Source organism: Leptopilina boulardi, unplaced genomic scaffold (genome assembly GCF_019393585.1).
Source record: "Leptopilina boulardi isolate dan_hultmark-lab unplaced genomic scaffold, ZJU_Lbou_2.1 LbouV2_318, whole genome shotgun sequence".
NCBI classification, from domain to species: Eukaryota; Metazoa; Arthropoda; class Insecta; order Hymenoptera; family Figitidae; genus Leptopilina; species Leptopilina boulardi.
In genome coordinates, this window is record NW_026137883.1 from 473,311 (window position 1) to 545,399 (window position 72,089).

At 27.6% G+C, this 72,089-nt stretch overlaps 7 protein-coding genes and 2 long non-coding RNA genes across 14 annotated transcripts in view; 4 read left to right on the top strand and 5 right to left on the bottom strand.

Moving 5' to 3' along the window:
• Positions 1-3,180: 3,180 nt before the first annotated feature.
• LOC127284099 (histone H2A) lies at positions 3,181-3,645 on the bottom strand. Its single transcript, XM_051309396.1, has one exon. The coding sequence runs from the start codon at positions 3,580-3,582 to the stop codon at positions 3,208-3,210; it is 375 nt and encodes a 124-aa protein (XP_051165353.1). The 5' UTR covers positions 3,583-3,645; the 3' UTR covers positions 3,181-3,207.
• A 153-nt stretch (positions 3,646-3,798) lies between these two features.
• On the top strand, positions 3,799-4,276 carry LOC127284102 (histone H2B). Its single transcript, XM_051309399.1, has one exon. It carries the CDS (start codon positions 3,868-3,870, stop codon positions 4,237-4,239), a length of 372 nt encoding a protein of 123 aa, XP_051165356.1. The 5' UTR covers positions 3,799-3,867; the 3' UTR covers positions 4,240-4,276.
• Positions 4,277-5,964: 1,688 nt separating this feature from the next.
• LOC127284094 (histone H3) lies at positions 5,965-6,428 on the top strand. The gene has a single exon (XM_051309390.1). It carries the CDS (start codon positions 5,976-5,978, stop codon positions 6,384-6,386), a length of 411 nt encoding a protein of 136 aa, XP_051165347.1. The 5' UTR covers positions 5,965-5,975; the 3' UTR covers positions 6,387-6,428.
• A 729-nt stretch (positions 6,429-7,157) lies between these two features.
• Positions 7,158-7,922, bottom strand: LOC127284089 (late histone H1-like). The gene has a single exon (XM_051309386.1). It carries the CDS (start codon positions 7,874-7,876, stop codon positions 7,280-7,282), a length of 597 nt encoding a protein of 198 aa, XP_051165343.1. The 5' UTR covers positions 7,877-7,922; the 3' UTR covers positions 7,158-7,279.
• Positions 7,923-22,867: 14,945 nt separating this feature from the next.
• LOC127284112 (alkylglycerol monooxygenase-like) lies at positions 22,868-36,848 on the bottom strand. Of its 2 annotated transcripts, XM_051309408.1 has the most exons (9): positions 36,674-36,848; positions 34,359-34,486; positions 32,107-32,258; positions 31,937-32,040; positions 31,397-31,559; positions 25,669-25,820; positions 25,158-25,292; positions 24,941-25,054; positions 22,868-23,134 (listed from the first exon to the last, which is right to left on the bottom strand). In XM_051309408.1, exons 1-9 carry the CDS (start codon positions 36,800-36,802, stop codon positions 22,883-22,885), a joined length of 1,329 nt encoding a protein of 442 aa, XP_051165365.1. In that variant the 5' UTR covers positions 36,803-36,848; the 3' UTR covers positions 22,868-22,882. The 2 variants fall into 2 exon arrangements, with proteins under 2 accessions (XP_051165365.1, XP_051165366.1); XM_051309409.1 differs by lacking the exon at positions 34,359-34,486 and having other exon boundaries at positions 36,674-36,827.
• Positions 36,849-38,549: 1,701 nt separating this feature from the next.
• Positions 38,550-43,727, top strand: LOC127284113 (nucleolar complex protein 2 homolog). Its single transcript, XM_051309410.1, has 11 exons — positions 38,550-38,631; positions 38,892-39,091; positions 39,245-39,587; positions 39,690-39,811; positions 41,209-41,366; positions 41,498-41,722; positions 41,840-42,028; positions 42,105-42,224; positions 42,516-42,647; positions 42,729-42,944; positions 43,092-43,727. Exons 2-11 carry the CDS (start codon positions 39,064-39,066, stop codon positions 43,602-43,604), a joined length of 2,046 nt encoding a protein of 681 aa, XP_051165367.1. The 5' UTR covers positions 38,550-38,631; positions 38,892-39,063; the 3' UTR covers positions 43,605-43,727.
• Positions 43,728-47,000: 3,273 nt separating this feature from the next.
• The window catches only part of LOC127284116 (putative uncharacterized protein DDB_G0282133), a 62,506-nt gene continuing 37,417 nt past the window's right edge, over positions 47,001-72,089 (top strand). Inside the window, exons 1-6 of one of the 5 annotated variants that reach the window (XM_051309417.1) lie at positions 47,001-47,146; positions 56,163-56,409; positions 56,834-56,916; positions 58,453-58,637; positions 58,722-58,762; positions 61,571-61,730. In XM_051309417.1, the coding sequence (XP_051165374.1) occupies positions 56,407-56,409; positions 56,834-56,916; positions 58,453-58,637; positions 58,722-58,762; positions 61,571-61,730 (472 nt within the window). In that variant the 5' untranslated portion in view covers positions 47,001-47,146; positions 56,163-56,406. Of the gene's footprint in view, positions 47,399-47,871; positions 48,143-56,162; positions 56,410-56,833; positions 56,919-58,452; positions 58,638-58,721; positions 58,763-61,570; positions 61,731-72,089 lie in introns of those variants that run through there. The other 4 variants (XM_051309414.1, XM_051309416.1, XM_051309413.1 and 1 more) reach the window with 4 other exon arrangements.
• On the bottom strand, positions 65,226-67,658 carry LOC127284119 (uncharacterized). The gene is made up of 2 exons (XR_007843434.1): positions 66,066-67,658; positions 65,226-65,596 (listed from the first exon to the last, which is right to left on the bottom strand). It is a non-coding gene; the product is annotated as an uncharacterized LOC127284119 (long non-coding RNA).
• On the bottom strand, positions 69,709-70,527 carry LOC127284117 (uncharacterized). The gene is made up of 2 exons (XR_007843432.1): positions 70,482-70,527; positions 69,709-69,975 (listed from the first exon to the last, which is right to left on the bottom strand). It is a non-coding gene; the product is annotated as an uncharacterized LOC127284117 (long non-coding RNA).

Genomic DNA, 72,089 nt, shown 5'->3' on the forward strand with positions numbered 1-72,089 from the left:
ATATAGCGATTAAAAAGTTTTAAATACTGTGAATCAACTATTTGACTTATCTTTAATAGTTAAATAATATAAATCTTTTAACATTAAAATAAACTTTTGTTAAAAATCTGGAACAAAAGTATTTAGAACATGTAAATAAAAACAAGTAACACAAAATAACTTTGACTTCTGGAAATTTAATTTTTCCGATTTTTAACGAGTATTTGAATCTCATTATCAATATCATCTAGTTCTCTTTGATTTTCGAGTTGAATTTTCCTTTTTTTTTCTTTTAACTCTTGAATCTCTTCGCCAATTCTTTTCTTCTGTAAATACTGTTCTGCTTCAGTCTTATTCTCTGCTTTCTTATCATTCACTGCTAATTCATATTGCATCCTTGCATTCCGGAACTGCGATATCATTCTATGATTTATTTCGACATTATTGACTCCTCCAGCAAATTGAATGCCGTCGTACATTCTTCTTTGAGCTACAAGGGATTTTGGCAACTGATTTTCTATGACAAGCTCTTTATTTATAGATTATATAATATTTATATTAACGTGACTAGTAATTGCACTTCTGCCCATATTACTAAGGAATATGTGTTTATCACATAATAAACAATACGCAAAATTCTTCCCTTTGGTTGATTCTCTTACGAATTGTAGTTCTGGCTTTTCAAGCCATTCTTTTAAAAAGCTCGTCAGACCCATATTTTTTCTGAGAAAAATATTTCTTGGTAAATTCATAAAAAAAAAAAAAAAAATATTTTCATCAGTAAGACTTTAAACTTTATATTTACTTACCATTAATTAATAAAATAAAATTTTCATAACTTCACTTTTACTAAATTTAATTTATTCAACCGGCACTCAAGACAAATTTTGCGACAATTTATATATAGGTATTTATAGGTTATTTGCAGACCACGTGGAGATCAAAGAGACCAAGATAGAAACAAAGTTAAAGTAAATCCGAAATCAGAATGGCAATATTGATAATATAAATGCCTGTGTACGCGTTAGCTATCTGGTCAATTAGTCATACTCACTTAAACGTACACCTAATGAGAGTGAGGAGCACAGACGTATATCTCTGCACTCTTCACTCTCATTAGGGGCACGTTCACGAAACTTCAGGCTAATGGAATCACCTTCACATGTTCATTCTAAACAGACCTTTGTATCAGTTAAAGGTAGTACGTCGCTTACGCCCTAAAGACGGGTCTATATGAATTTACACCATTTTATACCTTTTTTTCTGAAAATGGAAAAAAAATTCCAGAAATTTTTTCAAATTCCATGCTATTTCAAGGATTTCCATACCTCCATTCAATTTCCATACCAATTCCAGGTTTTCCAGGTTTTCCAGGCTCTGTGGCAACCATGAATAAAATATGTATCAAATGGAATTTATGTTATATGAATTTTATGTCAAATAAGAATTATGTCAGTTAAGTTTTATATTAAATGACATTTATGTCAATTGAATTTTATATCAAATGAAATTTATGTTATTTTAATTTAATATAAAATGAAAATTATGTGAAATTGATTTATATCAAATGAAATTTGGAGTTTAATCATGCAAGTCACATCATTTAGGTTATATAAATTTTCATGACTCTGCTACAAGCAATGAAAATAAAAATTAAATACGAAATAAAAATTTTTATAAACAACGTGTATAAATAAAAATATACTGGTTATTCCAGTATTAAATTAAAATCTTATTAAATAAATATCTCCCACACAGCACAATATCTTGCTGTAAGCTTCCCTTGAATTTAAACGTAATAAGATTCGCAAGCTTACAGCGTAAACTTGAGATTATTGAAAAACCAATTATTTTTTATAATTTTAAATAAAGTTGTTATTCAATATAATAATAATTATTGTTCAAAACTTCAAATTAATTGTAAAATTAATTACATATCCAAAAATAAATTAATATTTTACTTTTTTATTTTTAATTGTTATAGTAATTTTAAAAAAATTTACAAAACAAAAAAATTATTTCGTTCATTTGAATGTTTAGAATTTCGGGCACATAAAATAGGTCCGAATGGAGTATTAAGTTACATACATAATTTAGTGTTGTTTACATTAATAGTGTTGATCTCTTAACACTCACAAAACATCTTATATAATTATTATTTATATTTATATAATTCACTTACCTTTTTTGTAAGATTTGTCGTCAACTTTACATTATCCATCTTGTGGTAAGCTTCCACGATGCTTTTTAATGATACCTTCAACATCAGCTGATTGGACTCGTTAAGAAACTTTTAAAAAAGAAGTCTATGTGCTTCAATATATAAACGTTTAACGTTTTTTAAAGGGGTTACACTACTTTGAAATTTTAAAAAAACCAAAAAAAGTTTTTTTTTCTTAAAGTACTCCTTATAAGCATAGAAATGATATGCTATATGAACCTGGCGTAGCTGATTAGCGGTAATTTTTAATTTAATCATTGTTAATCATGACCAAACTGTTTAGAAAACTTTAAACGCATTTCTCTCAAAACTACATTTGAAAAATCGGTGGGCAGTAAAAAAAATTTCTATTCTTCAATAAAAATTGTTGAAAAAGCGTAATTTTTGGTCGGGTCAAATAAGTGGTGTAACCCCTTAAAAAAAATACTAACCCTACAAACACAAAAAGACACTTAAAATAAATAAAACAAGAAACAAACACAAAAAATAAAATTAAAACTTACAAAAAATATGTTTAAACTTATTTTTTTTAAATTATAAAAAGTAGAGAGGATTGAAGTTGATTCTTCAAAACACAGTTACACAGCAACTTTTACACAAGAAAGTTTAGAAATATACTGATCACGAATCTTTCGAGGGTCAGTGTGGAAGGCCCAAAGTAAAAACCCCCACTTTTCTATTCCTACTTCCAACATTTTAGTAGCATAAGGGAAGGGCCAATCATCGTTTTACGACTTTTCCCCTGAAATGTACAGGCAAATCTCCCACAAAACAATTTTAGTGGGAGGTTGTCTAATAGGAGGATTTTCTAGTTTTCCCTTGAATGACTATCGTATAAGAATATTTGTATTAAAAAGCATAATAAAGAAACGTTGATTTCCAAGAAATACAGAACGCTTATAAATAATAAGAATATAAAATATAATGCTAGGAACTAAAGATTCACACGTAAAAATATTTGTTGGCCCTGAAAAGGGCCGATTGTTTGAGAGGATGTGGGTAGAAATTTAAGCTTTCTTTTCGGTCTTCTTGGGCAAAAGAACAGCCTGGATGTTGGGAAGAACACCACCCTGAGCGATGGTTACTCCAGAAAGAAGTTTGTTCAATTCCTCGTCATTCCTGATGGCAAGTTGGAGATGACGGGGGATGATTCTGGTCTTCTTGTTATCACGAGCGGCATTTCCTGCCAATTCCAAAACTTCAGCAGCCAAGTATTCCATTACTGCTGCGAGGTAGACTGGAGCTCCAGCACCAACTCGCTCAGCGTAGTTTCCCTTGCGCAAGAGACGATGGATACGACCAACTGGGAATTGAAGTCCAGCTCTGTTGGAACGAGTCTTTGACTTTCCCTTGACTTTGCCTCCTTTTCCACGTCCTGACATTTTTCGATTTAGTTTAGTTACAACGAAACGAAGAACTCAAAGGTTGGATAACTAATACAAAAATTTCAGTAAAATCGACTATTTATGCACTTCCATTAGGGTCCCCCACCACTATTCTTCTACCACAATACTGTGACTGGTAGACGTTTACAGCGATTGCACGAACCAATCACAATGTAGCATAGCCACTGCGACAGAACATAAAAGAAACCGGTTTGTGGTCGGAGTATCAATTCACTCCGTATTCTCATTGAGTTTACACGTGTTTGTCTCTGAATATCCAAAATGCCTCCTAAAGCAAGTGGAAAAGCTGTGAAAAAAGCCGGCAAGGCTCAAAAAAATATCACCAAGACTGACAAGAAAAAGAAGCGCAAGAGGAAGGAAAGCTATGCCATCTACATCTACAAGGTGTTGAAACAAGTTCATCCCGACACTGGAGTCTCCAGCAAGGCCATGAGCATCATGAACAGCTTCGTCAACGACATCTTTGAACGTATCGCTGCCGAATCTTCCCGCTTGGCCCACTACAACAAGAGGTCCACCATCACCTCCCGGGAAATCCAAACCGCTGTCAGGCTTCTCCTTCCTGGTGAACTCGCCAAGCACGCCGTCTCTGAAGGCACCAAGGCTGTCACCAAGTACACCAGCTCCAAGTAAATCTAAATCTTGATCTCCGAAAACAATCGGCCCTTTTCAGGGCCAACAAATTTTTTTACGAAGGAATTAATTTTATCTTTAACATTTTTAAGCCAATATAAGCAGTTTATTTATTTTTTCCATCATTATATTTTAAAATATAATACATTTTGTGCTAAACTGCTAACTATAAATTACTTTAATAATTGTCTCGCAGTGAAAAGCTATTTTTGTTGTAAAGAATTTCAGGTATTATGTAGGTATATTAACGTAATGTAATATATTATTCTCTTTTTCAGAGAGGTAAGTAAAAGTACTGAGAGAGAGCATTTTTTATTTTGCATTCAAATAGTCTTTCGTGTTTTATGACAACCATATTGCGGTTTATGCTTCAGTATCCTTCTTTGGGAAAAACCAAAAAAAGTATTTCATAGCCGATATTTGATGCTGTGTATAACTAGTACCTGACTTTCGTTGGTTTAAGTGAGTCATGTTCGTATCTGGTCAACATGTGTTTAGTGTCCCATAGTGTAAGCTTCTATAGCATTTCAAGTGATATTTTTATATGTCCTTTTAAGGGTTTATATTTCAGAGGGAAGAAAAAATTGGGATTAAATTTTCCTTTTGCTATTTTACTTGATTTACGACAATTCTGACTAGTGTTTATATTAATGAGATACTCGAACGAAAATTTGAAAAGAATTAAAGAGTGAAGGAATTATTTTACACTACTCATGCTTTTTACGAGTATCTGGATATTTTCATTTAGAAGAAAAAAACAATAAAAGATATATGCCCGCAGGCAGGCAGCCAAACTGTGACCGTACCATAACATACCCGAAATGTGTACTGCCTCTACATATTTAATGCTTTAGTAGCTTAGTGAAAGCATAAAGATGATATGTAATTAAAAAGAGGAAAAACAAAAAACTTTTCAACGTAGACTCAAAACAATCAATGTTTTCAAGTACAATAAAAACGAGTTAACTACATTTGCTTTCCAACTTTATTTACTTTCCTACCTTCAAAGATCGAATTTAGCCATAGCTCACCTAACAAATTTTAAGTAATCGAACCAATTATCAACAGAAAACTACCCTTTTGTCTTTAAAAAAAAGAATTCCAACGTAAAAAAATTTAGTGGCCCTGAAAAGGGCCGATTGTATACAGATGATGATGATGATGCGTATATTTAACCGCCGAAACCGTAAAGGGTGCGGCCTTGACGTTTCAAAGCATAGACGACGTCCATGGCGGTGACAGTCTTCCTCTTGGCGTGCTCGGTGTAAGTGACGGCGTCACGGATCACGTTCTCAAGGAACACTTTGAGAACACCACGAGTTTCCTCGTAGATCAATCCGGAGATACGTTTCACTCCACCACGACGAGCCAAACGACGGATGGCTGGCTTGGTGATACCTTGGATGTTATCACGCAAAACTTTGCGATGCCGCTTTGCTCCTCCTTTTCCCAAACCTTTACCTCCCTTTCCGCGACCAGTCATTTTTGCAGATAATAAAGTTCGTACGTCAAACTCGAACGAAAAACAAACTGAGAATGCTTTTCCAGCGAAGTGAGCATTATTTTATAACATCGTGTGGCACACATCTCCCACCACAATTTCAATCTACCAATCGTGTTGCTAGTTTCCCCTCCCTTTAGCTGCTTATTGAACAGAAGGGTCGAAAGTCCATAAATACAGCATTTTTCCCGCAAAATTTCATTGTTTTGTTAGTCTCCGAACTTGCAGCATCGTCATGGCACGTACCAAGCAAACCGCTCGTAAATCGACTGGTGGTAAGGCACCAAGGAAACAACTCGCCACCAAGGCCGCCAGAAAGAGCGCGCCTGCGACTGGTGGAGTGAAAAAACCCCATCGTTACAGGCCAGGAACCGTCGCTCTCCGTGAGATCCGTCGTTACCAGAAGAGCACTGAGCTCCTCATCCGCAAACTTCCTTTCCAGCGTTTGGTTCGTGAGATCGCTCAAGATTTCAAGACCGACTTGCGTTTCCAGAGCTCTGCTGTGATGGCTCTCCAGGAGGCTAGCGAGGCTTACCTCGTCGGTCTCTTCGAAGACACCAACTTGTGCGCCATTCACGCCAAGAGAGTCACCATCATGCCAAAAGACATCCAATTGGCTCGTCGTATCCGAGGAGAACGTGCTTAATTTTTTTCCGATACCTTCAAAAATACAATCGGCCCTTTTCAGGGCCAACACATTTTTTTACGTTGAAATTATTTTGGTTTAACATTATAAAAAATAATTTATTGAGATAAATTTGAAGCATTTTACTTCTAGTTTACAAATATTTTGATATTGTTCATGATCTGTTAGATAAATTATAACTAAATTATCATTTGTAATTTGTAAAAGTCTTTCACTGTTAAATAAAGTTTATTAAAATTTCTTTAAATTAATGGACGTTTTATGAAAATATAAAATATGGCGACGTAATCTTTTTTAAAATGTTGTAATTGTATATTTGATGTCTAAATATATTTTATGGAGTTAATGATTAGCTGATCAATTTACTAAAAATTGTAGTTGGATCATTTACAAAAAAAATGAAACAACTGCAAAACATCATTCTATCAACTATATTCTTAGTTATTGTAACTACATTCTTATAGTGAATCCTACTTTTTAAATTGAGTTGATCACCTATTGTACTAGGCAGAGTACTTAATTGTAGTCAAATCTATTATATTTTTTTGAGTGCAGTTACATTAATTTAATATGTACTTGTAAATTACAGCATATATCTGACATATTGCCTCGAAATAATAAATAAATTTACTACAAAAAATATTAAGAAAAAAATGTTTCATGGAAGATAATAGGCGAAAAATTAATGTTGTCCCTAAACTACTAAATAAATTTTTATTTAATTGTATGATAAAATAATACTTAGTATAATGTAGCAATTTATTCGTATTTTAATAAAATGTTTGTTGAAAGAACAAAACAAACCATTACGTAAAAAATAATTTGTGGCCCTGAAAAGGGCCGTTTGTTATCGACGAGTTGTGAAAATGTTACTGTCATATAACATTCCCTCCTTATTTTTTTGCAACCTTCTTTGCCACTGTCTTTTTGGGTTTTGGTGCAGCTTTCTTGGCGGCAACAGGTGCCTTTGCTTTCTTGGGAGAAGCCTTGGTCACCTTAGGCTTGGCAGTGGTAGACTTGGCCTTTGGTGGTTTGGCTGCAACCTTAGGAGTCTTTTTCTTCTCGGCAACAGCTTTCTTGGCCTTGGCAGCTACAGTCTTCTTCGGAGATGCTACTTTCTTAGCCTTGGATGCAGCAGTTTTAGGTTTAGCTGTAGCAGTCTTGGTTTTTGCCTTGACCTCAGCTTTGGCGACATTCAATTTGAAGGATCCTGCAGCACCTTTTCCCTTGGTTTGAATAAGCGTCTTGTTGGCAACAGCAGCTTTAAGATACTTCCTGATAAAAGTCGCTTGCTTCTCAACATCAACTGCATAAGTACCAGCAATGTACTTCTTGATGGCTTGGAGAGAAGAACCACCTTTTTCCTTCAAAGCTTTGATAGCTGCAACTACCATTTCAGATGCTGGTGGATGAGCGGCTTTTGTGCGAGGTTGCTTCGCCTTAGGAGTTGCAACTGCAGGTACAGCTGGAGATTCTACTTTATCTGCCATTTCGAATAAACAAAATATATTTGTTGAATATTTAAAGAAAAGTTGAATAAATATTCTAATCCTCTCAGTGCAACTGGCAAGACAGAAATGAAAATTTCCACAGGCGATCGATGACTTAGTGAGCTACACGGACGGTGAAGAAAGACTACTCCTCTTGTGCGTCGCATGCTGTTCAGAATTTGGGTAACATATGTACTGCCTTAAAAAACTTTTTATTAATTTAACTATTAATATTTTTAAATGAGGTTATAAATCACTTTGATTTCAATTGAATACTAATTGTTACTTTAAAGAAAAAGAATTTAATTTTGATAAATATATTATGTGTCGGTAAAATTGTACATATACCAAGACTATATTTTCTATACTGTCTCAAATTATTTTGCAAAAATGTAAAAAAAAAAATTCTAATTACTCTTTTTATAAATGGAGTTAAACAATCTATACTTTATACTATTAGCATTGCTATCAATATATTGTTAGTAAATTTTTAAATTAATTTAGACAGTGAAAAATTACCCAAATAAAAAACTAGTTCAAACTCTATGGATCGAACACTGTGAATATTACTTTGAATAATAGGTACCAGTAATGCAAAAATTTTAAACAAAGTTTTTAAACATCTATAATTATACAGCCACACAAAAAAACTTATGTCTCTGACCCTGAGTTCTCACTATTGTTACTATATATTTGTAACAAATAATATAATGATTAAAATAGAAAATAAAGCATACATAAAAAAAATCAATGATACACAAAAAATTAATAAATAGATTACAATAAAAAAATTAATCCAAATCAATAAAGGGAAAACACAAATGAAATCAAAATAAATTCGGTCCACGAAACATAATTATCATATATTAAAATGCTTTTGCGATCACCGGGGTTAAGCACAGCTGAGTACGGTTAGTACTTGGATGGGTGACTGCCTCGGTGCTAACTATAGCCCTGGTGTTTTCACTGTGATCGAGATATATCAATCGGGAAGTTTGACGTCGAGGATGTGATGGTACATTTGTAATCATTATCCAAATATACATTCACAACTCGATTGTCAATAAACCGGCTGTATTCGAGAAAGGTTTTCTGTAGTTTTTTCTCCCCTGGCCAAAAGTCCAGAAAAATGCGACTGTTTCTAATAAAGGTCGGTCTACAGCCGCAATTTTAAAGAGTTTGTGAGTTTAAAGATATAAATAGACTTGTGACAACTTGTGAGGAAATTGTAAAGACTTCTAAGGGGTATACAATTTTATAAATAGTTAATGTATCACAATGTTTCCATTTCACTAATTGGATGTATTCACAAAAACAACCCTTTTCCTATTGATGTAAATGATTTTTTATCCCTCAGGCACAAACGTCTTTAAGGACTATAACTCACGATGTTAAAATAAACATATCTACCCCCTAACGAAAGAACTACCTCTTCTTGAGCGGAAGAACGGAATTAAAGTACCTAGCGGGGACCTCGTGGAGGTTCCGTCTCCGAGCTAAGTTCCACCTACCGATGGTCTGGTAGGTCACACTCACTCATACAATAGGGTGCCCAATGAAATAGCGGAACGGTTAGTAACTTTCATCTTGGACCAAATAACACCCCAACAGGAGTGGGCGTGAGTTAGCGAGGACAAGAATCCTGCACTTACAACGGAGACCACGTGGAACATCCGCTCGCAGACCGCAGTGTCAAACCACAACGGTTTCACCCTGCCTCCGTACGATGAGGCAAACACAGAAAAAACCTTGTCTCATTTTTGATGCAAATCAAAATAAGCCAATGCTAAACGACATAGACAGTGGCGCCACCAACCTGGTTCATTTTTGTTGCACATTAAAATAAGCCGCCTACACGGCTCATTCTGAGTTCAGTTTTTTCTGTGTAATGCGTTCAAATTCCCTCTAGTCGCAAAGTACGACACGCGATGGGATACGGGAAGACAAATTCTCCGACCGGACTTCCACGGCCACCTTGCACAAGAAGAGCGTTATCTCACATGGTGAACACCTCGCAAGGCGTAGTGCGTTCATACAACATCGGTAATGTTCCATCTCATAGCGTCTTCGTCGAAGCGGTACTTAGCTAGATGAGTACAACCATCCACACCCCTTTTAGTCGCCTTTTACGACATGCAGTGGGCTACAGGTGCTCTATTTTAAAGCCGGGATCGCCTCTGCGAGATAAAAACGAACGCATGTGTTATTTTTGCCATAGGATAAAAATGGACGCCATATCCAAACGGCAGAACAAATGAATGTCTTTTTCAGTCGTCAGAGAACCTAAAAGCGCGAAGTTTGTGCCATTGCACAGTGGCCGATTTCCCGAAAAACCTGGCCAAAAGTCAAAAAATTTTTTTTAGAAATTTATACTTTTTATTGTTGAATATTATAAAGGAGGGTTCACTGCATAATTTTGCGAAAAAAAATTACACTTTTTTTATCACCAATTTATTATGTGAACAAGTAAAAGTGATCTTTGCCAGAGATTTACTCAGAACGTTTCATAACTATAAATTTTCGTCACAGTTAAAATAGTGAAAATATACTAATATACAGCAGATTTTTGAATATCTTTTTTTGGGAATTATTAACAAAGGTGTATGAAATATGTTGAATGTATTTATAATCACATTTAAAACGTACAGTTTTTAAAAAATGACATTAAACATCGCTATTCATGGCGACGATTTTTGTATTGTTTTATCAACGTAAATCATGAAAATAGTTGTGAAATCCACTGATATCCGCGCTCTACCTGGTATTATCATAAACTAGAATATATTTTTAATTCATTTTAATTGAAATCAATTGCCCCAAGCTGCCCCTGCAGTTTTGGTATCACTTTTTATTTCATTAAGCGCGGTTTACCGACAGCGCGTTGCACCGGCCGGCGGTGCAACTGAACGTGAAAGACTGACTTTTTCTTCATTCGCATTCGCTTTAAACTAAAATTTAAGCACTGTCTGTAATTTAAAAAAAATAAGCTCTAACACATTTACGCAATTTTATAATACCAGCAAATATTTTGGATCCGCCATATTGAATTTGATAAAACAAATGTAAAATTTGATTTCAGAAACCTAGTAAACGTAAGTATACTAAGTTTGGTTAAAATCGTACAATTTTTTAATTTTTAGCAAAGTTTTTTAAAATCTAAACGGCCATTTTGGATCCGCCATTTTGAATTTGACACAACCAATGTAAAATTTGAATTCAGAAGCCCAAAAAACATGGGTATACCAATTTTGGTTGAAATCGTATCATTTTTCGATTTTCAGCAAAGTTTTTTAAAATCTAAACGGCCATTTTGGATCCGCCATTTTGAATTTGACACAACCAATGTAAAATTTGAATTCAGAAGCCCAAAAAACATGGGTATACCAATTTTGGTTGAAATCATATCATTTTTCGATTTTTGGCCAGGTTTTTCGAGAAATCGGCCACTGTGCATTGGAATAAAAAGTATCGTAAGTAACATGGGTGTAGGATCCAGAGTGTAGGATCCAGAGTGTAGGATCCAGAGTGTAGGATCCAGAGTGTAGGATCCAGAGTGTAGGATCCAGAGTGTAGGATCCAGAGTGTAGGATCCAGAGTGTAGGATCCAGAGTGTAGGATCCAGAGTGTAGGATCCAGAGTGTAGGATCCAGAGTGTAGGATCCAGAGTGTAGGATCCAGAGTGTAGGATCCAGAGTGTAGGATCCAGAGTGTAGGATCCAGAGTGTAGGATCCAGAGTGTAGGATCCAGAGTGTAGGATCCAGAGTGTAGGATCCAGAGTGTAGGATCCAGAGTGTAGGATCCAGAGTGTAGGATCCAGAGTGTAGGATCCAGAGTGTAGGATCCAGAGTGTAGGATCCAGAGTGTAGGATCCAGAGTGTAGGATCCAGAGTGTAGGATCCAGAGTGTAGGATCCAGAGTGTAGGATCCAGAGTGTAGGATCCAGAGTGTAGGATCCAGAGTGTAGGATCCAGAGTGTAGGATCCAGAGTGTAGGATCCAGAGTGTAGGATCCAGAGTGTAGGATCCAGAGTGTAGGATCCAGAGTGTAGGATCCAGAGTGTAGGATCCAGAGTGTAGGATCCAGAGTGTAGGATCCAGAGTGTAGGATCCAGAGTGTAGGATCCAGAGTGTAGGATCCAGAGTGTAGGATCCAGAGTGTAGGATCCAGAGTGTAGGATCCAGAGTGTAGGATCCAGAGTGTAGGATCCAGAGTGTAGGATCCAGAGTGTAGGATCCAGAGTGTAGGATCCAGAGTGTAGGATCCAGAGTGTAGGATCCAGAGTGTAGGATCCAGAGTGTAGGATCCAGAGTGTAGGATCCAGAGTGTAGGATCCAGAGTGTAGGATCCAGAGTGTAGGATCCAGAGTGTAGGATCCAGAGTGTAGGATCCAGAGTGTAGGATCCAGAGTGTAGGATCCAGAGTGTAGGATCCAGAGTGTAGGATCCAGAGTGTAGGATCCAGAGTGTAGGATCCAGAGTGTAGGATCCAGAGTGTAGGATCCAGAGTGTAGGATCCAGAGTGTAGGATCCAGAGTGTAGGATCCAGAGTGTAGGATCCAGAGTGTAGGATCCAGAGTGTAGGATCCAGAGTGTAGGATCCAGAGTGTAGGATCCAGAGTGTAGGATCCAGAGTGTAGGATCCAGAGTGTAGGATCCAGAGTGTAGGATCCAGAGTGTAGGATCCAGAGTGTAGGATCCAGAGTGTAGGATCCAGAGTGTAGGATCCAGAGTGTAGGATCCAGAGTGTAGGATCCAGAGTGTAGGATCCAGAGTGTAGGATCCAGAGTGTAGGATCCAGAGTGTAGGATCCAGAGTGTAGGATCCAGAGTGTAGGATCCAGAGTGTAGGATCCAGAGTGTAGGATCCAGAGTGTAGGATCCAGAGTGTAGGATCCAGAGTGTAGGATCCAGAGTGTAGGATCCAGAGTGTAGGATCCAGAGTGTAGGATCCAGAGTGTAGGATCCAGAGTGTAGGATCCAGAGTGTAGGATCCAGAGTGTAGGATCCAGAGTGTAGGATCCAGAGTGTAGGATCCAGAGTGTAGGATCCAGAGTGTAGGATCCAGAGTGTAGGATCCAGAGTGTAGGATCCAGAGTGTAGGATCCAGAGTGTAGGATCCAGAGTGTAGGATCCAGAGTGTAGGATCCAGAGTGTAGGATCCAGAGTGTAGGATCCAGAGTGTAGGATCCAGAGTGTAGGATCCAGAGTGTAGGATCCAGAGTGTAGGATCCAGAGTGTAGGATCCAGAGTGTAGGATCCAGAGTGTAGGATCCAGAGTGTAGGATCCAGAGTGTAGGATCCAGAGTGTAGGATCCAGAGTGTAGGATCCAGAGTGTAGGATCCAGAGTGTAGGATCCAGAGTGTAGGATCCAGAGTGTAGGATCCAGAGTGTAGGATCCAGAGTGTAGGATCCAGAGTGTAGGATCCAGAGTGTAGGATCCAGAGTGTAGGATCCAGAGTGTAGGATCCAGAGTGTAGGATCCAGAGTGTAGGATCCAGAGTGTAGGATCCAGAGTGTAGGATCCAGAGTGTAGGATCCAGAGTGTAGGATCCAGAGTGTAGGATCCAGAGTGTAGGATCCAGAGTGTAGGATCCAGAGTGTAGGATCCAGAGTGTAGGATCCAGAGTGTAGGATCCAGAGTGTAGGATCCAGAGTGTAGGATCCAGAGTGTAGGATCCAGAGTGTAGGATCCAGAGTGTAGGATCCAGAGTGTAGGATCCAGAGTGTAGGATCCAGAGTGTAGGATCCAGAGTGTAGGATCCAGAGTGTAGGATCCAGAGTGTAGGATCCAGAGTGTAGGATCCAGAGTGTAGGATCCAGAGTGTAGGATCCAGAGTGTAGGATCCAGAGTGTAGGATCCAGAGTGTAGGATCCAGAGTGTAGGATCCAGAGTGTAGGATCCAGAGTGTAGGATCCAGAGTGTAGGATCCAGAGTGTAGGATCCAGAGTGTAGGATCCAGAGTGTAGGATCCAGAGTGTAGGATCCAGAGTGTAGGATCCAGAGTGTAGGATCCAGAGTGTAGGATCCAGAGTGTATCCTTGTTCGCACATCCTTGTTCGAACATTCTCGATCCCACATCTTGGATCCCACATCTTGGATCCCACATCTTGGATCCCACATCTTGGATCCCACATCTTGGATCCCACATCTTGGATCCCACATCTTGGATCCCACATCTTGGATCCCACATCTTGGATCCCACATCTTGGATCCCACATCTTGGATCCCACATCTTGGATCCCACATCTTGGATCCCACATCTTGGATCCCACATCTTGGATCCCACATCTTGGATCCCACATCTTGGATCCCACATCTTGGATCCCACATCTTGGATCCCACATCTTGGATCCCACATCTTGGATCCCACATCTTGGATCCCACATCTTGGATCCCACATCTTGGATCCCACATCTTGGATCCCACATCTTGGATCCCACATCTTGGATCCCACATCTTGGATCCCACATCTTGGATCCCACATCTTGGATCCCACATCTTGGATCCCACATCTTGGATCCCACATCTTGGATCCCACATCTTGGATCCCACATCTTGGATCCCACATCTTGGATCCCACATCTTGGATCCCACATTATTTTAATAATGTATAATAAAAATAATAATTTATTTTTTAAATTCAACACATATAACTTATTTATACAGCAAAAGAAATGTTATTTTTACTGTTGTAAGAAAAGTAAAAATTGAAAATTTCTCTGTTGATAAAATAAATAATAAAAATTAATTTTATTTGATAACAACTATTTTCAGAGAAATTATTCTTAGGAAATTCAATGGATAAAAATAATATTCCATTGATCATTCTTGAGTTATTATTTTAATAAAATTCGAAGTATTTCTTAATAATTTGCCTTATAGGTATACGAAATTTAACAAATTAATCAATATTTATGAAACTTAGTATAGATGGTGATCGAGGTCTTTGATTACAAATAAGTTTATAAAACATTATATACATTAATTAATATTTGATTTAATTTTAAACTAATTTTTAATAATTATGAAGTCAACTTTTTAGAGATACTTACTTTTATAAATTTGTTTATACTATTTGGTAAATTAAAGCAGAATTATAACATTTCCTGTTAAAAAATTTTTTTAATTTATTATGTTTCATTTTTATTTAAAACAATATTATCTCACAGGCCTCGGATTATACGACTTTTTTCGATTTATTGAAATAAAATGAGACTTTATCGACATTTTTTACATTTAAGAAAAATTTTAACAAAATAAGTTTTTTTTAGTATACAATGCAGATCTTCTTCTGATCTTCTTTATTTCAATTATTTAACAAATTTTTAACTTAAATTCTTCACAAAATTAATGATTAATTAATTATTTCTGAAATATAATTGTTTATAATTAAAATAAAAATTACAAAAAAATTTTAATTAAATATCACTTAAAATTTAATTAATTGCAAATATTTCAACTTTAACCCTTCCAGAATTATTATTATTTTAAAAATCTGTAAAACTAAAAAAAATCAGAAAAATTAAGTATTGCCTGAAATTTTTTTGACCATCAAAACCAAAAAACTATGACAAAAATTTTAATTTAAATAAATTGCTTAAATCAGACTTTAAAAAATTATTAGAATGGAAATTTAAGAATTTTTTGTAGAAAAACCTATTCTACTTAAATAAAATTTTGAAAATGTGTCCTACAACTAGTTCAATTCTGAAATATTCGAAATAAATTTTTTTGATAATATTCATTGTAGAATTATTTAAATGAATTTAATATTTAATAACATTAATTATTTAAAGTAAAATATTTATTAATCAAATAAATTTTGTTAAAATAAAAAAAATCGACGTTGTTGACTATTTTTGGAATATGAATCTACTAAAACGTCTTTTTTGTGCCTTAGAGTCGATCTGAGTCCCGGTTACAATTAATATTTTTTTATTAAATTAAGGGTATCCGGGAGAAAATAATGGTTTTGTAGATTTCTTCTCATTTGAAAAAATAGAATATTTTAGGTTGTAATTTTTTGGAAATAATAGAGGAAGGTACCCTGCCAGGGGCTCTTCTCGGAATTTTGCATAATCTTGATAAATAATTATTGAAAAAAATGTTTAAACATTGGCAAAAAGGGGTTTCGTAAATTTCTTCTCATCTTTAAAGGATAAATTATTTCGAGTTGGCATTTGGAGGAATAATAGAGGAAGGGTCACTGAGTTCATCACTCTTCTCCATTTTTGCAATAATATTGTGAGGAAATTATTTTATTAAAGATTTAAAGTGGAGTAATTTGGGGTAAGTTAGTTCAGCAGCGGCCACTAGCTAGAATTGGCGCCACCTTCTGGGCCACTGACACGTAGATTCAATGTCTGTCCATGGTCTGTCCCCACTTCTGTCAAAAATCCAACTTTTATAACCACGATTTTCAATACTTTTTTACAAAGTTACTTGTAAAAATGGAGATGATTCTTAATCAGCTCGCCCTCATCTAATTAATCCGACAAATCCGAACAAGACATTTCAAGTTATTTACGAGTAATATCTCGCGCGGGAAAACACTTTTAGGTTAGGGATTTTTCCCGGATGGCCTTAATCCTTTTTGGCTTTCTTTGCTTTGACAGTTTGGCGTTGGAGCCACTAAATCTTTACACGATTCCTTAATGCAAAGAAGACGAATTTCATCGTACAAATACCATTTTCTTTGCGGTAATAGTCCCTCTGGTTTTATAATTTTTAATGGCAAAACATTTTCGGTAACAGGATGTACTGATTTTTTTAAAACAATTTCTGCCTTAGAATTCGCAAAATTCTTTGCTGCTATGGTACCATCTTCAAAGAAATAAAAGTAATGATACTTAGTCAAATTGGGAATTTGTTTAAAATGCTGCAATAAATATTTATCCCATTGTGACCAATTAATATTTCTGGATCCAGTTGTTGGATATTTACTAGGTACCGGAAGATTAAAATTGTTTGATGAGGAGGTTGCAATGACCTGTATAAAATTTTCGTGGCAATCTACGACGGACTTTTTGAATTTTGACTTTATAATACCAAAATTTCTATCGGGTGAAAATTTGGTATGGCCCGTCAAAAGAAAATTTAAAGAAATTGATTTATTCATCTTCTTCACTACTCTCCATAAAAGGTAGTGAAGAAGAGCATTTTTTTTATGTTGCCCAACGCAATTGTCTGCAAAAAGAACTAGATTTTCTGCTTCATTATTAGTTAAATAATAATGTAGCATATTTATAACACCGTTTGCCCCCTTTCCAGTTTTGTCCTCTTCATCAATTGTGATATTTATTTGTACATGAGTAGCAAAATTATTTATTCCAAAAAGACTACATTTGCGAGTAGATTTGAAATAAGCTGAACCTACTTGTTGAGGACTGCTAGGATATCCAACGTTCTGAGCGTAGTCAACTTCTAAATGATGTTTTGATGTTTCTAGCAAAGTAGTTTGCTCTTCAATAGATAAATTTGATATATTTGTCAACTTTAAATGATTTTGTCGACAAACGTCACATAAATCAGTGGCCGGTTTCACGGTTGATATTTCGGGGCAAAGATCATTCCAAATTTTTTTAAAAGACGTATGTGAAACAACGCGAATTTCATCAGAATCAGCTGCTTCTACAAATTTGTAATAAATTGATAATTTTGTATCGCAGGATGGTAACTTGACAACTTTGTCAAAATTTTTAAAGTGCGCTGCTCTACCTGGCAAAGGAATTGCCACTTTACTGGCGTATGATTTTAAAAATTTCACGACATTCATTATGTCAACATTTGTAATAGTATTGCTATTTGTAGACACTTTATTAAATAGCTTATGTTCTCTTATAGTAAGATCATTTTCATCATAATCTTTAAGCAAATTTTTGTATCTTTTGATCCCAATGTTATAAAGCAAAAAATACATTTGTCTGCAAATTGGTAAGTCAGCAAAGAAATATTTTATAGTTTGACGACTTTCTTTTTCTGAAATTTTTTTTTCTTATTACATACAATATTCGTATTCATTTTCTAAAATCATCAAGCGCCGATGACTTTGAAAATGGGAATATATTACGAGGTCCTGTTCCTTTTTGTCTAATTCCATAAAATATAACCTAAGAAATAATTTTCATTTCACATTTACGTCGTTAAAAATTTTAAAAGAAGATATTGCATTTAATAATTATTTATTACCATTTTAAGATGAAGAACAAAATTTATTTATAATCTATTACTTAACTTTTTTAAAAATTTTATTAAAAATTTAAATTAATTAATATTCATTAATTATTTAATTTACTTACAAATTTTTTCGAAATTTTAAGAAGTCTTCCTTAATTATATTCATTAAGAATTTTAATTAATTTTTGTAAAATTTTACTATTTAATTTAATAGTTCTAATCTCTGTTTTAGTAATTTAAATTTTTTAATATTCTAATTGAAAAATATTACTTTAATTTAAGAATAATTCGAGTAGTTATATTTTACATTATAAAAGTCAACATACGTTTACGTTTATACGAATGCTGTTAAGGTCCAATTATTGGAGGCGCACCATTATAGGAAAAAAGTCATACAATTCGAGGCCTGACTTTACTATGTAAAGAAAATAGATGATTTTAAAATGATGATTATTTTAAAGATGGAAAAATATTGATATTGTTTATTAATTCTACTACACAAAATTTACTCACAATATATTTATTTCTACATAATAAAATTAACATTCACATAAAATAAAAATAATTGTTCATTTGCAGTGAAACTAAAACAATTTATTTTTAAAAATAATATTTATGGGTTAGTCCACTGACTTTCGTCTAATAGTGGTTGCGACCAAATTTTAAAAAAATCTAGTTTTAATATTTGTGAAACTCGATGATTCCCTGAGTTCATAAACCATAATACTATGGTAAAAATTTTATTCCTTTTAAAAATATTAAATATCAAAAGTAGGAGGTTCACAATGTGATTTTGTAACCTTAAATTTTTCAAATTTTTTTAAAACGCTATTATTAAAAAACTATTAAAAATTAGATGTTGGAACTCACCAAAAACATAAATCACTTTATTCTGCACAGAGGAACGAAAGAATTATTACAAAAATTTATTATTTTTGGATGATATACGATTTTAAAAAAAATTTTATTTAAATATTCTCAAGATTTTTATTTACTTATAACTTTTTTGTCGGTGCTCCGAAAAAATTGAGGTTTTGCACAAAGATTTTTTAAAATATTCTTTACCTTCTATTAAAATCTTACGAAGGTGTTTTGCTTCGTTTTGAAGATATTAATCTTCAAAATTTTTTATTTAAAAAGATTAATTAAAAGACTTGAAGTTAACTGACCCACACAGCACCGAAAGTTTTGTATTAAAGCTGTGCGTGCCAAGTTGGAAAAATTTACCGTAAAGCTTAGCACAGGTTGTGTAAATATGTAAATGTCCGCAATTGAGTAAATGTTTAGCGTAAAACTGTACTGAATCTTTAAATTACATATTTGGTACAGGTTTAGCGTAAAAGTTGCCTGAACATTTAAAATAAATCTTTTGTAAAGTTTTATCATAAAATTTGCTTAAAAATTAAAATTAAATCTTTATTACAGTTTTAGTGTCTGATGCATAATGGTAAAATTACTTAGCAAAAAGCTGCCAATCCTAAGTGGATTGCAGAAAAAAGGTAAAAATAATTTAATTTAAATTAAATAATTTTAATTTATTGAAATTAATGAAATTTTTATTTAAAAAAGAACATAAAATGTATACAATTTTGAAACAAAAAATTCTTATTTATAAAAACTTCTTTTTATGAGTGCATTTTTTTCAGATGTTCAGGAGATTTTAAGGATTCACCATATCACTACCATTAATTAATTTATTAATAAATATATTTGTGTTCATTGTATTTAAACCTTTTTTTTATTATACCATTTCCCACTATACTAGTTATTTTTTTATTTATATGAATTGATAGCATCATTTGCAGTTAATATTTTCCGCTCAGTATAATTTTTTTATTGAAAAAACATTAATTCTACAAAAAACTTTAATGAAAATGTAATTAACACTTTTTGTAGTTTAATTTCGCACTAAATATTTAATAAAGCTTTAATTTAAATTTATAGACAATTTCTACACTAAAACTGTAATAAAGATTTAATTTTAATTTTTAAGCAAATTTTATGATAAAACTTTACAAAAGATTTATTTAAATGTTCAGGCAACTTTTACGCTAAACCTGTACCAAATATGTAATTTAAAGATTCAGTACAGTTTTACGCTAAACATTTACTCAATTGCGGACATTTACATATTTACACAACCTGTCCTAAGCTTTACGGTAAATTTTTCCAACTTGGCACGCACAGCTTTAATACAGGTTTAGGAAACTTTCGGTGCTGTGTGGGTGACCAATTTTAAATCGATACATTTTAATATATTTTCATAAAAAGTGGAGCAGTTTGAATTTGGTTAGTTAACTTCCAGTCTTTTAATTAACCTTTTTAATTAAAAAATTTTGAAAATTAATATATCCAAAACGAAGCAAAACACCTTCGTAAGATTTTAATAGAAGGTAAAGAATATTTTAAAAAATCTTTGTGCAAAACCTCAATTTTTTCGGAGCACCGACAAAAAAGTTATAAGTAAATAAAAATCTTGAGAATATTTAAATAAAATTTTTTTTAAAATCGTATATCATCCAAAAATAATAAATTTTTGCAAAAATTCTTTCGTTCCTCTGTGCAGAATAAAGTGATTTATGTTTTTGGTGAGTTCCAACATCTAATTTTTAATAGTTTTTTAATAATAGCGTTTTAAAAAAATTTGAAAAATTTAAGGTTACAAAATCACATTGTGAACCTCCTACTTTTGATATTTAATATTTTTAAAAGGAATAAAATTTTTACCATAGTATTATGGTTTATGAACTCAGGGAATCATCGAGTTTCAGAAATATTAAAACTTGATTTTTTTAAAATTTGGTCGCAACCACTATTAGACGAAAGTCAGTGGACTAACCCTTATATAATGTCACTTTTAATTTTTTGACATTTTTACTTTTAAAACGAGACGATTCTAAAAATAAATATTCAAAAAATTTTAATTGACAAACACGCATAAATAAATCATTTCTTCGAAAACTATAATGCCACTTATTTTTTAAAATAAAATCATTCAGATTAATTTTTGAAACGAATATAAAAATTGTCAACGTTGTTATTTTTTATCAGTTAATATGTTAAAATGTATAACATATGTCATATTTTTGTTGCAAAAAGGTTACAAAATAACGTCCTGAACCTTATAATTTTAATTATTAATAAATTCCATGTAAGAAAAAATATGTCACTTTATTACGTTTAATAAACTAAGAAAAATATCAATTAATTCGTTTCAATGCAATGAATAAAAATGCATAAATAGTTCATTAATATTATTAACAGGAAAAAATACGTATTATATAAAAAAAATAAAAATGTTAATTTTTTTTTAAAACAAACAGTGATATACTTATGTACTGTCAACCCACGATTTTAAGTTTCTATATAGATGCGTCAAAAACAAAAATTTTTTTTCGTCCACCTTATAGAAACTCTTCAGAAGGTTAAAAATTTTTTTTTTTATTATAAATGTATTTTTAAATATGGTAAAAAAAGTTTTTTTTGTGTTTACTTTATAAAGAAAATGACGGTTAACATTATCAACAAGTAATTATAAAGATATAAAATGTAGAGATAAATTGAATAAAAAAATGAAAAGAATAGTTACCAGCGATAGGAATAATTTCAATCGATTCTGTTTGAGGATTATTCTTTTTCGTGGAACTAATTTCATTTTTGCTTCTAATCACGGTTTCTCGGATTTTCTTCTGAAGTTGTTCACCCCCGAAAGTTTAGAATGATACTGTTTAGCTTTAGGTTCACGAATCTTTCGAGAATCGAGGGTCAGTGATGAAGGCCCAAAGCAAAAACCCCCACTTTTTTATCCCTACTTCCAACATTTTAGTAGCATAAGGGAAGGGCCAATTATTATCGTTTCACGACTTTTCCCCTAACATGTATATACGGTTAAATCTCTTCCAAAACAATTTTCTGCTGTCGAAAATTCAATTAATTAATGAATTACTAAGCATGTAATTCAATTTAATTAATTAGTATTAATACTGTATATATAAGTATATAATATTAACAAAAAAAAATTTCTTTTTTCAAAGAACAAAAGTTGTGCTAAAGTTTTGTAAATAATTATTTCGCACAACTTTTGCTTTTTAATAGTTATATAATTAGAATTTTCATTTCAAATAAAGGATTATCAATTTTCTTTGGAAATATTGAAATTTGTCCAAAAAAAAAACTATTGAGACTGATATTAGTAAAAATATTATTTGTCTAAATGAAAAAATTTTTTTGCAAAGAAATTATCATCCCACAGGACTATACAAAATATCCAAGTTTATAGATAAATGTTATTTTCACCTTAAAATTTCTCATGTAGGAAAAAATAAATTGGTTAATTTAAAATTGAAATAATGATAAATGTAATTTCAAATTAAATTAAAAGGATGAATATATATATATTTTTTTTTTTTATTGTATTTTTAAATGAGGAAGCAAAATTATTTTCTTTTTGTGTTTACTTTAAATAGAAAATAACTTTTAAGATTAGCCACAAATAATTATAAAAATCAAAAGAATATAGTTAACAGCAACAGGAGTAATTTCAATCGATTTTGTTTCAAGATTTTTATGCTTCACGGAATTAATTTCATCTTCACTTATTGAATCATGGTTTCATAAAAAATGTTAATAGATTATTTTATTAATTATTATTTTACAATATGAATTTTAATTCAAAATAAGGTGATATAAAAAGTAATTTTTGATTAATTGAAATTTTTTTTAAAAATACATGAAATAAAATTTTTTAAAAAATTAATGACTGAAGAAATAAATTTGACACAATTTTTTATTTTAAAATTATATTTATATTTATGAAACATTAATTTTTTTCAATTTTTGAAAATAAGTTTATAATTTCGAATAATATATAGAATCCAAATACAACAAGATCCAAAAAATATGTAGAAAAAAAATAGATTAGAAAAAAAAATTGAAATATTTCTAAAATAAATTAAATAAACAATGCAACGAGTAAGTTCCACAATAGAGCCATATTTATATTTATCAAATAATAAACCAATTGATGTTACGCTCCATAAATTATTTATGATCAAATTTGTCGATTGCAATATATCAACATTCTGAAAAAAAATTCATGTACAGAATTGTTTATGATGAAATAATTAAAATTAAATAAATATTTAAATATCTAAAAATAGGGGGTCAGTTGGGATAAATGGGGACAAAATCCCTATTTTTCACAAATCACGTAAGTTTCTTCCTTTAAAAGGTATAATATTTGCGGGTTTTATTTTTTTTTAAGTTGTTATTTACATTCCCAGGATTAATTTTATACAGCAGAAAAAATTTTAGATAAGCTTTAAACGCATGAAACTTACTGTCCCTATTTACCCCAAAATTTAGAAAATTTCATAAAATTTGGGGTAAATGGGGACAGCATAGTTTCTAAGAAAGATTTAAGAAAAAAGTTTCTTTAAGTATATTACTGTATTAATGAATGAAAAAACTTTTAAAAAAATAGTTGAACCAATTGAAATTTTTTTATTTTTTTTATTTCAGTATTTTGTCTCGCATTTAAAAAAAACAGACTTAAAAATCATACCAAATTATTTTCTTATTCCTTATGACTCCCATAACAGAAATTCACTTGAATTTTTGACTTTTGTTAATTTGGTTAATAATGACTATAGCTGTCCCCATTTACCCTGAGTTTTCAAATTTTTGGGGTAAATGGAGACAGCTTGTCATTATTAACCAAATTAACAAAAGTCAAAAATTCAAATGAATTTCTGTTATGGGAGTCATAAGGAATCACAGTTTTCCTAAAAGTATCAAATTGAGACCAAAAATTGCATCAAATCTTTGCAACGTTTTGATGCACATAAGTTATATCAAAAAGAGATCGTTTTGTGTATCATTTTTAGAAATGATACACGAAACGGTCTCATTTTTTGATGCAAAAAATTTAATCAATTTATATCAATCATGGTCGAATTGAATCGACTCAAAATTAAACGAATTTTTTTCAGATATTTTGGTAATAGTACAATTGCGGAGACCATTTCACTATTTAATTTGAAAATGAAAATAACAGAAAATCAAAGACAATGTGCAATTCGATAATTAAAAAGTGACAGCTTATAAACATAACCTAAAATGCATGAGAAAAAATTTGTCGATAAAATCAATATAGCCGAGCTTTTTAGAAGGTAGATGGCAGTTTTGCTTTTTATAAAAACGATTCAGAAAAAATTTAAAGAAAAAAAATAGATGAGTGCTGCCATCTACCTTCTAAAAAGCTCGGCTATATTGATTTTATCGACAAATTTTTTCTCATGCATTTTAGGTTATGTTTATAAGCTGTCACTTTTTAATTATCGAATTGCACATTGTCTTTGATTTTTTGTTATTTTCATTTTCAAATTAAATAGTGAAATGGTCTCCGCAATTGTACTATTAACAAAATATCTGAAAAAAATTCGTTTAATTTTGAGTCGATTCAATTCGGCCATGATTGATATAAATTGATTAAATTTTTTGCATCAAAAAATGAGACCGTTTCATGTATCATTTCTAAAAAATATACACAAAACGATCTCTTTTTGATATAACTTATGTGCATCAAAACGTTGCAATAGAAAAAGGTACAACCAAGTTTACTGTGAATAAGAAAATAATTTGATATGATTATTAAGTCTGTTTTTTTTAAATGCGAGACAAAATACTGAAACAGTTTGACTTTGATTTTAAAGTTTTTATGCATTGAGCGATAACTTGAATTATCTTGCTGCCAAAATCTCTTGTCCCCATTTACCCCAACTGACCCTATTAAAGAATATTAAAATAATTAAATAATTTTTAATAGAGTATAAAAAATTATATAATAAAAATATTTTTTTGTACTAAGAAACATAAATATTACTTACTGTTGATTCATCATAAATTTGTGTATGAAAATTCAAAACAAGTGAAAAATGTATTATTATATACAATTTTTGCCACTTTGGTATGCAAGTGTTATAATTTATTCTAGACTTCACCTAAAATTGAATAATAATTATTAATATCTAAACCATTTTGAAAAATTTGTATATGTATATATAATAAAATAATGTTTTGCATATAATTTTATGAATAATTTACATTAACTTTAAATTTATCGAGACCAAGTCGAGGAAGTCCTGGTAACCAACTTGGTCCTTTCCACATAACTGCAAGTTTATCTTGAAGTGATTTCATTTTTATACTTCTAATTAACATGGCTTTAGTGTAAAATGTCTGAAAGAACATTTTTTTTTTACAATAATACTCATTTATTAGAATTATTTCTATTTATTTTTATTTACCCATTTATTGGGTCAATCCATTACTGACTTTGTGTTTTATGAATAAATTTTACAATAAATTTTTTTTTACTATTTTATTTTTTTTTTATTTAGATTTCCCGCGTACACATTTTTTAAAGGTAATTTTTTTTACTAATTAATAAATAAAATTTAATTAATTTATAAACTATAAAGTTAATGATTTAGAAAAGTATAAAGTTAATGAAAAATTAAAATTATTTAATGTTAAAAAAAAATTTAATTCAAATCTGATTAAAAATGATGTACGTATTATTTATAATTTAATATAATTATTAAAAATATCTTACCTGTAAATAAATTGGATTAAAAGATTGTGGACTGACAACCAATCCATAAATAATATCAGGTTTAGGTAGTTCTTCCATAAATGTACCAAAAATTCGATCCCATATTATCAACATTCCTCCATAATTTTTATCAAGGCAGTATAAATTGCAACCTTAGAATAAAATTAATATTATATTTAAGTCCATAATGTTTAAAACCCCGTCAACCGGGGTAATTATACCATCCCAGGTGCAATATATTTAAGGGCAGGTCAAAGTCGATGCAATTTTCCCATTTGAAGTTCTATGTAAAAATTGCTTAAACTTTGACCTTCCCTTAAGGCCTGACCCAGATATAGCACAACAATTTGCAGCAATTCTTCAGCAAGTTTACAATGCCAAATTTGTTAGTTTGCAATGTAAATTTGCTGCAAAACTGTGGCAAATAGCTATATGTCCACGCTTTGCGAAGTTTGCATTTGCAGAAAATTTTTATGGCAAACTTGAAGAAAATTTGCTGATAATTTGCTCAAGTTCATGTCATGCGCAGTAGTTTTCTATGGCACTTAGGGCTGCGCAATAGATTTTAGTCGCCTTTCCTTTAGGAAAGGTTTGTAGTAACAAAATATCATCATATTTACAACAATGACATTTTTTAATTTTTGTCGAAAAATGTCCGCAAGTTTTCTTAAAATTTGTCATAAAATTTTCCTGCAATTTTTCTGAGAAATTTTTCTCCAAACTTGCAATGCGAACTTCGCAAAGCGAGGACTTATAGCCATTTGCCACAGTTTTGCAGCAAATTTACATTGTAAACTTATAATTTGGCATTGCAAATTTGCTGAAAAATTGCTGCAAAAAGTTGTGCTATCTGGGGAGCAGTATAGAAACGCAACCAGAATCGTAATTGCTAACGCAACCGGAAGTATGAGTTAGAGAAGGACAAACAATATGACTATCCTTCTCTAACTCATTCTCCCGGTTACGTTACTATTTTGCTCAGGCTTTACTGGTTTTGCGGACAAGTGGTGATTTCGACAATCAAGTTTTTACGGCGCCTCAATCAGATTACTTTAATTTTTTTTCTAAATCATTTGTTTTTAAGTATTTGAAAAGTTTATTTGTTATTCAAATATTTTATTAATTTTATAAATATTACTCATGTCCATTCAATGAAGATAAATAAAAACAATTCCCGCCTTACCCCACTTTCGTCTAATATTACTTAATTTTTTTTGTCAGATAGCTGAAACAAATTCGTAAAATCGTGTAAAGGCGCTCTCATACCTTTTTGATCGCCTGCAGGTTACCATGGCAACGCGTGAAAGTGAGTGTGACTCACCCGTGCGTTGCCATGGTAACCTGCAGGCAGGCAGCCAGCGAGAAAGGTGTGAGTGTACCTTTAAGGCCTGAGCAGTCATAGAAACGTAACCGGAATCGTAACCGCAAACGCAAGCGGAATAATAAGTAAGAGAAGGACAAACAATATGTCTATCCTTCTCTAACTCATTCTTCCGGTTGCGTTTGCGGTTACGATTCCGGTTACGTTTCTATGACTGCTCAGGCCTTAAAGGTACACTCACACCTCTTGACTGCCTGCCTGTAGGAGTCGTCATGTCAACGTACAGGAGTAAAAGAGATAGAAAATTCAAATTTAAATTTTCTCTCTCTTACTCACGTTGCCATGACAACTCCTGCAGTTATCCATCGAGGTTTCATCGAATTGGCCTGATATTATCGAAGCCACACCTAATACATTTTTTTTTTTTTGAAGAAGAAGAAGAAGAAGCCATCGAGGTGTGAGTGACTTATATAAAAATTTTAAACAATAAAATTATAAAGAAAAAATTTGTATTTTTGAAACGTCAATAACTTTGTAATAATTTATTGTAAAATTTATCAAATAATAATCAATCAATATGTTTTTAAATATCGAAATAAAATATAAATATAAAATAAAAATATAAATTAAAAAAAAAATGATAATATTTGATGACGGACCACTCAATTTTTGTTTTTATTAAGCAACAATTGTTTTCTCACATTATTTAGAATTTAAAAATGTTTTACGTTATCAAAATTAAAAAATATATATATTTCTGACCATTTTAGAAATTTAAATTTTTTGAAAAATGAAAATTTTTTAAAATCCATAGATTAATTATTTAAATTCATAATATAATAAAAGGTAAAAAAAAAAATTGTTGATGAAAAATATTGAAAATTGTGCAAAGAAGTTGAATATTAACCCTTTGAGGTCAAACTTTGTTTTTGGATCGCGGAGGTCACACTGGGTGGTTGCTACCCTTAGTAATTTTTAAGTGGCTGTAATTTAAAAATTGTTAATTTACAAAAACCATCAAAATTTGTGGATATATTTCAATGCTTTAAAAATCTGTTTCCTTATTATGTTTTAAATAAAAATATAAAATCTTTGTGATATCAAAAAAATTTCATGAAACTTTCAAGTTTTCCAGAAAAAATATCAATAGTTGAAAATATTGATGGGTGATAACCACCCAGTGTGACCTCGAAGGGTTAAAATAATTACCCGTGAACAATTAATTAAAATTTATACATTATATAGAGTTGTCAATTTTTTTCGACCTTTTTTCGAATCTAGAATCATATTAATTTAGACTCTCTATAAGTTCTCTAAAAACTTCTTTTTATCCTCCTTTTATTCTCTCCAACACTTTCATACCCTCTTTTCGACCTCGAATTTGCAAAAGTGGAAATATCTGCTATATTGGAGGCTGAAAGGAGGGTTTAAAGATGACTAGAGAGGCGTAAAAGAGGTTAAAAAAACAAAAAAAATAAAATTAAAAAAAATGTAAAAATTGGTTTTTTTTTCTTATGGACATTATTTATTGACCCTATTGAAGTTATATTTATTGGTCTTTGTCGTAATACTATAAAACTTTTAGGAGGAATAAAACTTCGAAAAATTCAAATTAAGAAAAAATTCCAAGACCTCTTTTCAACATCTAAACATGCAGATTTGGAAATAAGCGCATGATTTCAGGCTGAAAAGAGGCTGAGGAAATCGAGGGTGAAAATAGGGAAAAATTTCGACTCGGGTACATTATGGAAAATTTAAGAAAAATAATTTTTAAGGTATTAGTCGCGCGCCGGCTATAACCAAAAGTTTGTCTTGAGTCTGACTCAGTCTGTGCTTAGCAAGAGGTATAGTTCTGAGTCAAACTTTTTGAAGGGTACAGGTAAGTTTCACTCAGAGCGCCGCGTTCTCGCACGTGTAGAACTAAAGTTTTGATCGCGGCAACGTCGCAATCTGAATGTACCAGTGCTACTGAATGTTGGAGTCACAAAAAGTGTTTAGCTTCTTTAAAAGCTATTTTTGAATTATTTTTGATTAATAATTATGTATATAAATGCTTAAACTTTTTAAAAGTATGAGACTTACTAAGAATAATTAATAATTAAAGATGTGAATATTATTAAAAAAAATTCAAGTATGCTTCTTTGAAAACTAATTTTTAATTATTTATAATTAATATTTACATCAATAATGTATTATAAATTGGTTTATAAAGTAAAAAATAAATATTTTATCAAAAAATGTTTTTATTTCTTAACTGTTGAAATATAACCAACCAATTTAACGTTTCTCATTCTTATTTTTCTTAAAATATATGATTTAATTTAAAAAATTGAGAATTATTTAATACTAATCTATGTTGTGAAATTTTAAATATATTATTTTTTTATATAACTCTATGAGATATTCCTACTTTCTAACTGTGTACTTTGCATGATTTTGAATTTTGTATGCATTCGCGCGCTACAGCGTTGCCAAGTGTACTGCATTCCAGCAGTGGAACTTCATATAATTTAAAATTTTGTTAACTTTCTCCTAATATATTTATAGTTTGGTACGGTCAAAAAATTTCAGTTTTTTTGTATGCATTCGTTTCTAATGAAAGTATTATGTGGTAGTTTTATTTTAAAATCTGACGACTGGTTTTTATTTAAATAATTATAAAGCAAATTCCTTACATGCATTAGGTGCTCCGTCCATGTAAAAAGTATCAACTTTAAAATGATATTTTAAAGCTTAGGAACGGTCAAAATCGATGGGAATGGTCTTATTTTGTAGATAATTATGTCAGAAACACTCATGCAAAATTTAAAAAATATCTGACGAAAATGATTTTACGCGACTAATACCTTAACTGTTTTAGGTTTTTTAATTTTATTTAAAAAATTTTTTTTTTTTTTTAATTCAGCTTCGTAAAATTTTCGATGAAAAATGTTTTAAAATTGTAGAAAAAGATCAAATTTTAATTTTTCGTGAATTTTAGCGATGCTGAAGTACACACAACGTTTAGGATAAACGATTTTTAAAGAAATAATTCACAGTAAAAACAAAATCTGCAACCGAATGTAAGCTTACTTTAATTTTTAACTTATTTTAAGCAAGAAACTTTATTTAATAATGAAAATTAGCTTAAAATAAGAGTTAGTGGTTCTCTTACTATAAATAAGCTTATAATTCGACTGATTTTTAATTCACTGGTCTTAAGTAAAAAAAAGACGACAGTGACTTTTTAAAAGTCTTTACTTGAGCTGGGTGTCAGTCCGCCGAGTCTTAAAGTGGTAGTTGTGACGTCACAGGCAAAACGTCTGTTGTGAAAACGCCATAGCGTACGCGTACAGTGAAGCGTGGTTGAGAAATGATTTTCTCGTGTTTTAATTTTGGTTTTATTCATTTATAATTCACAAGAATGGGTTTTTTTACTGGGTTTTTAATATCGAATATTCCAGCAAAGCACGCATATCTTTCACCTTTGTCTCAGCTATACTATTTAGAAAAAAAGTCGCTAAATATTACCAAAAGTACAAAACTGTGTGGAACTTGTTGGAAGAGCTTAAATTATTCTAAACTGTTAATTCCTAACTTTATATGTATATATATATATATATTACGTATAATGTTATTTTTTAAATTTAGTTTGCAGAATTGAAAATGAAAATGACAAGATTTTTTTAAATATAAAAGTTCCTCGTCATTTTCATTTAAATAATGCAAATTTATAAATTAGAAAAAATTGTTATAAGTAATATAAATATATATATCAAAATTCTAATATGCTTTTAAGTCATAATTTAGGATTATTATCACACCAGGTTAACGCTGAAAGACAGTCTGTAAGGAAGCTTAATTTCAGCCCTCTTTTAACATAAGACTAAATGATAGTCTAAAACCTAACTGAATTTCAGTTCTTCAACAAGCTTAGAGCTAAATTTCAGCTCGTATGACATCTTACTTATAGTAAGATAAGGGTATTCTTTTTAAACATTTTTTGAGTACTGATTTTCAGTCAATATGATCTACTTCCGTTTACATCTTGAAAAAAGACAACTTATAAGCTTAAAAGAAGATTTTGTTTTTACTGTGTTGTTTTGAATGAAAAATACTATAATTTTTTTCCTTGAAAAATATTTTTTGTATTTTTTATAAATCAAGAAATTATAAAAAAAATGTTTTTTTAAATAAATAATTTTATAATTTCTTGTGTTAAATAAAAAATTGGTTTCTAATCGTTGATCATAAACGTTGCGTACTTCATTATCGTCAATTTTATAATTGTGTAAAAAAATTTCAGTTTTCATGAGTATAATTACCCCGGTTGATGGTATATAAGAAATAATAAAAAAGCAAATTTATGGCGTAAACTTTTTTGAGCGCTATTTTTAAAGCATAAATAATATACAATGAAATTCGTACCGTGATGAACTCGATGATGTTTGGGTGTATTAAAAACAAATTCAAACGGACCTAAATCTTTAATTACAGTTGTATGAATCCAAAGTTGATAAATCAAATTGAGTTGATGGTGTGTTATAAAATGAGATGGCGGTATAAAGAAAGCAAGAGGCAAATAAAACATCTGAAATGAAAAAAGAAATTATATCAAAAATGTTCACCTTTAAAAATATTTTATTACACATTATTTGCAATATATATATATATATATATATATATATATATATATTTTTAAAATTAATATTGAATAAAATGAAAATGTTTAAAAACCATTTAACACTTTAATCATACATTATTATGTAATTAATTTACATCATTTAAAGAAGAAAATATTGTTGAAACATTATAACTATATATATAAATGTGAGATTTAAAAATTTGATACTCGTTAATATTGCATTACATAAATAAAATGAAAAAATATGAAAATGTGAAAAACAGATCGCATTCCTGAGAGGAGATTGAGAATCGAATGAAACTTGAGTAGCACAATATACTTACAAAGCTGCACCACTGTTGCAAAACAGACTGCCTCAATCCCACCGCAAGATTAAATTCCTCACTGCTGTGATGAACTTGATGTTGAGCCCATAATATGTGTACCTCTGTAAACGGGAGTTTTATGCCTTAATTCGTAAGAGACACTGGATCATGAGTGGATAAGAAATAACCATGGTTTGCCCGATGCACCCAGTAATAACAAAAGTCCACTGCTATTGCTGTTATGTACCATGTCCACGGTGAATCCCAAGCCAGGCTCCATATCCGATACTTCTCATAAATCAAAATATAACTGTAATATTCGATTCCACGAAAGAAAACTCTGCAAAAAAAAAAAAAAAATTAATTTTTATTTACGTTGGAACAGTAATAATTTGCTCTTTTTCCAATTTTGAAGTTTTAAATTTCCCGCTTCTGAAGGTATAGAATGACGAAAGTCCTCTTTCATCTGATGTTTATATGGGGAAAGTCCCGATTTTCAAGGCAGATCACTTGGTTGCGCTTGCATTCGTGTAACATTGCTAGCAATCTAAGTTGTAAATAAATCTACAAAAGTATATACATCTACAATACATTATTGCTGTAAAAATTATTTTAAAATGAAAAATAAAAAAAAATCAAATCGTCATACTCTCTAAATCTGAATTAGTAAAAATGTTTACTAATTTGAATTAGTGACTCACTTTTTGCTTCTGAATTAGTAAAATTTTACTAATCATTAGTTAAATTTTACTAACAATTAGTAAAATTTAACTAATTCTAAAGAAAAAAGTGAGTTACTAATTTAAATTAGTAAACATTTTTACTAATTCAGATTTAGAGAGTACAGCAACTCAGCTTATAATATCGCATACCTTCAAGTAAAAAAGAATTATCATTTATTATCATTTTTTTTGTAATTTTTTTATGATATGCATAATTAAAAATTTTGAATAATGTCGAAAAATAAACTGATAACCCTAAAAAATATTTTCGATGGATTACACTCAAAAAAATAAGTAGTAGATTTGACTACTTTTTAACTACCCTGTATAGTACAGTAGGTCCTCAACTCAATTTTAAAAGTTGTATTAACTACTAAAAAGTAGTTAAAATAACTAAGAATGTAGTTGATATAATAAAATTTTGTAGTTAGTTTTAAATTCGAACTACATTTTTAAGTTAATTGTACTACTAATTTTTAACTTCTTAAGAAATAATGAAATTAACTACACAAACATTGTTAAACTAACTAAGAAAGTAATTGTTTTAACTTCTTTTCACTTAACTACCCAAAGGTAGTTGAAGATTTCGGAAAAATTTTTTTTATTAAGGGGGGAAACCACATTAGAGGATTCAAAAAATGGAAATTTTTTGCATAAATAGTCAGCTTATATATTCAAAAGTTAATTCAAATTTAATACCTTTTTTTTAATCAAAAAAATGCAAAAAAAATACAATACTTTCACTTAAAAGTTAGTTCAACTAATAATAAAATATGTGAATAACTTTCATTTTTTGGTTTTTAGATTAAATTTGTGGACTTTATACCTTGCACAGCAACTATAAACTCAGACGGTGCAGCTCCAGGTTTAATAACTGCTAACTTGGAATGTTTTTAATTAAAATGCTTAAAAAAATTCTGAGACACAGATAAATATATGTGCAACATAATGTCATTCTTGAATTTCATTAAAAAAAATTTATCCCTTTCAAAAAAAAAATCCCGAATAACGGCTAAAAACAGCGTCCTATAAAAGATTTCTTTGATTTAAAGAAACCAATTTCTTTGACTTTTTTTCTTTCATTCAAAATAAAATTTTCTTTTGAAACAAAAAAAAAGTTTCTTAGTTTCAAAGAAAATTTCATTGGTTCAAAGAAATTTTCTTTGAATGAAATAAAATTTGTTCATTAAGTCAAATTGAAATTCTAACATTGATATATAGGGTCAAAGAAACATTTATTTGAATTAAATATAAAAAATTTCTTTGAAACGAAGATAATGTTTTTTTGAATCAAAGATAATTTGTTTGAAACAAATAAATTTTCTTTGTATCAAAGAAAAATTTATCAATGAAATCTTTCTTCTGGGGGTGTAATGTCAGGTTTCCACCCTTAAAATGAGTAATTATTTGGTTTTTTAAAAAAATTTTGTTAACATATGTCACATATTGATTTAAAAAATACTCTTCTGTATGAAAAATTAATTTAAAAAAAAACATCTTGAAAAAAAGATTTAAGAATTACAATTTTTTTAAATCAGTTCAAATTTTATTGGGTGAAATATAATGGATTGACCTTCATTTGATAAAAATATGGAATTTTCCGTGTTATTATGCTGGGTTATGTAAAATGATAAGATATTATTATATAAAAAGATAAAACAAAAAAGAGCGTTGATAATTATATTATAAATAGAAATTTAAATGTTACCTATGCTTACCGTCCAGTCTCTTGAAGAATCCAATGTGATAAAGATGTTACATGGTCATTTAGACGAAAACGTTTTTCCTTATTCGTATACAAAATAATACTTTCCATTGCAATAAGTACAAAGAATGATAACCAAATCTATAATTAAAATAATTGGAGATTGTTAAAAATGACACAAAAACTTGCAGAGGGTCATAAAAAACTGAAATTTTTACAAGGCAAATGATTGTCACCAAATTCTCTTGAACATGATATCATGGGAAATAGTATTAGCCTCTCTGCTTATTCTATATAGCAATCAGAGAATTCTTCGCATAATTTATTCTGTGATATTGTACATGAAAAAGCGAAAGATATATCTAAATGATTTAGTTGGTACAGGAGAGTTTAATCATTGATAAAAGTATTGGACAATTCGTGAAGCCATTTTTAACAATTTATACAAAAAAATTAAATCTGAATATAAAAATTATAATGTAGAGAAGAAGCTTATTTGATCCTATTAAAAAGTATACATTTATACATTTTTTGTAAATTATGTAATGCTGCGGTAGCAATTTTTTTTTTTTTTTTTTTTTGTCAAACTAATCGAACTTTAATTGAGGCAACGGTAAAAATTTTATTACGATGTAAATATGTATACCAATTATATAATTTATTGTCAAACTAAATTATGTTTCTCATTGAAGAGTATAAATATGTTTACTATACTCTGTTTAGTTAAATAGGGTATAGAATAGCAAACATTTTAATTAAGGACACATTAAGCTTATTTCAATATAATAAATTGACGGAAAAAATATTTGAAAAATTGTGTAATTCTTTATTTAAGGTAATTTAATTGCGATTTTATTATTATTATTTTTTTGACAATACTTGATCTTAAATTGAAGATTAAAAATAAAATTTTACAATTGGGTCAATCCATTGTCATATTTCAATATCTATGTTTGAGAAATTTTTCTTTAGAGTAAGTGGCGATTATTATAACCAAATATTTTATGAAATTACAAAAAAAAAATTGCTAAATTTAATAAAAATAAATATATTTATATAAATTTTTAAAAATTTAATTGAAATGTGTTTAAATTTTGATATTTTAACAGTAATAAGTTTAAAAATTAATTTTTACCTAATATTTTGACACATCTTTAAAATTTAAATTCCAAGGTAAATTTTTAAATTTATAAAATAGTATTAAATAATTGTCAAAAATGAATTATAGGTATATCAAAAATGATTAAATGTATTACGAATTATAACATTTTTTTAAAAATGTACCGCAACGATTTTTTTTGTACCCTTTTAAGGGGAGGCACCACCCCCAATTTTGATCCACTTAAATTTAATAAATTATTAAATGAGGTTATATTTTTTTTTCTTACATCATTTAGGTTCTAAAAACATATAAGGTGCCCAAGCAAAAATTCACAACCGGCGCAGTGTTGCGCCAGTACCATTAACTATTAATAATAATAAATTATTATAATAACATTTAAATTGTTATTTTTTTATATTAACATTTTACTCTTTATTTTTTTATTTAAATAATCTCTTCAAATATTATAAAATATATATATATATATTTATTTGTATTTGTTTAAATTACCAAAATTGAATGAAATTATTGGTTAAAGTTTATTTGATTCAAATATATTTTTTCAGTGTAAGAAAAATAATTTGAGAACTTCATTAAAATTATGTATTTTTTTTTATTAAAAAAGTTTTAATATTAAATTTAAATATCATAATTCCGCTAACGAACGCATTGCAGTAATTTAAACTTTTGACCATTTTAGAATTTGTATTTTAAAAAAAAAATAATTTTTTTAATTCCATACGAACTGAGATTGTAAAGAATCATTAAAAAAGTGTGTAAAAAAAAAATATTGATGAAAAATAGTTAAAATTATTAAAAGTAGTTTTTAAATTAAAGTTCTTTCTTTTTTTTTTTTGAATAAAATTTTTTGCAAATCCATATCAGAGATTCTAAAAAAAATCTTATTTAAAAAGCATGTAAAAAAAATGTCGATGAAAAATATTTAAAATTATGAAAATATAGTTTAATTTTGAAAAATTTTATTTTTTTCAAGACTATACTCTAAAATAGTCAAAAATTAAGGTCAATATATTGCCAATCTACAATGTTGGTATTAAAAAAGAAAAAAAAAAAAAAACTCACGGATGTTATTTATGTTTATATTATATAATCCAATGCAATATGTAATATTCAAATTTTCCAAATGTGTGCGTTTACTCATTACAGTTGAAAAGTGACAAAAAAAAACATGAATAAAAAGTAAAAATAAAAAAAAGAAATTTCACCTGCTTATGATAATCTGGAACATCTTCTACAAACTGAAATGTAGTATCATAAGGGTTAACAATGTACCACAATTTCCCGGCATGTTTGAGCCAACTCATGTAAGCATACACTTCGCGGGTTTCATTCATGACTGACTACTATACACTACGTATTATGTGCTCGTACGTTTTGAACTCGACAATACAATATAAGCATGGTGGGAGAGAGTACTTGATAAAAAAAAAATCATATACAATTTTAGCCGAGATGTAAATTATTTTTACAAATATTTATTTTTTATGTAAATGATTTTGTTTCTAAATATAAATTTTGGGCATTATATATATATATTTATTTAATATTTATTATTGCAAAATTTATACTGTTTTTTATGTACCGTAGTACAATATTAGTAGATTCCAATGAAAGGCTATAAATATCTTTGACATATACGTCACAAGCCAAAAGATAAAAATAACATTAAACTGAAAACCTATACTGCTAAAATGTAACACGTCTTGCGGAAGACAAAGTTCGAATTTGATGTAAAATTTATTCTTGTAGAGGGGGAAAAAAATTGAAAACATATATTTTTTATGAGAACAATAATTCGTTTTCAGTGGCCGAAGTTGAAAAATGAAACGTTCTCAAATTTTCACAAAATTCTGAAAATATTTTTAAAAAATTGTTTTCCCACTGTATAGGTTTAAAATTTTTATAAAAGGAAGTTGTTTTTTTTTGAAAATTTTTTTTTTAAACAAATCGAAGGATACAAACAGTTTTATAAATACAAGATTTTTATATACCTTTTGTAATTACAAAAAATATAGTAAATTTTAATTTTATAATTTTTTGCATAAATTTTTTGAAAAATTCAATTAAAAACACATTATTAAAAAAAAAAACCTTTAAAATTTAAAACATTAAAAAAATAACAAATTAAAATTTTGAAATTTTTGAAAAACTCATATCTCGTAAACGGCTTGATGAAAAAAAAACCAAATTCAAACATGGTTGAAACTGAAAATAATTTTTTTCTCCGAAATGTTGTTTTTCAAGATTTTTTTTATCGACAAAACATGAGAAATTTTTCTTTAAAAACAAAATAAAAAAAATATTTTTTTTCTCCTAATTAATAGTATATTGGGCACAAGTTAAATTCTTAAAAAAATTGAAACAAAAAATAATATGCGATTTTTGAGTAATTTGAATCCAAAAATTCTTATTTTTTTTCTTAATTTTCAGATAAATGATGATTTAGACTTGGAAAATTAAATTCGTTATTTAAATTAGTAAAAAAAATAAAAATTTTCAACCAAACAAAAAAAGAATTTTTCAAATTTTGCGATAATTGTCCGATTTGCGGGGAATTAAGCTTCTAAATTGTTTTCCGAAGTGAAGAATTTTTAAAAAAGTGAAAATTTTAATTAATTAATAACTTTTAAAAAATCAATAGGTCGTATAAAAAATTTGACTTCAGAATTTTAAAATATATTAAATATTTGTTTTGCAATTGTTTAGGTTACCATTATTTTATTTTACTATATATATATATATATAATTAATTATAATTAAAAAAGTTGTACTCATTTATTAATAAATATTTGGCTATTATATTAAGTATTATTATTTTTTCACTATTATATAGCAAAATTTTATTCCTCTAAAAAATAAGATTTTCTATTTTTTAAAAATTAATTTGCACATTATTGTGGAAAAAAATAATTTTATAATTTCAATTGGAAATATTATTATTAATATTATTATAATTTTTTTATAATGTATTGTTTACAAATTATAAATTATATACACAGAATTAATTAATTACATTTAAAATTGGCGCGTAGAAATTTTATTTTTCGTATGCGTCGGCAAAGCAGAAAGTGATATATTTTGAGGTTAGGTTGGGAATTTCTCAAAACAATAAGCACGTGGGTGACAAATATCAAAAATATTAAAAGAGTAATAAACTAAATACGTAAGTAAACTATAAAATTCTTTCAAAATATAGATTTGTTTCTATTTGAAGTAAAATTAATTCAATATACATTAGTTTTTTGTGATTTTTAATGTAAAAAAAATGGTCAAAAATTTACATATTCCATTAAATTTAAGGTTAGTTCTGTACCTATATTTTATTAAATAGAAATTTTATTTAAATTATATATATGTTTGCCTTTATTTATTCAGTTATTTTACATAAATTTTTAATTTCGATTATTTAATTTTTGTTTTCAGAGATTTGGCTAATCACCAAATTATTGATATTATTGAAAAAATTGTCATGATAAAATCGGTAATATATTTTTAGTCTATTTAAATTAGACTTATATATTTGAATAAATCATCGACACTAAACGCAATTTATTAAAAAAAAAAAATTTAATTAAAAAAGAAATCAACCTACATAATGAAATCCATACCAAGGACTCGCGAAGGTAATTTTTAAAAATATTATCTCAATTTTTTATTTTCGAAATATATATTATTTACTTTTCTTTTTTTTTAACCATTAAATTAATTTATAAGATAATAAATAATAAATTACAGTAAAAATTGAATTAGTAAATTAAATGGCAAATTATTTGTAGATGAATCGGATAATGATTCAAGTGGAGAAAGTGATTTGGATGCTGAAGAACATATGAAATCTTTGATGAAATTAAAAGACACTGATCCAGAATTTTATTCATTTTTAAAACAAAACGATACAAAACTTCTTGATTTTAATGTATCCGATGATGATAATAATAATGATGATGGAAATTCATCCGATGACGAAGATAATTCAAGACATGTTCCACAATCCAAATTGGAAATTGCCAGTGATGAAAGTGATTATGAAAATGAAGACGATGAAAATTCTTCTGGTAGTCGAATTAAAGTTACATTAAAATTAATCACAACATGGCAGGAAGCACTAAAAAATGACAAGTATAATTATTATATATTTTTTTAAAAAATAATGTTTTCAGCATATTTTTTTTAATATTTTATAGCTATTAAAATTGATTTGTCATCTTTTTTTTTTACTAGATCTGCCAAAACGATAAAAACTGTAGTTGCAGTTTTTCACGCAGCTACTGAAACACTTTCGGGAAAAGCAGAAGATGAAAATAATGAAGAACCTTCGAGATACAAAGTTGATGGAAGTGCAGGTAATTCAACAAATTTTTAATGACAAAAAATATAATGAAATTTTGATTTTTTTTTTTTTTTTATTAAGGCAGGCCTCGGATTACACGACTTTTTCCGACTTTTTTCGACTTATTTTAATAAAATGCGACTTTTTCGACTTTTTTTTATATTTTTAAAAAAAATTTTAAACAAAATACGTTTTTTTTAAGGATATAATGCAGATCTTCTTTATTTCAATTGATTTTAACAAATTTTTAACTACAATTCTTCACTAAATTAATTATTTTTAATAATTTTAATGAAATTCTTCAAAAATTCAATTATATTAAACTATTTTTCAATTAAAATTTTTTATGAAATTTAATATAATTGTTTATAATTTTCAAAAAGTTAGCAAATAAAATTACCAAAAATTTTTAATTCAAAATTACTTGAAATTTAATTATTTTCAAAAATGTCAATTATTTTTAATAATTTTTATAATAGTCTTCGAATATTCAATTATCTGAAAGCATTTTTTAATTAAAAACTTGGAATTCAATTTTTTTTTTTTATGTGATTTCTAATAAATTCTTCACCAACACAAATCACTAAAAATTTCTCTTATTATAATATTATTGTCTAAAATTTAAAACAATACATTTTGAAAATCAATTGTTTTCAAAAATTTCAATTAAAAAGCTTCTAAAATTTTCCAATTACAATTTTTAAAAATTTAATAATTTCAATTAAATCACTCTCTTGGAATTCAATTATTTTTAATGATTTTTATAATATTCTTCGAAAATTCAACTATCAGAAACTGCAATTACTTTTAAAAAATGTTATCTAAAATTATTTGATAAATTATTTTTAGTTCTGCAAAAATTTAATTATTGTCTGAAAATTAACAAAATCTTTTGAAATTCAATTACTTCTAAAAAATTTTAACTTTAACTCTTCCAAAATTATTATCTATTTAAAAAAAAAAAATTTCATTTAAAAATCTGTATAACTTGATTAAGTATTGCCTGAAATTTTTTTTTACCATGAAAACTAAAAACTATGACAAAATTTTTAATTTGAATAAATTTCTTAAATCAGACTTTAAAAAATTATAAAAATGGAACTTTTAAGAATTTTGTTAAAAATTTGTTAATAAAATTTTGAAAATTTGTCTTACAATTAATTCGATTCTGAAATATTTGAAATAAATTTTCTTGATAATTAAATTTTGTTAAAATAAAGAAATTCGACTTCTTCGACTATTTTTGGAGAAAATATTTAAAGAAAATTATGAGCAGTTAAAAAAATGTTTTATTATATATATATATATATATATATAAATAAAATAAATAACAGTAAACAATAAAAAAAAATGTGTGTTTATAAAAAATTGAGTATATTATTATTTTCTTTTACTTCAAAAAAATTTCAGTATTCAATGGAGTTGTACAAATGTGTATAATGCATTTACCTGATGCATTGAAATCATTTTTGGGCCTTGGAACACAAACGCGATTTGAAGCTCATAAAGCAAAAAAGTTTGGCAAAGTTAAAGGAACACTAAAGTCTTATCTGACAGACTTGTTAAAGGTATAAATTATTACATATAAAATTCTGTCATTTTATTTATATTTTATTATTTCATGAATTATATATATATATATATATATATATAAAAAAGGAAAAAAAATTTCAATTAATATTATCATTATATTTTACAGCTTTTACGATGTGTATCGTCATCGAACATTATCACAGTACTTTTGAAACATCTTCATCAAATGTTGCCTTACACTCAATGTTATTCTTCACTTCGTAAGCCACTTTTAAAAATTTTACTCAAATTCTGGTCATCTGGAGAAGAAACAGTTCGAGTAGTTGCTTTTCTTTGTATTATACAAATGGCAACTAGTCAAAAGGAATCAATTCTCGAAATTCTCGTTAAGGTAATTATTATTCAAAATAGTAAATAATTTTTCGAGAAAAATTTTTTTAAAATAATTTTCCAAAAAATAATAAATTTTTTTGAAAAGGTTTAAAATTTATCTTTATTTTTTTTTCAGACAATGTACATTAAATATGTTCAAAATGCAAATTTTGTTTCTCCGTCACTTTTACCTGGAATTAATTTCATGAGACATTCATTGGCAGAAATTTATTTACTCGATTGTAATTTCTCCTACAATCATGCTTTTCTATTTGTTCGTCAATTGGCAATTAATTTGCGTAATGCTGTGACTTTAAAGAAAAAGGTAAGACGAAAAAAAAAGAGGAATACAATTTGAAAATTTGACAAATTTTCATTTGGAATATTTTTATTTTTTATAGGAAAACTTCCAAGCCGTTTACAATTGGCAATTTATAAATTCATTGAAATTTTGGACAGAACTTATTCCACTTTCCAAACCGCAATCTATGATGAGGCAACTTCTCTATCCTCTTGTACAAGTAAGCAAAAAAAAAAATTTAATAAATTTATTTATTCAAAAAAATATTTCAAAAAAATTTTAATTTATTTAAAGTTTCTTTTAAATTAAATTTTAATCATATTTTAATAATTTTTTGTGAAATTTGTTTCATTTGAAAAAATAAAATAATGATATATTTATCAAAAAAAAAAAAAAAAAAATATCAATAAATAGATTGTATAAAAAAATTCTTTTTTTTATTGCAAATAATTATTTTATTTTATTATTTACGAGCAAATAAAATTTAATTCATATTTCTTGTAAATTACAGATTATTATTGGGACAATAAAAATGATTCCAACTTCTCAATATTATCCATTGCGATTTCATTGTTTAAGAATGCTTATTAGTATTGCAAAAGAGTCGGGAACTTTTATACCTGTTTTGCCGTTTTTGACAGAGGTAAAAAAAAAAAGAAAATTCGAAATTATTTTTAAAAAAAAATTTTGAAAAACATTTTTTTAAAGAATTTCTTTTTTCTAGATATTGAATAATTATACTTTCAATAAAAAACACAAAGTGGCAGCAATGAAACCAATGTCTTTAATTTGCTTGCTGAGAGTTTCAAAAAGTCAACAACAGGAAAATACTTTTAAAGACAGTATTCTGGAAACAATTTACGAACTCATATTAGAAAATGCTGCCAATGAAAGTCATAAAGTTTACTTTCCAGATTCTTACATTCCTTGTGTCATCGAGGTAAGACTAATTGAATTAAAAATATTTCCTTTTTCATATCGGTAAATTCTATTAGAGAAAAAACAAATTTTTCAAAAATCATTACATTAAAAAATAAATAAATTCGAATTTATTTTTTTTTTAATTTCTGATTTCTTTTCTTTTTAGTTGAAGGCGTTTTTAAAGAAAAGTAACGTCGCAAATTATTCGCGAAAAATAAAGCAATTGTTGGATAAAATTGAAGAAAATCGAAAATTCATTGAAAAGGAACGCAGTAAATTGACATTTGACTTAAAGAATGTCAAAGAGATTCAAAATTGGGAGATAAGATTGAAAAATGAAGGGACACCATTGGCCAAATTTTACACTTCGTGGTATAAAATTTATGAAACACAAAAATTGAAACTTCTTACACAAAATGATGAAATTGCCGATAATAAATTACCCAGCATTAAAAAAGGTAAAGGAAAGAAAAGAATTGCAAATAATGATGATGAAGATAATAGTGATCTTGATATGCCTGTTGAAGAATATGAAAGGAGAGAGCAAAAGAAGAAGATGAAGATGAAGGAGAAAAAAGCAATGAAATTAAAGAAGGCAAAGTATGTTAATGAAAATGATGAACTTCCAAAGGATAATACGGATATTGTTAGAGATTTGAAAATAGACGATTGGGATTAAGAAAGAAAAAAAAAGGAAATTGAATAAAAGTGATATTCAAAAAAAAATTGAAATGTATTTAAATCAAAAAAATCCATTCTTTTTACAGAGATTAATAAAATCATTGATAGAGTGAAAATTAGATTTAAACAGAATTAACAGTATTTTTAAAATGAAGAAAATTGTAAAATAATGTCACGTTCATTTCAAAATTAATTGAGGAAAAATTATTAATTTTTCATGAACAGATAATTAATTTACAAAAATAATAAAAAAATAAAATTTTAGAATTTTTTTATTTGCAAATGAAAAAGAATTTTAAATTGACCTAAGTTTCATTTAACAGAATTTTTTGTGATGAAATTTTTATTTTAAGGCGATTCAACCTCTTGACATAACCTCAAACTAAAAATTTGTCTCCAAATAAAACTGTAAAATTAAAATTAATTTTATTAAATTTTGAAAGATCTATAGTTGTACAATTTTCAAAAAGGAATATTTATTTTGACCTTTAAAATTTCTTGTCAACTAATAATTGTTTATTTAACATTTTGTGTTTTTTTGTTTAAAAATAGTAAAAATTCGGACAAATAAAAAATTTATCAAATGACAATTTAATTCAATGGAAAATATTTAAAATCAAAATAAAGTTATAATGAAAATTTAGGACATTAAAAATTCAATAAAAAATGAAAATTTATTTTTATAATACAGAATCTGGAAATTAGGAAAAAGGTGTGGAATTTTTTAATGTTTCTGAAAATCATAAAAAAAAGCCTCGAATGTTTTAAGATTTAAAAAAAAAAATTTTTTAGGTTGAAACAAATAAAAAAAAAAATTTCTGAAAACTTTCGAAATATGAAAAAAATGATTCGAAAACGAAAAAGTTATCGTGTTAATTTTATAATTAGTATATTTAAAAAAATGTCCCCTTTTCAATGGCTTTTTCTCAATTTGTTAATTTATACATAAATAATTAGTATATTGAGAAAAATGCCGTCGTAACTTTACTACGTCCAACGTGACTCGAAAAATGGACCACGTCAGACGTTGTTAAGTTACCAACGGTTTGTAAAAAAACGGTATGTTTTGTAGAGTTACCAAAGTTTCGTAAAATTGCAAAGAGAAAAATATGAGAATGCGATTTTCAAATAAGAGGTTAGATTTTTTTTTTATATTCTTAATAATAAAACTCAAATGTTAAAGAAATAATTTTTTATTAAAAGTATAATTTTTAATTATAATTAAAAAGCAACGAATATATATTAATTTAAAAAAGGGAATTATCTTCACTGCACAGTATCTTATGATCACAATCACAAAGATGACTTTATTTTTTTGTCATGAATTTTACTGGACTCGAACAGAGCTTTATAAATTCTTGTATAAACACGTATTCATACAAGTCTTCTTGTTTATTTACTAAAGATTAGCTTATTTACAATGAGTTTGCATTTTTACAAACGATTATGTCAATTTACGATCGTTTGTAAATTTACAACCTCCAACATGACTCGAAAAATGGACAACGACTAACATTGTAAAGCTATACAAAACGGTCAGTTTCTATTCAAAGTATTGCAACTTTACAATGTCAGACGTCGCTGTATTCCTAACCTCTGATTTTCTTACTATGTCTAACGTTGTTACTTTACCAAAAAAATTATTTGTAACTTTACAAACATGAGTTAGAAAAAGACAGAGATATATTCGTATCCTTTTCTATCTCATGCATCTCGTTCGCGAACGTCTTTCGCAAAGCTATTCTGCTTAGGCCTTATACGTCTTTAATTTTTTTTTCTGCATACAAAATTTATCTACAACATGATTGGTCACTTCCAGTAGAAAAACTAGTTTTCCATTAGAACCGACCAATCAAAATTTGCGTAGATTTTTTATGTAAAAGCACCATGTAAAGCGAATGATTTGTATATACCGTGGATGTACCAGTTACTGTCCATGTCCCAGTTTCTGTCCATTTTACAAATATCTCGTATAGTAATTTAAATTATTTTTTAACAATAATTTATTCCTTTTGTCACACAATCGACTTATTAGTTTAAGTAAACAAATAAAAGAAAATAATTTTTTTATAAATGTTATTTTGAAAATTAAACTGGACGGAAACTAGGTCTTAGGTGGACAGTAACTGGGACATCCACGGTACACTGTAAAAAAAATTTTGTGTCGATTTACACGCCGAATGTAAAATAACTTATTCAACAATGTTAATTTATTATGCTTTGTAAATTTATAACGTTAAACATTTTAATTTTACACTGCTGAACGTTGTGAATTCACACGGTTGTGTAATTTTACAATGTTGGACATTGGAAAGTATGGCCACATATTATGGCCATTAATTTATATTTATTAATTTATAACGTTAAACATTTTAATTTTACACTGCTGAACGTTGTGAATTCACACGGTTGTGTAATTTTACAATGTTGGACATTGGAAAGTATGGCCACATATTATGGCCATACTTTCCAATGTCCAACATTGTAAAATTACACAACCGTGTGAATTCACAACGTTCAGCAGTGTAAAATTAAAATGTTTAACGTTATAAATTTACAAAGCATAATAAATTAACATTGTTGAATAAGTTATTTTACATTCGGCGTGTAAATCGACACAAAATTTTTTTTACAGTGTAGATTATGTTTATTATGAAAGTTTCATCTTTTTAATTAAAAGTTCCTTTTTATTTATGTAAATTAAAATAAAGTTTTATTCAATATTTTAGATATAATGAAAACTTAAACATCAATGATTTGTATATTGAGAGTTGATTCTCTTTTTGTATATATATTTTCATTTAAAAATTTCAAAACATAACCTATAAAATTTTTCTACTCATGTCCCTTTCTTCAAAGTCCGTCACATATTAATTAAATTTCAAAATAAACCCAAGAAAAGTAAAAAGAAATAATAATCATTACCGGGAGAGTTTCTTACAATTTTTTTTTTTTTAAATGTAAATATCCGATAACAAAAATATAGCTAACATTAACCTATTAGATTTTTAATTTTTCTGAAATTTTACTTTGAAAACCTAAAATAACATATTTTTGTTCTATAATTTTTTGCCTAAAAAATATTTTTTTATAATTTCTTGATTTAAATTTTATTACATTTTCTTATCAATTAAATTTTTGCTAAAAAAAATCACAAAATTTCGATAATTTGAAAACTATCTCTCTCTATTTTTTTATTACGTTACATTTTTAATTTTTTTTTTCAAATATATTTTTCTTCTCAATGAAAGATGTTTGAAGTTCAATTTCGAAATAAATTCATTCGAATATATTTATCTTCATTTCCTGGTCCAATCGGAACATGAAACCAAGTTGTATAGGTGGGGAAAGAAAGAAAATTTGCTTTTTTTTTTTTTTTTTGTTTTTTTTTCTCTTGGTCGATCTAAAAGCCACCCATGAAAGACTGACGACCGATTCTATAAGGTGTCGCTTTCTGGTGATCTATTTTTACCGTGAACGGATCAAGCAGTCGAGAAGTTGTAAGCGTCGCTTAGGCATATGAATACAAAGCTCAATCCGGTATTGTAATTTATCATAAATTTCAAGTGAAAAAATCGGTTTTGCGAAAAAAAAAAAAAAAAAAATTACGTGCAAAATATAGAATATTTATAATTTCTTTTTCTTTCCATCTTTCTTAAACGTGTAATTAAGGAAACACTGAAGTAAAGAAGTTCTTCATCATTATTTGGTTTGTTTGTTTTTTTTATTTCGAAAAACTTGACTTCCACTGAAACTGTTGACATTTTACGTTCATTCGCATATGCAACGTTTGTATGTATATCATATTATTTTAACAAAAATAATAATTTTTGTAATCGAACTGTGAAAAATTCAATAATTATTTACAGTTCACAATATAAGTGATACTTTAATTAGTTAATTATAATTAATGCGTTAGAACAAAAAAAAAAAAAAAAAATGAAAATTAAAATTAAAAAACTAACCTAAATTACATTTTATTCTAAATATAAAAAATTTAACAAATATGAGTCAATTTATATTTTTTTAAAGAAGAAATTCAAGAAGGAAAAAGAATAAAATGCTGATGATCGAATGTGAAAATATATTTTCAAACCATATTTTTATATTTATAATAGTACCGGCTTTTTTTTTTTTTTTTTTATATTTTTTGTTTTTCATTGAAGGTTATATTTTGATGATCGAGAGTCAATTTTCAGCAAAGTACCGGCTGGGCAAACTTATCTATCTATATATCTCTCCTCACGCTAATGTGAGGTGTAAGAATATATTTTGCAAGATGTAAATCGCGGTTGGGAAGAAGAAGAGGTTTATGTTTTTGCTCGTGGCGAGTGAGTCGAGTGCGCGTACAAAAGCTTGTTGCTGAACTTTGACGATTCATTTTGACGGAGTTACGTAAATCTGTTTTTAACGAAAAAAAAAGAGAGGGGAAAAAAAAATAAATAAAAGTCCCCATAGAATAGAACATAATATAGATAGTACAACCCTCGTGTCATCAGAGACAACTTCCACGATGAGGAAGACGTCGTTTGATAAGTAAACTCTCTTTTACTTATGCTTTTTCATTTTTATATAGTAACAAAACGCGCAATCAAACGCAACCTTCACATTATTTTATGAGGCTTTTTATTTATATCACTTCGTTGCGCTGACGATGAGAAATTTTCTCTCTGAATATCAGAAATTCAAGTTCGTAACAAAAATGACTGCGTGCTTTTTGCGACGTTTCAAAAATGCAGTATCATTCACCTGTGTTATAAAATAATACTTATGTATTATTATTGAAAAAATTATTTTATTTTATTTTTTGCTTTTTAAACTCTTCTCGAGTGTTTTCATTTGTTTTTTTTTTTTTTTTAATCAACTGTAACAAGCACAAAATAAGCTTTTTTTTAATTGAGACATAATATTTATTTTATTTGTTTTTATATTTACGTAGTATTTTATTTAATAATTTTCTTCATTATTATTATTATTTTATATACAAGGAAGAGGTAAAAAAATGCTTTGATAGACGGACGGTCTGTTTATATTATTATTATTATTATTATTATTATTATTATTATTATTATTATGAAAAATATTTTATTATTATCATTATTATTATTAAAAACATTTTTTAAATAATGAAAAATATTATTGTTATTATTTACTATTATTATTATTATTTTTTTTTTTATTATAATTAAAACTTTATTTTTTGTAATTACAAAATATTTTTTTATTTTATTCTTTACATACAAATCATTCACTATTTTAAAAAAATGTTATATTAGTAAAAGTTGAATAATTTTCATTTTTCTAGGTGCCAACATTAGCCAAGTTAAAAAATAACTTTGAATTTGATTTTTTTTTTTACTTATTTTTTTAATAATTTATTCGTACATTTAAATAAATAAATGAAAAATCATAAAAAATTTTTTTAATTAATTTTCAATAATTTTATGAAACATTAAGTTTTCTATTTTTTTGTAACGTTTAAATTAATTTTTAGTAATTTTTCATTTTTATTTGAATAATTTGTAAATTAATTAATTTTTATTTTCGAAAGTGAAGAAGAATTGAAAACACATTTACAAACAAAAAATTTTAATTCGATGATTGATAAAAAATAGTCTAATTAATGTAATTAGTTAATTAAAAAATTAGTATTTATATTCAAATTTAACTAACTTTATTAATATCACAATAAAGTAAATAAATAATTAAATTAGCTAATAATAATGATAATAATAATAATAACATGAAATTATTGTTGAAAATTTTGAAATTTTTAAAATATTAAAAATATTAAAAATATAAAAAAAATTAAGAATGAAAAATTCTAAATTTAATATGAATCGTGATTGATTTCTTTATACTATAAATTAAAATAGGGTTTTTTTAGATGTTGATTCAGTGTTGAGAATATTGATTGTAAACTAAATTTTGAAAGATTTTTTTTTCAGTAGAGGTATATTTTTAGCTAGAGATCAAAATTTTATATCTGAGAAATTAATTTACTAATTTTTTTTTTCATTTTTACATATTGAAATTTTTTTTTCGAATTTTGAGAATAAATGTTAAATACGCATTTGACGCGCTACTTTTTTAGATAAATGAGCTGTTATTTTGAAGTAGAGGTCGCAGCTGTTGAATGACAAGGACTCGTAAAATTAAATATTCTATTGTTTACTGCAAATTCTATATTAAATTGAAATTTTTTAATTGAGAAAATTAATTAAAATTAATTCAATAAAATTGAATTTAATTATTTGAATTTAATTAAAATAGATTTACATTGAATTTAAAAATTTTTTAACATGAAGTTACATTTTTCTCTAAAAATTGACTTATTTTAAAAATAGTGTTTTCGTGAAAATGATTTTAATTTATTCTTTAGGGTGGGATAATATTTTTTCATATTACCCAATGTTTCTTTTAATAGTAATATAATTTTATAATAATAATAATAATAATAATAATAATAATAATAATAATAATAATAATAATAATAATAATAATAATAATAAATAATAAAAAAAATTATTTTTTTAAAATCTTTTTAGTCAGCAGCTGCTTTCAATTAAATTTGACGCCACAGTCGTAATTAATACAAGACAGAAAAAAATTATTTTTGGAAAGACGAAGTTTGTCTAAAATTAATTCTTTTTTTTTTATCGAAGCCGCACTTTATCGAATTTATATATAAATATTAAATTGTGAATACTTCATTAATCAATATTTATTTTTAAATATTATACTAATTTTTTATAAATATTTTAATGTTATTTTTAATAGTCTTTGTACAAAATAGATTTGGTTTTTGCCTATTTATTTCTTTTATTTTATATGTATAACAATAACAGTAATATAATAACTTTTTGATAATAATAATAATATAATAATAATAAATGAAATAATGTAATATTAATATTACCTATAGTTGCTTTGAAAAAAAATTATATTATTTTTTTTTATTGCTAAAAGAGTTAAAAAAGTAACATATTCTATAAATTTTCACTAATTTAAAAAAAAATCTATTTGGTTTAGTAATATTTTTTTTTACTAAAGTTTTAGTGATAAATGACAAAAAATTAGAAACTAATTCAAATTTAGAGTATATGCAAATTAATAAAATGTAATCTAAATTTTGATAAAAATCAGCAATAAATTAGATCTGATTAAAGAGAGTGCATATATATATATATATATATGAGATATGTAGAAAGAAATTTTATAAAAAGAATTGGAATTTCATGCAAGGATTTGCAATATTCTGATCTCGATTCTCATCAAGCGTGACTGTGGTCCGTTGAAACCGACTGCGGGTTGCTACTATACGTATTACGTTACAACAGATAAATTTAGCGATTCTTTTACATAGAACTTGGTTGTACCGATGCCAATACCGCAACACGGAATTAATTGTCCTCTTGAATAGCAATACCAATGCACAATCTTTCAGTAATTTAAAAGTGCATCTTAATATGCATCTTTTTTTCACACCTTCAAATCCCATTTACTTATTCATTCCTCAATTAACATGCGCTATTCAATTCATATTGTATATAGGTATATTAGGATATATTCTACTATATATTTATATTCCCAAGCAAAAATTTCTGTCATACGCCGACAGTTGGCTTACCAGTATTGGTTCAGTACTGATATGGATTAAATTCTGTACTGTGCCAATGCTGCAAGCCAATACCGGCATGCCAGTATTATTGAGACAGTAATGGCAAACCAGTATTCGGTCAGTATTAATTCAATACCGAATGCCAGTATCCAGAAAAATTATCAAAATTTACCTCCATGAAGTTGAGGTTGACGCTCAGCGCCGAAAATTATTTTTCACAGGACCAAAAATGTCAAATTATTTTTTTTAAAAAGATTTTCGGTCCAATATGTAATGCCTTAAGAAATACTTTTTAAGGTATTATGCGTGAACCCAAAACTTTTTTAAAAATCATTTGTTATTTTTGGTCCCGTGAAAAATAATTTTCGACGTTGAGCGTCGACGCCAACTTCATAGACGTGAAAATTGTGTATTTTTGTTGGTTAGAAATTAAATTTACATACATATTTTTTTAAATTATTTTAATACTTCTTTTCGATTAGTGTCAACCGGGGTAAATCCGAACGCTTTTAGTAAGTTTCAACAATAACATAAGTTTTTTCTTCAAAAAAAAAAATACTTCCGGTATTCTGGTGCATGAAGTTGTTACTTTACTTCCATAGAACAATTTTATGGGGTAGCAAAATTTTTTGATAAATTACAATCGCAGGAAACTTAGCGTTCGTATTTACTTCGATACTTTGCAACTTTCCTAAAATACCGGGGTAAATACAAACGCCACTGTATTTCAGAAAAATCTTAGGGAAAATAAATTTAAAGTATTGCAATTGTTAAACTTATATAAAAACTCAAAAAAAAATACGATAATAAACCTATTATGTAATAATGCATCATATATAAATACAAAAATCAAACAGGTTAAAAATTAAAATGCATTACACAATTAAAACCTTCAATAACTTTATCAAATCATAACGGATTTTTGCAAAACTTGGTACAGAAAGTATTTTGGAGTGATTGAATGTAAATACAAAAATAAAAGTCAAATTTTTTAAATTCAAAATGTCGGACTTTCCTAAAACTTATTTTTAAAAATGATCAAATTTGCTAACTCCAAATTCGTAATCAGCGACCCTGAAACCCCCTGAGTAATAATTTTCGAGCGAATCCAATGAATTTTTTAATTCTCGTCCGCCATTTTGAATTTTGAAAAACTGACTTCAAATTGGTAATTAGCGACCCCAAAAACCGTAGAATACCAAATTTTATTAAGATCCTGAAAAACTTTTTTCAACAAACCATTTGGCAAAAAAATTGAAACACTCCTTCGAGAGAACAGAGATTAAGTTTCTGCTTATTAATTACTAACGAGGATACGTATAGAAAGAAAAACTTTTTTCTATGTACTTTTATAATGTTAAAATAATAGTGTAATCAAATAAAAACAATTTTGTGTGGCTCTGATGTAAAAAAAAATTATTGAAAATACCGTTCGGATTTACCCCGGTTTTCTAATTTTCCTGGGTAAATACGAACGGTCTGATATTATTAATAAAATTTTACAGAAGGCAAAAATCAAAAATAGTTTCTGTTCTAGTATTCATAACAAACAATTATAAATAATAAAATGAATTTTTAGCTTCTTTTTCTTCAAATACGAGACAAAATACTGAAAGAGTGTCATCTTTGATTTTCAATCTTTTTCGCAATACTCGTTATCTTTGTTTATGCTGTTGCTAATTAACAAACGAAATATAGGATAATACTTAGAATCTCTTGAAGAGGATCTGAGGTAAAAATTCTCATATCGAACTTATTTTTAAAAATTTTAATTAAGCTGAAATAATTAGCGTTCATATTTACCCCCTGTTCGGATTTACCCCGGCTGACCCTACTGCAATGCATTTGTTAACGGAATTATGAAATTTAAATTTAATATTGAAACTTTTTAATAAAAAAAATACATAATTAATGAAGTTCTACAATTATTTTTCTTACACTGAAAAAATAAATTTTGAATCAAATAAACTCTATTTTAACCAATAATTTCATTCAATTACGGTAATTTAAAGAAATACAAATAAATATATATATTTTATAATATTTGAAGAAATTATTTGAATAATATAAAATAAAGAGTATCACAGGAAAAAAAAGTCTTACTCCGAGCATAGTCTAATTTTTAATTTTGATTAGAAAGTAGTTGATAACTAATATCAATCACAAATAATGGTTTAAAAATAAGCCGTTAAGGTCTTAATGAAAAACAAGATATTAATATGACAAATATTTAATTTTATTAGATTCAAATCAAGCCTTTGTGTTCTTGGACTCAATACAAAATTTTATTCGCTAGAATAAACCTCCATGAAATTGGCGTCGACGCTCAAAGTTGAAAATTATTTTTCATGGGACCAAAAATATCAAAACATTTTTTAAAAAGATTTAGGGTTCACACAATGTGTTAAGAAGTATTTTTCAAGGTATTATTTGGAGTACAAAATTTAAAAAAAGTAGTAATTTCTAAGCATATTAACCATAAATTTTCTTGAAAAATACATTTTTATTTAATAGAATTCATTATTTTTGACTGAATTGTTTGACTATACCTTTTGTCTGAATTGTTATTTAATAGAATTTCTGTGTTCTTTTCAACTTTGTTTTAAATAATCTCGAAAAGTTAAAGAAATAATCGAAATTTTTTTTAATATTCTATTTCAGAAGGGTTCAAATATTATAGAAAAAATTTCACATGTAGATAAGATTTTTATTTTCTATACTATGGGCTTTTAAAGTAGACAGTTGTAAAAATGATGCAAAAAACCATGTATTTTTTGTCTTCTAAAATCGATAACTTACGCAAAAAATTTTTCAGATTTTCGCAATTTCGTATAGTAACGTAGGCATTGTGTACCTATTGATTTCATGTTGTCGCAATGTAAGGCGATTTTTTCTACCTGAGTTATAAGCTTTCAAAGAGAGGAGCCTATTACTTTTGGCCCGATAGTAGAAAATCTATTAGAGATCACAGACAGTGTCAGTTCTCCTGTAAACAGCGTAAATTCGAGCAAGTGGCCACTGAATGAACTACGATTAAATATACATTATTTTACTATTTATTGCTTTGTTTTTATTATTTTTGCGTTAAGTTATAGTAAATGAGAAGAATAGCGTGATTTCTTGTACCAAACTAAATCCTTTTTTTTCAAAATTTTAACCCGAAATCATTTTTTATTTCAGAAAAAGATTCAAACCACAAAAAAACGTTCTTCGCCCACATACCCTTAACTAAATTTTTTTATTATTTTAAACACCACTTTAATAGACTATACGCTGAAAAAAAATTATTTAATTAAAATAATCAGTTATTTGACTATTATCAAATAATTATTTACTAGAACCAAGTAATTTTTATTTGAATAAATAATAAAATAAACTGTATTTGAACCAATAGTTTCTGTATTTGAAACAAATACCATTTAATTGATTCAAATAATAATCATTTGATACAAATAAATATTTATTTGATAATAGTCAAGTAACCACACCCCTAAACAACATTAATTTTATTAGGTTGAAATTTCACCGGTTCCTCTCCTTAAAAAGAATAAGCTTTTACAATAAATGCCCCGTGTTGGGGAATGTCGTAACAGTTATAATTAAGGCAATATGTATACATAATAAACATAAAAATTTTTAAAATCCAAAATTTTTCCAAAAATTCAAAATGTTATCGTATGTATATTTATTTTTTGTTCTGTTTTCAGTAGAAAAACAATTTTTTAGAAATTCATGCAATAAAATATTTATAACAATAACTATAGTATAAATTTTCATATTTTGCAAAACTGTTAAATTGTATTTTTTATTTATCGTTCGGAACTGAAAAACGTGTATTTAAAAAAAAATGTAAATCTTAAAAAAAATGTTGCCACACTTCACAAATTTTGACTTAATTTTGTTTTTGTTAAAACCAAATAACCGTATTAGGCCTTATTATTTTATTATATACATATTTTTAAAATATTAAAATTTTTTTTTTAACATTAGTAAAGCTCAAAAATAATGATAAATTAAAAATAATAATAGTACCACCCGCATCGAGGGAGGAATTTATAATTTAATACATTTTCATCCTAGATTGAAAAAATATAAAGTTTACTTTAAATAAAAATTTGTTTAAAAAATTATTTTTCCCATTTATGAAAATTCGATTTAATTAAAAATATATTATATGGTAAATGCACTAATTACGGTGCGATTCGAATGAAAACATCTTTGAAATAGAAAATTCAACATTTCTATTGTATAAAATATAAAAATCAATTTAAGATATTAAAACAAAAATTTAAACTTTATAAAAATCGATTACTTAAACAAATATGAGAAATTAAAACTAATACCGTAATTTTCTATTACGGCGCGTTTATATATCAATTACGGTGACCAAAATTACGTGTATTTTAAAGATACTTTTGCTCGCCGTAATTGAAGCCAATGGAAATCTTAAAAATGTTTCAATTACGGCGAGAGAAAAAATTTAATCTCAAATAATTGAATTAATAATTGTTTAAATGTGCATCCTTATTAGTAAATATATAAAAAAAAGATTAAAATAATTTTTTTTAATCATTTTGCAACAGTTATATTAAATATAATATAGTAATAATAGCTATTTTTATGAACACGCCGTAATTGGTGCACTTACCCTACTTTTTAATATAATATGAAATTCGGGTGAGTAGAAATTTTTGCCTTATATAAAAAATTTGATAGATATACATTTAATTTTGACAGGAGATTTTCATTTTATAAATTGTTTATTTTGTGAATATATGAATAGAATGTCTATTTGACCCAGTGGAGAAACTAATTTTAGAGAGCCTGATAGATAATCCATACATACATATATCTATATATATATATATGTATGAATGTTTGTTCTCATGTAGTAAATATGTTAAATATATATATTTTTTCTTTTGTGTTTCACAGTCCCAATAATACAAGACGAAATATTTTGAGCAATTCATCTTACAATTATACATCGACTGTGAATAAAGATGCAGATTATAAACGTTTGAATTACAAGTCACAGGAAAGTAACAGTTTTCTACAAAGAAGTGTTTCTGCAGACAATGTTGTAATTCGTACAAGGGGATTTAAACCATCTGACAGGCACGATCCAGCGAAACGAAATTTTCTTGAAAAACTTACTTCTAAAATACTTCATTTCGATATGGTAAGTTTTTTTTTTTTATTTTCTATTAATTTTCTTCTTATTAGAAAAAAAAAATTTTAAAAAATCATCAATTAAAAATAATAGAAATTATGAGAAAAGTTTAAATTTTTCCAGAATTACGAATTTTATTTTAAAAATTATAAACAAATTTTTTGTTTTTTAATTTTTTAAAATTATTTTATATAACTTTAAATATTAAATATTGTCAAGAAGAAAATAATTAACATTCAGTTAAAAACACTTTATGAAACTGTCATAGAAAATAGAAGAAAGTTTTCAAATAATCTTCAAAAGATTTAATAAATTTTTCACTTTTTGACTCAAATGTTTAAGAAAAATTAGAGAATTTCTTTATAAATAAATTAAATTTTTAAATTGTTTGAATTTTAATTAAAAATCTATTTTCTTTTTAATTATTCTATAGGAGAGCGGAGAGAGAACTCCAATAAATTTACAAAAATTGTTGACTCCGGCTACAGATGGAATTGAAAAGACGCACGTTAAAAATAGTAAGTTGCCATATATAATTTATATTGACAATTGACATTAATTTTATTCTCCATTATATATCATTTGTAATTTTTTTTTCTTTTTGCATTCTTTTTTAAATTCGTGAAATTATTTTTCATTTCACGAAATACTATTTAGCGTCAAGGAAAATGGTTGTCGAATTTTTGTTTCAGAAGGTGAAGCTTATTTTTATATCATTCCTGGAAAAATTCAAGTACTCCATTTTAAGGAATTTATATATATATAATATTAATTAGAAAAAGTTTTCTTTATAATTGTAATTAAAAAAAAAACAATAATTTTTTTTTTGCATGCACAAATTTTTGGGTAAGATTAACTTTAGTTAGAAATGGTGGTTTTTAATGATTAATTTTAATTACATATATATATATACACATATAGTAACCTATATATGACCGCTCAGCGATTAGACGAGGGCGAGATTGTTGGTCCTAGCGGAGAGACACGAAGAATACTTTTTTTTATTAACATATAAATAAACAATTTAAAAAATTATTTAAAATACAAATTTTTTGAAAACAAAAATTATTTTTAAATAGATACCAGATTTCAAAACGAGAAAAATATATTTTTTGTTTTTAAATTTGTATAACAGGATCTCGAGAAAAAATATTTTTTTAAGACAACTAAAAATTTTAATTGTTTATAACTTTATCAACAAAAAAAAATATATATATTTTCAGAAATTTATTTTGATCACAGTAGGGTTAAAAAAACATTTAACATTGAACATTAAATTTATTAATTTTAGGTAATCCGTTTGAGACATTCTGACTCATATGTAAATTTATCAACTTTTTCTATAATGAATCAGTAGAATGATTATTGAAAAAAAATTATATTTAAAATTAATAAGACTTTTTATGGTTTTTATTAATTCAATCAGTGAAATATTCACGTGACGCGAAGATAGCGCTCCTAGTGTTCACTGTCAGTAATTCTAAACGCCGTACAGTGTCAATTAATTTCATTCTGCTTTGTTGATTTTTTTTTGTCAGGTGCATTCGTTTAGATTAAAAAAGTCATTAATATATTAAAATTAAAAGGATCATTTTATTGTTTATATATGGAAAAAATACTAAAATACTATTGGTTTACTTAACATCAAGAATTAATAAAATTTTACTAATTCAAATTTAGAGAGAGTTGATAAATTTTTATAATGTGATGTATTTAACAAATTTTTCAATTTATTTGTAAAATTTTCTCTTATTATACCATGGTTGTCCCCCAGTTTCCATACAGTTTAATTTTGAAAAAAACATTTATAAAAAAAAATTATTTCTTTTTATTTTTTTTACTTAAACTAATAAGTCTATTGCATGACAAAAAAGGAATAAAATATTATTGAAAAATAATTAAAATTATTATACAAGATATTTGTAAAAATAGACGGAAACTGGAACAACGACGGTACTTTTTGTGTGGAATGAAAGTTAAGATTTTTAATGAAAAATAATTGTTAGTCCATGTATTATTAATTTGTTTATTTATTTAATTACTTTCTTTTTTTAAAGAAAAAATGTTCGCCTCTTCTTACTTCTACGCTCCTACCCATCCAACGGTAGAAGATCAAGTAGAATTAGCCCGAAGAATTTCAAATTCATTGAGCGATGTGAAGAATATGAAAAGCAAGGGACAATCAATGTATGTTAATCGAAAAAAACGATCAGTAAAATGGATTCATGAAGGCAATGGCAAGTATTATTGAAAACCATATTAAATCAAATATAATATAAAATGAGAAAATTGAAATTAACAGAAATAAATTTTTTTTATAGGAACTGAAGAAGAAGAGGACTCTTCTACTCCAATCCATAAGGTATTTAAATGTTTTATTTTTACTTACCTGTTGTTTTTTTGTCTTTTAAAGAAAATTAAAAAAAATTAATTAACAATAAAAACAGTAAATTTCAACAAAAATCAATTTTATTTTTTTTTAATCAAAAAAAAAACTTCGGTACGAACAATTTAAAAGTTTGAAAACTAAAATCCATCAGGTACAACCAAAGATATAGCATTTTTTTTAAAAAAAGTACCAAAAAAAAATTCAAAATTTAATATGGTGGAAAATTTTTGAAATATATTTGTACATTTTATTTTGTAACGATAGAGTATCGTAGTATAGTGGCACTTTCTTCCCCCACCACTCGCTGTCACCTAGCTGCTAGTGATATACCTTTCGTCTCGCACCATTTCCTCAGTCTTTTTCCGACTCGTCTAGAGGTGCTTCTCTGACTCACTCCTGGTTAACTGGTGCTCAGTAGAGGTGAGTCTCTCTGAACACCTCTCCATAAGCTCGTCACAGCAGGAATTTCTGTAAATGTAATAAAAATCATCCGCTCTTTTCTTAAAGACAGAAATTTCAACGTGAAAATTGAAGACATCTTGTCTTCAAATAAACCCTTACAATCAGGAGTTTCTCAAGCGTCAGTCCTTGAACCAATATTATACAACTTGTATACTTATGATATACCAAAAAACGGCTACTCACAAAAAGCACTATTTGCAGATGACACTGCCATGATTGGACAATGTCGTTGCCCAAAGTTAACTATAAGGAGACTGCAAGATTCTCTTAATGAAGTGATTAGCTGGATGGATAAATGGAAAATAACCATCAATAAAGATAAAACTCAGGCTGTTTTTCACACCAAAAGAAATTCAAAACCACCCGGAATGATCAAAGAAATTGACAAAAGCATCTCTTGGTCCAATTCTGCCAAATATTTGGGAATCCATATTGACCGTAAATTAACTTGGTGCAAGCACACTGATGAGATCAAGAAAATAGGCTTTATAGCCATAAACTCGTTAGGACCACTCATTAAAAATCCTAAACTCAACCTAGAATCGAAGAGACTTTTATTTCTATTCATAATTCGACCAGCAATAATCTATTGCATCGGCACCTGGGGTTCTGCGGCTGATACTCACATTGATAAATTCAAGTCATTCATAACAGGCTACTAAGATTAATAACAAACGCTCCTTGGTTTGTTACCAATGCTTAACTTCATAAAGATTTAAAAATTCCCACCATACGCAAATATGGTCGTGATTTGGCCCTAAAACTGTTTAATCAAGTTGAAAATCATGAAAACCAGATTCTTCAAAACATACTCAAATATAACCCTAAAGACTGTCGTCCTCGACGGAGGCGCCATCGCATAGTAGAAATACTTGATGAGGGTCTACAATAATTTCTAAATAGACTATCTTCAAGGATCCAAATTTCCTTCAATATTCGATATCAAGGGTAAAGATGCTAAAGCATCAACCTAAATATTTACACCGGAGCCTTCCTTACTTCCTAGAAGGAGCTGTACTTGTTCCTGTAGACGCTCCTGCGGAACTGTAACACCCTTCGCCTTCCTTCCTCGTGGTGAACCGGACTTTCTATGGACGCTTCCGTGGAAGACTGTTGAACCAGGTTACTCAATCACTTCTACCAGGACCGTCCTTGTCGAGTAGAGTCGCTCCTCTCTTGACAAAGATGATGCACTAGGTCGATTCCCCATCTCGAGGCGCTTCTCGGGTGGAGGAGACACCTGGTGAATATTACTTTGCACTAGCTGCGCGTCGGGCATGAATATTGGAACCGAATCCAATATCTACACTGAGAGAAGTTAAACACAGATTTCGTACTAAACACACGTTCAGATAGTGTACCTAACCTTTCGAGCAACATCGGTTCTAAATTGTATCGCAGCTGCGCTTTTTGGTGGACAGATACTGTACTAAATCGTTTGTCCAACAAGTTAAGTCAGAATCTGTACTCAATTGGCGCTGCTGCTGTTCGATTTTAGTACTGCGTCTGCACATGATTGAGGTACAATATCTGTCCCTCAAAAAATGCAGATGTTGCGTTAAACTTCTCTCAGTGTAGCTTCTTCCGGATTACGAATAATAATCGACCTAGCGTGCACGACCCTAGTATCCGTCCGTACCGCCGTCTAGGGGGTAAATTCTAGAAAGTACCTCACGCGAAAGTAATATGCGTCGTCCTGATCAACATCTTCGCGAACGTGTAAATATGTTTAAATCCGTTTTATTCTGGATTAATGACGAGCGCGATTGGAGCTCAGCGAACGCTCCTCTAGAATAGCTATAGTTCTTTCATCGTTATGTTTTCTAGAGATTAGTATTTTATTTGCATTGTATAAATTCTTTCGTTCTTATATTTGTAATAATTCATTTTTGTATATTTTATTATTCTTTTATTTAAACAATATATTCTCTTTCGAAGGTTTAAATAAAGACTCGTCAATGACTACGCCTCTCCTCTATACATCATAGTAAGAAATAGTTCCGAAATTAATCGAAACATAGATGGCGCTTCACGCCATCTACCGAGATTTGAAGTAACTAGTCAAAATAGGTACCCGGACTCCATCCGGCGAGCAAATCCTTTGGCAATAAAAGTTAGATCATTACAATTTATTACCACCAAAAGATAGAATATACCAAATTACAATCAAATCTAAAAAATTTATAAAAAATTTTGTGTTGAACTGATGTAAAAATTTATTCATCTAAAGCGCACAGAACAAAAAAAAATTTCGATTTTTCGTACTAGAATTTACCTATAGTTTACGGTATTGACAATTTTAACATTCTTTTTTTTTAGGACAAACTTCCTTTAAAGTGTGTAATGAATCCTTGTGGAAAGGTCCTTGACATCAATGGAATTCAGGCTCTTGGAGAGGAAGTCAATATTGAAACATTTCCTTCACATCCGGAAAAACTGTTCGATATTGTTCGTGACTTGAATAATCAAAGGGGCCGAGGTAAGTGAATTGGTCAATTTTTCTGTAAATTATGTATACATTTTTATTAAATTAATTTTTAAAATATCACATAAATTTCTAATTAACGGAATTTTTAACAAAATTTTCAATTCTTTTTATCGAATTTCCAATTATCTGAAATTTAATTTAGCCGAATTTTCATTTTTTATAATATAGATCAAAATTTTTAAAACTGATAGTCTAAAATTAACAAATTGAATTTTTAATGTTAAATATTTTTTGACTCCTACTGTGATCAAAATAAATTTCTGAAAATAGAACGAAAGCAATTTTGTTTTTAAAGTTATAAACAATTGAAATTTTTAGCTGTCTTAAATAAAAAAAAATGTCTCGAGATCGATTTGAAAAATTTAAAAATAAGTTATTCTCGTCTTGGAATGTGGTATTTAATAATAATTTTTGTTTAAAAAAAATAATGACAAACACAGTTCTAAGACAAGAAAAGGCTATTATTGTTTTTTCAAATTTTTCAAGTGGATCTCGAAATTTTTTTTTCAGACAGCTAAAAATTTTAATTATTTAAAACTTTAAAAACAAAAATTTTTTTTCTGATATCTATTTTCAAAAATATATTTGATTACAATAGAAATAAAAAAAATTAAAGCGGTGGTCTGTATTTATTACATGGACAGGGAATTTGGATCGTGACAACGTCTTTTTTAATTAATTAAAATATATTTTATAAGATTATTATTTAGTATTTATATTGTACATAAACACACTGAAAAAAAGGGGCGCATGATTATCTTCTAAAAATCATTAGTCAGAATTTACATTTTATCGAATTTCATTTGTCATAATTAGTTTTGAGCCGAATTTTTATTTGTTCGAATTAGTATTTTGCATAATTTTCATCACACCGATTTTCTATATTAAAGAATTTTTATATAACCGAAAATTCACTTCACAAAATTTTTATTTGTTCGAATTTTTATTTGCTCGAATATTCATTTAACATAATAGGCATTTTAAATAATTTTCATTGGGTAAAATTTCATTGCATAGAATTTTCTTTCAGATGAATTTTCATTTGTTCGAATTATTATTTGATATAATTTCCATATAACCGATTTTTCATATACAGAATTTTTACTTAACCGAAAAATCATTTAATAGAATTTCTAATTGATAGAATTTTCATTTGTCCGAATTTGCAAGTGGCCGAACAAACAATCGACAGAAAGATTTCGGCACGATTCACAATTTTATGGATAATTTTTGATTAGTTGATTTTAAAAATCGCGACGAAATCTTTCTGTTGATTGTTTGTTCAGCCATTTGCAAATTCGGACAAATGAAAATTCTCTCAATTAGAAATTCTGTTAAATGATTTGTCGGTTAAGTAAAAATTCTGTAGTATGAAAAATCAGTTTGATGAAAATTATGCAAAATACTAATTCGAGCAAATAAAAATTCGGCTCAAAATTGCTGAAATTTTGCACCAGAATAATATGAAGACATAACCTCAATTATAGATTTACTCTGTTTAAGAATTGTGGTGGACCAGTTAATTATAACAATTCTTGAACAGAATACATCCATGATTGAGGTTATGTTTTGATATTATTCTGGTGGAAAATTTCAGCAATTGGCAATACTGTGACTATATACTATGTACACAGGCAACGATACGAAAACAAAACAAAGTGACAGCTTCGGCAGCCATGTTTATTTTGACTATTATACATATATAGGTATATAGTGGATACTGTCAGCAGTGGCGCTGTATACTAACATATGTTAAATCTTTAACCGGTCGGTAACATAGAAAATTATAAAAAATTTCATTTCCAAATTTGACAAAAATAAGTTTGGCATCGAGATTAGATCGAAAGTAATCGAATAACACAAAAATCTTGAAAATATGACTTATAGTTTTCGAGTTCTGGCCGGCGATATGAACGCCAATTTTTCTGACTGGCTGCCTAGACCTCGGAGTAAGACGTTGTCAAGTCAAAAAATTTAACATTAAAAATGAATTATACTTTTTGATAATTTTTGTTGATCCGTTTGAGAAATTGTGATACATATTAAATTTAAAACTAATAAAAAATAATTATGAGAAGCTAAAAATAATTCAATAGTAAAATTGAGTAAAATAAAAATTTTACTTATTTATCAAAAATTAGACATTAAAAATTCTGCCAAATAAATATTTAGTAGAGTAAAATGTGGCATGAATTTTATATAAAAATCCAATAAAAAAAATGGTTTTTTATGAAAAATTTTGCTAAATATATGTAAATGTTTAACGTCAATTTAGGGAAGAAACACGACAATTCAGGTGAGTGTTGAGAAACATGACATTCTAGAAAATATTTGAGAAACCTGACATTCTAATAAAGATATTTTTTAATTAACTGTTTTGAAATGACAGGTATATTTTATTTTTTAAAAATATCTGGGTCAGAATTTCTCAAACGGATCACCTAAAATTCAGAAATTTTTTTTTTAATCAAAAATCATTTCTTTTGACTCCTTACATGGTAAAAATAAGTCCCTGAAATTTTTAGGTCAAAAAAAATTTTTTGTTAAAGTTATAAACAATTTAAATTTTTTGCAGTCTTATTTTAAAAAAATTTTTTCTCGAGTTCCTGTTCACCAATTAAAAAAAAGCGTTTTTTCTCGTCTTAAATTGTAGTTTCTAAATATAATTTTTATTTTGAAAAAGTTTCATATTTAATAGATTTTTATATTATTTATTTATAAAATGTTATTAAAAAATAGTGTTCTTGACATTCTACAGAAAATTAATTTTTTTTTGAATTCCCCACACAATTTTGTGTAAGAAACCGTTGAGAAAAAAAAATGAGACTAAAAAAAAATTTCTAAATTTTAAGTGATCCGTTTGAGAAATTCTGACCCATCTCACGCTAAAAACCATTTTTTAATTTGAGGTTAATAACCTAAGGGTGTCTAATGGTTAGGGAAGTCAGGGAAATGTCAGGGAATTTCAGAAAATTTCATTCAAAGTCAGGGAAATTTCTGTAAATTTTTACAAAAATTTAAATTTTTTGTGAATTTAAAAATTTTTAAATCTAAAAAAACTTGAATGGTTTTTATTACCATTTGTTACTACCATTAGAAATTAATTTATTGTTAAATATGTCATTAATCATATTTTTGTCCAAAAAAAAGCAAAAATAAGGTTATTAAAAAGTCAGGGAAAAATCAACAAATGTCAGAGAGGAGTCAGAGAAAAGTCAGGGAATTTTTCTCTCAATCTTTGTTAGACACCCTGGGTTATGTTACGTAACCATTTCCTTCTTAATACGCAGTCCCCAGAATTCGGAAAGTAAATTTCTCAATGTAATCTATAATGGAACGATCGAAATGTGACACTATTTTGAAAAAGTTTTTTCGGTAAATCCTTTACCCGTGAGATAAAAGTATAATAATAATAATAATAATAATAATAATAATAAAAAATCTTTCTAAAATTTATTAATCGAGGACATAAAATTCAAAAACTAATTGAATGTCAATAAAATTTATTAGAATATTACAAAAACTTTGCATAGAGTAGATATTTTTCTAATCGATAGTTCATTTATTATAATTGTTTTATAAATTTACGATGTAAAATTATTAGTCCTCTTGTGTGATTTAAAATAATTTTTTTTTTTAAGTGTTATGACATTTATTCATTTACAAAAAAATTTCTTATCGACGACATACTCCCCAACGATGTCCAGGTTGACGGTCGCAAGTTCCAATGCAACACCGATTAACGTCATCGCATAAATGATCTTTTTTAATACAAAAGGACATAACAGTAGGAGCGAAAATCATTAAAATTGTTGTCAATAACGTTAATAGTACTCCATAAGTTGCCATTTTAATTACTGTAAAATTAATACAATTATTGATATAATTGTAATTTTATAAAATTAAAATCACTGTCAAAAATTTTAGTTATTTTCATTAATCTTAATGGATGTAATTTATTTATTATTATTATTTTTTATATAATGTGGTAAAAAGAAAAATGAGTAATTATTTAATTAATTATTTTACAGTAGAAATAAGGTTTCTTAAAAAATGTTTAGACCTAATAATTTTTGCATAAGAAATTACAGTGAAATGCAGCAGATCAGAATTTTTTTTTTAATTTTGCGTAAATTAGTGTAATTAGTAATTTGTCACTAGTTTATGAAGCAAAAAGTCAGTCAAAATTTCATTATAATAATTATTTATATTTTTGACTAATTCAGATTTAGAGAGTACATACTAGTAAAATCATTCTGAATATTGTACTTTTAATAAATCAGGTTTAGTTTTTTGAGTGTGTAAAAAATTTAACTTTAGATTTACCTTTTATATGAGAGATGAACGTTAGTGAGTAGAAAGCAAAATATTATAATAGAAAAATTTCAATTCAGTTAGTTTTTATACCCAAGTTTAAAAATATCTTAATTTTTTTTTATACAAAATATTTTATCAAACAATAAAGTACAATGACAATTAAAAACAATTTTCCTTCTTTCGTTTCAAAATTATAATCAAAATCGAACAAATGGAAAATATTCATTCTTTTATGTGCCATTTGTGTAAATAGAAAATAATCAGACGTGTTGAGGAAATTAATACTTTTTTTTTTATACCGTTAGAAAAGCACCGTATGGTATAGTCACAGTCCATGAGGACGAAGTATTTTCTTTATAAATTAATGGTAAAAAAAATTTATTTTCATACTTATATAATGTTCCAATTTTATTTTCTTTCTTTTACAATAATTTTTTATTTCATGCGATATTGGTAATTGTTTGAAAATATAACTTATGTCGAAATTCTTCAGTTTCGACATAAGCCCCAGCGATGTCCTGCTGGTCTCTCACAATATCCTGTACAACATGTAATAACATCGTCACACTGACGTCCAGGGTCACCACAGTATGACATAACACTAGGTGCGAAAATCATTAAGATTGTTGCTAGCAACATGAATAAAGCTCCGAAAGATGCCATTTTCTTTTTTTTTTTTTTTTTTTTTTTGCTATAAAATTAATATCAATATTAGCATTAGATTTTGAAAATGAAAAATAGAAAATCCAATATGTCGAACTTAAAAAATGTATATAATATTTCCTTGAAACTTATTTCTCTATGATTTTCTGTATAATCGTGATGATTCCATCAAAAACTTACGAGTAACAAATTTCAAATGAAGTTTTCTGTGATAAACAATATATCATTTACAATTTTTTCAGGATTAAAATTAATTCATAACACCTTTAAAAATTGAAAATAAAAATTGTTTAAAAAAAATAATTGCAAAATTTTAAAATGAAATTTTTTTTAAATTCAACATTTATTGAAATATATAAAATACATTTTTTGTATTTTTAATAATAATGGAGTTATGATAAAAGAAAAAAATAGTTACTCTAATTTGTTATTGTAAATATCTTATAATTTCAAAGAATTGAATAGAAATAATTCAAACATATCTATAAAAATTTGATATATTTATAAAAAAAACAATAAAATTTCTTGTGGAAAAATTGTTGAGTTCCCCTGCAGGGGACCCTTAATAATTTCCACAATTTCGTGGTTCAATTTTTAAGAAATAAGTCACCTAATCTTTATTTCAGATATTTTAGAATATAATTTAAAGATTTCTAAACTAATTTTTTTTTAACAAAACAAAAAATACTGAAGTCTAACTTACATTTAAGAAACAGTGACGTACGTTTTTAAAGTAAGATTTTTAACTGAATTTCAATATTGCGAACAGCTTTTATACCATCCAAGTTAACTCATTATCTTAATATTATTAAACAATAAAATTAAAAATCATTAGACATTTTTGTGGCCTTTAGTCTAGAAATGATATGATAAATCGTTTGACTTTTAATATTTCACATGTTTTCCTTATAAATATAGTAAATCTCAAATAATAGTTTACAATAGTTTCCTGTTATATATAAAATAATGTTTAAAAAAAATTCAACAATATTTACAAAAAGATATAATATTTTATTTTTAAGCTCTTTACTGTTTGAAAAAAATTTTCATAAAACTTAGTATGCAAAGTGTTATTGAAATCGATGAATTCAAATTTCACCATCCTCGAAAACGTGTAAAAATCGGCAGGAATAAAAAATTATATATCCTCCATTTTGAGTTTTTCAATTTTGATGTCAGATCTGAATTCAGGGACACAGAAAACTTCCTAATACTAAAATTGTATTGCTTATTTTTTCCGAATTGTTTTATTATATACATACAATCTATAAATATTCGCGGAATAATATCCATTTTTTAAATGTCATTTGTGTAAACAGAAAATAATCAGACTTTTGCAGAAAGTTAGCATACTTAATACTACATATAAATAGATTATCGGGAAAACAAATTGAATAAGAAAACATGATTTTTTTTATTTTTATAATATACCTTTCTTCGAAATTCCTAACAATGTTTATTTACCGTCCAAAATAAAATTATGCATTTAATGTAACAATTATTAGTATTGCTGTTTATGTATCATTTTACATCTGACTGTCAGACAATTTATCAAAAAATTATTTAACTAAATTAATAAAAATTTTACTTCTTCAATATAAATTCAATTAGTGAATCAAATAAAAACTATTAGGTATAGTAGTAAGTATAAATATTTGTTCTCTACAATATAATCAAGTACAAATAGATTATTTGAATCTCAAATATAATAATTTTCGAAAAAAATCAATAATTTTTGCTATTTCATCTGATTTTTGTTTTTTTTTTTAAATACTGAAATACAAAATAATTATAATAATATCAAAGTATTCTAAATGTGTCGAAGCAATTTTGGGATTTTATTATACCTTTATACCTGCATCTCGAGCTTAGTGTTTACATTAAATCAGTTGCAATTCGTTTATTGACCTGTTAAGACGTGCACAACGGGAGTGTAAATTTTGTATTTTTAGAAGCAAATTTGTCTATATTATAAACATTTATTTCCTTTATTATTATTTTTCTTTTCTTTTGGGAGTGTTCGAAATTCTTATAATCGCTATCGCTTAAATTTTTTTAAAAAAATTTTATTTCTTATAATATAAAAACGTGGTTTCCGGAGTGTTATAAATTTTTTAAATCGTGTGTATGTCTGACATATCTTAGATGATACATCAGTTGCAGACTAAGGTTTGAGGTATTTTTATTAACTATATTCAATTGTTTTTGTAATACTAAAAAATTTGAAAATATTACGTTTAGAATGACCTCGAGAATGACCCATCTTCTTCTTAAATGACTTCTGGCGCAGCCAACTGTCATTTTTTTTACCCTTACTCTCTTTAAATTCCAGATGAAAAAATGGGAAATTTTTATAATATAAAAATGGTTGATAAATTGAATTTCTAATGCCAATGCTAAAAAAAAATTTTTTGGCTTATATAAGAGGAGCTAAGGAATAATTGTAACAGGGGTCAAAGTGGGCAAAAAACCATGTTCGTTTTAAAAACATTTTAAGAACGTTTCATGTCTGCCAATTAATGTTCTGAAACATTTTAAGAACATATATAGATGTTCAAATAATCATCTGGAACATTATTTAAAAATTTTCTTAAATTTCGAAAATATTGATAAAATCGTTTGCCGACGACCGAACTAGGCTTAAAATTTGTTTAATAATCCGAACATAATTTTTCTCGTAATTAATTAATATATTGTTTCCATCACTTTATTAACGAGTCTTGAACCATAAAGCGATCCTTGAGCCGCCGTAAGAAATTCGTCTGACATATTGAAAAAGACATTTTGAATTTTTAAAAACTCACGTCAGATTAGTAATCAGCGACCCTAAAAATATCCGAGTAACAAGTTTCAAGCGAATTAGATGAATTTTAAAAAAATTAGTCCACCATATTGAATGCGCCATTTTTAATTTTTGAAAACTGACATCGGTTCAGTATAATTAGCGACCTCAAAAACCTCTAAGTAATAATTTTCAAACGAATACAAAACTGTTAAAATATAAATTTTATTTCAAGTACATATAGTTTTTGTTGATTAAAAAATATATAATATATTATATATCATTATCGACATAAACCCCAACGTTGTCCTGGTGTTCGTTCACAATGACGATTGTTACAACATTTAATAGGACCACCGTCACATTGACGTCCAAGTTCAGCGCAATATGACATAACACTTGGTGCCAAAACCATTAAAATTGTTGCTAGCAACATGAATATAGCTCCATAAGCTGCCATTTTCAATTTAGATACTGTAAAATCATTGTATGGTTAATGCATGTTTGTAAGAAAATAATGATTTGTCATTTTATCAAATTTGTCTTAGACAAAATTTTCATCATTAATGAATTGCTAAATAATAAAACTGCGTTATTTAAGACCATGTGAGAAAAATACACGATGCTGAAGTACGCAACGTTTATGATCAATGATTAGAAATCAATTTTTATTCAACACGAAAAATTATAAAATTGTTTACTTAAAAAAATATAATAAAAACTATAAAAAATATTTTTCAGACAAAAAATTATAGAATTTTTCATTTAAAAGTCTTCAACAATTTCTAATATTTTAAATGAAAAGTGAAATTATAAGGAATCGTTACATGTATATAAAAATTATTTAAAAATGTGCAAATCAACTAAAATTTAGTTTAAAATATTTTTTCTTTTTTTTGGGGGGGGGGGGGGGAAATTTAGAAAATTTTTTAAAGCATAATACTAAATTAACTGTAGCAATTTTAATATTGTAAACTTACGAATCAGAGGACGATGAACTTAAATAGAAAACCTGTGTTGAATGATACATTTTCCTATACCGCCAGGGGTTTTTATATCACATTTCACTCATTATCATTTTCCTATTGTTATCATGCTAAAATAATAAAACAAAAATATAAGGCATTTTACATGTAATGTCCTGAGTTAAAAAATTGATTTCTCGAAAAAAAGTGAAACTTGGGGAAATTGTTGTTTATATTAATAAAATATCCCCAAAAAAATTTTTGACTTTTTTGAAATTTTAAGGGAGATAGAGGGGGTCAATTTTATCAGTTTTCCCTGACACCGCCTACTATTTGAATTTTTTCTGTCTATAAATGCAATAAAAAAAAAATTTTGGCAGGTATGTTTTTTGAAGGATTTTTCATGCTCTTTCCAATGGTGAATTTCGTTTTTAAAAATTTTGGAATTTTGACCTTGATTTTCTATAATTAAACATAAATTTGCTATTTTCACTAAAATCGGTCCGATTTTTTTTTTTAAATAAATAATTGCAACTTTGTCTTATTATTCTATTGTTATATATGACAAAGGAATCGTATTTTGCTTAAAAAGTGTTATTATAAAAAATTGTATATTTAAAGAAAATTCAATATTGTTCAAATATATCCTGTGTATAACTAAATTTAGCATAAGTAGAACAATGTTATTGTTATAATTTTATTTTCCTCATTTAATTTTGTTAAAACATTATTTATACACGTGAGTAAGAATTATGGAAAATAACCAGAAATAGTTTTTTTTTTATAAATATAACACCGTCCGACACGATTTTTCACACACGAAAAAATCAATGATTTTCAGAAACTAGGACCAAAAAAAAGATACCCGTGTCTGGCCGTTTTGCTAGATCAGGTCATTTTTTGCTTTTAGGGGTAAAAACAACCCTTAATTGAAAGGTGATAGGAAATCTTGTACAAATAAATAATTTTTTATGAAACCTGGTATCTCGGGGTTTTTCTGGTCGCTGATTATGAATCTGATGTCAGATTTTGAAAATTCAAAATGGCGGATCCAATATGGCGGTCGAAATTTAAAACATTAATTACTTTTTATAAAACTTGGTGTCTAGGGGTTTTTGGGGTCGCTGAGCACGAATCTGAAGTCAGATTTTTAAAATTCAACATGGCTGATTCAATATGGCGGTCGAAATTTATAAAAGTTCATCGAATTCACTTGAAACTTGTCACTTGAAGGTTTTTGGGGTCGCTGATAACGAATATGATGTCGGATTTTAAAAAATTCAAAATGGCGGATCCAATATGTCGGTCGAAATTTATAAATATTAATTATTTTTTATAAAACTTGGTTTCTAGGGGTTTTTGGGGTCGCTGATAATAACATAATAATAATAATAATAACATAATAACATTTATAAATTTCGACCACCATATTGGATCCGCCATTTTGAATTTTGAAAACCCGACATCAAATTCGTAATCAGCAACCCCAAAAACCTTCAAGTAACAAGTTTCAAGTGAATTCGACGATCTTTTATAAATTTCAAACGCCATATTGAATCTGCCATTTTGAATTTTGAAAATCTGACTTCAGATTCGTACTCAGCGACCCCAAAAACCCCTAGA

Excerpts from the sequence above, each read along its gene's own strand:
- LOC127284099 (XM_051309396.1), bottom strand. The coding sequence starts at position 3,582 with ATGTCAGGACGTGGAAAAGGAGGCAAAGTCAAGGGAAAGTCAAAGACT.
- LOC127284102 (XM_051309399.1), top strand. The coding sequence starts at position 3,868 with ATGCCTCCTAAAGCAAGTGGAAAAGCTGTGAAAAAAGCCGGCAAGGCT.
- LOC127284094 (XM_051309390.1), top strand. The coding sequence starts at position 5,976 with ATGGCACGTACCAAGCAAACCGCTCGTAAATCGACTGGTGGTAAGGCA.
- LOC127284089 (XM_051309386.1), bottom strand. The coding sequence starts at position 7,876 with ATGGCAGATAAAGTAGAATCTCCAGCTGTACCTGCAGTTGCAACTCCT.
- LOC127284112 (XM_051309408.1), bottom strand. The coding sequence starts at position 36,802 with ATGAATGAAACCCGCGAAGTGTATGCTTACATGAGTTGGCTCAAACAT. Across the intron at positions 31,560-31,936 it reads TGCAACAGTGGTGCAGCTTT|ATGTTTTATTTGCCTCTTGC; the intron begins GTAAGTATATTG and ends TTTTCATTTCAG. Across the intron at positions 25,293-25,668 it reads TTAATCCAATTTATTTACAG|ACATTTTACACTAAAGCCAT; the intron begins GTAAGATATTTT and ends ATGTTCTTTCAG.
- LOC127284113 (XM_051309410.1), top strand. The coding sequence starts at position 39,064 with ATGAAATCCATACCAAGGACTCGCGAAG. Across the intron at positions 41,367-41,497 it reads ATCTGACAGACTTGTTAAAG|CTTTTACGATGTGTATCGTC; the intron begins GTATAAATTATT and ends TATATTTTACAG. Across the intron at positions 42,945-43,091 it reads ACATTCCTTGTGTCATCGAG|TTGAAGGCGTTTTTAAAGAA; the intron begins GTAAGACTAATT and ends TTTTCTTTTTAG.